The sequence below is a fragment of the Anomaloglossus baeobatrachus genome, chromosome 11 (genome assembly GCF_048569485.1).
Source record: "Anomaloglossus baeobatrachus isolate aAnoBae1 chromosome 11, aAnoBae1.hap1, whole genome shotgun sequence".
Taxonomy (NCBI): Eukaryota; Metazoa; Chordata; class Amphibia; order Anura; family Aromobatidae; genus Anomaloglossus; species Anomaloglossus baeobatrachus.
In genome coordinates, this window is record NC_134363.1 from 25,101,626 (window position 1) to 25,173,714 (window position 72,089).

Below are 72,089 nucleotides of genomic sequence, written 5' to 3' on the forward strand. Positions count from 1 at the left end.
AATAATATGCCCAATCAAAATCAATTATAAGGTGTGAATAATATTATGTTATAATAAATATATTATATTAAATAATATTATACACTGTGAACTACACTATCATGATTAAATAGAGATATCAAAAGCCAAAAAAAGAAATAAAAAGTCAATAAAAGACAGTATAAAACACATCCTTTATACTTGGGAGATAAATAAAAGCTGATTATTAGCAGCGCAGTGAGTAATAGTATAATTGGCCATATACATAATATGCCCAATCAAGATCAATTATACAGTGTGAATAATATTATATTATAATAATATTATGCAGCTGTTGATGTGTCTGTCCTTGTTATTTGTGGATTGTAATCTCAACCAGTTGAGACTGTCTCTTGGTGCGGCACAATAAAGTGTGCGTATAATAGAAATCTGTTTATATCAGTAGTTATAATTGGGCAGTTTTTACCAGTCTCATGATGCAGTGCATATAATCACAGTGTAAATGCAGAGATCTATCAGTAAAATGCTGCCAGCTGTAATTGCCTCTTGGTAAGGCACCATCAAGTGAGCTTATGTTATAAGTCAATTTCCATCAATATTTGTATATAGGCGATCTCAAGTATATAGCAGCAGCAAATATATATATATAAAAGATCATCCAATATAAAAAAAGAAAAAAGAATATTGCACTCACCGTTTTTTTGATGTGCAGGGTGCAGTTTATTCAATGGTGGAGGTTACATGTGTGGAGAGGGCTGGTAGGGGAGGGAGTACAAGCCGTACGTGGCAGCCGACGGCCATTTCGCACCTGTCCGGTGCTTCAGATGGTCCAGCTGAAGCACCGGTCAGGTGCAAAACAGCCGTCGTCTGCCACGTACGGCTTGTACTCCCTCCCCTACCAGCCCTCTCCACACATGTAACCTCCACCATTGAATAAACTGCACCCTGCACAGCAAAAAAACGGTGAGTGCAATATTCTTTTTTCTTTTCTTATATTGGATGACAATTGATATTCATATATATGCAACCCGGTTCTGCACTGATTCTAGCCTTTGGGCAAGAGACTCTTTTCTTAATGGACACAGTGCGTGCTCAGTAGTGCCCTAGATTTCCCTCCTTACATATATATAAAAGAGACCTACCCGTCGTATTCAGACAGGAAATAGATAGAAGGCCAGACACATGTGCACCAAACAGAATTAGACCCCAACGTATGTTTCCCATTTGTAGTCAAGATGCTTCATCAGGGGAAGAGAACTCATCATAGTTTGAAATGTCTATCACTGTATAATTGAAATGGCATCTTGCACTTACATAGGTATAAGTATTTAAGGAGTATGCTCTATATCAGATAATAGGTGGGAACCTTATGAAGCTCATTGTGTAGCAAAACAGCTGTCATCTGAGAAATGAAGAATGTTCATTTACATTAGTGAGCGCCACTTGAATTTTCTTTGTTTATACGGTAATAAAGGACTTTACACTCTCAGAGAATAAACTCTCAATAATTCAGATTTCCAGGTAAAGTTCATGTGAATAGAAGAATCAAATATTAGCTTAATCTGTTTATTTTTAGTAATTATCACATCATTCAGAACATAATGCAGAATGGATATTACATTCAAAAATATTTATCATTTTTACACTCTCAAGTTACAAAGTCGACTTTAACATTCATTGATGACTTTTTCATATTTGACTTTTATTTATTATCATATTTTTATAATTGCAACTTCTTTATACATTTAATACATTTTGCTCATTATATTCTGTTAGACATTAATAAAATACATTTCTGGTTACAGAGATCTAAGATTATATATGGTAGAACATTATAACACGAGAGCAAAAAGAATATATTAATAATATATATAAATATATAATATGTATTAATGTATATAAAGAATATATAGGTAATGTCATATTCTCATGGTGTAGGGTACGTCCGACCTCCGGACCAACATCTGCACTGGAATTTAGGGTCCCCCGTCCTGTGAATAATGTATAAATGTCTGAGATGATATTACCTCTAGAAGAAACACAACTGTGAGGAATAAGATTAATATCCAGAGAGACATTACAATGCCACATTACTACAATGTGAGAGACCATTATTATTTCTCTTTTTGTGATATAACATTGTTATTATTGGAGCAGAGTGAAATACGTCGCACATTTACTCCTGTAACTTCTATATCAGCAAATACTGCTCAGGTTACAGATATAAGATTATTAGTGATTAGTGACATCAGTGATAGAAAGATACAAGAATACACGTGAGTAATATTCTCCGGGCACAGGACACGTTCTACCTATTACACACATTTCTAGGCTGGAACTTGGGCTCCGTCCTGTGATTGATTATAGATGTCTGAGATGATATTACCTCTGCAAGAAACACAACTTTACATAGAATGTTCTATCCATAAATATATAACTTATCACATATTTATATACCAATATACATATATATATATATATATATATATATATATATATATATATATATATATATATATATGTACATATATATATATATATATTTATATATGTATATATATATATATATATATATATATATATGTATGTATATATATATATATATATATATATATATATATATATACATACACTGCATATTTATATGTTATATGTACATATGTGGGATCTATGACTTTGGCAGTTAGTGCAGTGGATCCTCCCCAGGTGACATGATTATGGGATGTCGCTCGCCATCGCTGCCATATTGCTTCTCCTGAGAGGATCAGTCACTGTTTGAGCTTCAGAAGAGATTTCTCCAATATCCTGTAATACTATGTGATCGCAGTGCAAAAAATAAGTCATCACAGGGTCACATTATCTAGCGAAATCTAAAATAAAATAATAAAATAAAAAAAAGAATTACCTTTTTCCTTTTTAAAAATTGTGAAATTAACACTAATCATAATAGACATTGTCACATCTGTTATCTCCATCAAGAACATTGGATTTTCTGTTTTTTAGTTTTTGTTTTTTTCTTTCCTTCTTCAAAAAGTCAGAACTTTTTATTTTCCATCAATGAAACTTGTTTTTGTGGATCAAGATCTTTGTTATCTTGCTGAACAACTTCTAGTTTTAGCTGACAACATTAATTGTATAATTTAATGTAAAGGAAAAAAATTAAATGGTGTAAAAGAAATAATATTCAATATTTTTAAGGGTATTTTTTTTTTGTGGTGATCGATATATAGCAAACAATGACCCAAAAACAGGATTCTCCAGATCAGAACAATTACATTGGTAGAAAATTTGATGTGAACCTGTTTTTTTGTGCTTTAGGCTGACAATTTTATTGATAACATTTTGTATAAATTGGACATTTCCATCACTTATTACATTATTGGGAAGATAAGAGGAACAATTTCACGAGGATCTAAAAAGGGTCAAAGAGGAAACACCGGGCGATGCTGGACTTAAAGCTGAACTGAAGGCAGAGGAAGAATTTATAAAACACATGGATACATGATAAGAAATAATACCGTATCTGGAGCGACGTCAGAGACCTCCGGCTGTCCACTACTTCTCCAGGACTGAGGGGGAACGTTTCTCTGCGATTATTTAATACTTTATTTAGAGATTGGATAAAATGTAAATTAAATCGTTTTCATTAAGAGAAGGGAACACCAAGAGCAATAGGGTATTATCCGCCGGAGAATAATCCAGGGGAGGAGTAAGGGAATTGCTCACCTATTGGGGTTGTCTAACCCACAACTGAGAAGGCAAAGTATGACATCTGCTGCAGAATGTTCTGGTAGGGAAATCCCATCATGGAAATTAAATAGCAGATGGATAGGAGTAGTAGTTTCCACTGTTGGTAATAGAATCAAGAAATCCAGAGCCCGTATTCAGGATCGGATCAGGAGAACCTGATGAAGAAGCTGTTTAAGAATCGAAACGTGAAGAGAATAAACTGCATTGTCCTATCCTGAATACAGTCTCCAGATTTCTTGATTCCATTACCAGCAGAGCAGACTACTACCCCTATCCTCCTACTATTACTAGTTCTCATTAACCCCTTTATGACTTTGTATGTACTGGTACGTCCAAGGTGCATGCTGGCTCAAAAATGATAATCGTGAAAAAAATCAGATAGTCCTCATAAAATAAGTAATCACTGCCTCAGATCCCGAAAAGGGAGAACATTACTGGTCTTGGAAAATAACGACAAATGGCACATTATTTTTTGGGGGGCAAAATTTCTATATTTATATCACCAATTCTAGAAAAAATCCATACATGTTTGATATCTCCGAGCTTGTACTGACTTGAGGAATCATTGCCTGATTAGTTTTACTATATAGTGAACATGGTAAATATTAATAAAAAAACAAATGTATAATTGCACTTTTTTTTCAACTCAATTTTTACCCATTTTCCAGTACACTATATTGTAAAATGAATGGAGACATTCAAAAGTACAGCTTGTCCCATATAAAACAAGCCCCTTATGGCCGTATTGACACAACATTAAAAATATATGGCTCTTGGAAGAAGAGGAGGCAAAAATAAAAGTAAAAAAGAGGGAAAAGGCGAGACCGTGAAGGGGTTAAATTCAAGTGAATTCATGGAAATGTGACACTAATTCCATCCCCCATAGATCGATCCACTCATCTGTAGTCACCATAGATGTAATGTCCGGGGGAATCGCACTGCCGGGTAACAATACAGTAAAAACTAAACCCAAAGAAATATGGAGGAATTACAGATTTTTTTAACCATTTCACTTAATTTAAGATTTATTTTCATCCATTTTCAGCACATTATATGGCAAAATGAAGGATAACTTTAAAAATGAGAATTTATACTACAAAAAACAATCCGTCATTAGGTTGTGAGGATGGAAAATAAAATGTTCTGGTTCTTGAATGAGAGGAGAAAGGAAGGAAAGTGAAAAAAATTAAAAATGGACAAATCTCCAAGGGGTTAATAGTAGAGTTGAGCGCGGTTCGTGGTTCGAGGTTCTCCAGTTCGGGGCTCGAGTGATTTTGGGGGCTGTTCGAGATCGAACTAGAACTCGAGCTTTTTGCAAAAGCTCGATAGTTCTAGATGCGTTCGAGAACGGTTCTAGCAGCAAAAAGCAGGGCTTTTTACAGCTACAGTGTGCAGGAGCCATCGCTGGCAGTCTGCCAGAAGCTGGTAACCAAGATAAACATTGGGTATCCAACCAAAGCACTTTGGTTAGTAACCCGATATTTATCCTAGTTACGTGCAGGAAGCCCACACTTTCCCGCTCAGCTCGCTCCGCCCGCTCCTGCCCGCGGCATGTACACACACACACACACACACACACACACACACACACACACACACTGCACTCTGCACACATGGTCCCGCTCGGCTTACCTGCGGTGATGAAGTCCCGCCATCCCGACCTCAGCGCTGTCACTGTCCTCCATGGCCGCCGCTTGTCACATCACCTCTCGCTTCCGACCCGAGACTGACTAGCGGTGACGTCACGGACCTCTCGCGATACTTGATGTGAAGGCGCCGGTCATTGAACTCAGTGACAGGGGCTGTCAGTGTGCTGGAGATCAGCGCAGGTAATGTACCTCGCTCCTGACAGCAGCACTTGTCATCCCCTGCAGTGACCTGGGCTGACCCATTGATGTTAGCTCAGGTCACTGCATTGCTCTCCCAGCCAATGGGGAACATCCTGCTCTTCATTGACTGGGACAGTGTGGATCGTCATGGCAACCCCTTGGATTACACCAGACCTGGATTTGTTTTTCATTCTAATAAATTGGTTAAAGAGGGAATGTTTTGGGGAGTGTTTTTTCAAATAAAAATGTGTTTGTCGTCTATTTTTTTTTATTACTGACTGGGTTGGTGATGTCGGGTATCTGATAGACGCCTGACCTCTTCAACCCCAGGGCTTGATGCCAGGTGACATTACACATCTGGTATGAACCCCATATATTACCCCGTTTGCCACCGCACCAGGGCGCGGGATGAGCTGGGGCGAAGCACCAGGATTGGCGCATCTAATGGATGCGCCACTTCTGGGGCGGCTGCGGCCTGCTATTTTTAGGCTGGAGAGAGTCCAATAACCATGAACCTCCCTAGTCTGAGAATATCAGGCCCCAGCTATCTGCTTTACCTTGGCTGGTGATCCAATTTCTCCACTTCTTCTCCACTTTTTCTCCACTTTTTCTCCACTTTTTCTCCACTTTTTCTCCACTTTTTCTCCACTTATTCTCCACTTTTTCTCCACTTATTCTCCACTTTTTCTCCACTTTTTCTCCACTTTTTCTCCACTTATTCTCCACTTTTTCTCCACTTTTTCTCCACTTATTCTCCACTTTTTCTCCACATATTTTCCACTTTTTCTCCACTTTTTCTCCACTTATTCTCCACTTTTTCTCCATTTTTTTCTCCACTTATTCTCCACTTTTTCTCCACTTATTCTCCACTTTTTCTCCACTTTTTCTCCACTTTTTCTCCACTTTTTCTCCACATTTTCTCCACTTTTTCTCCATTTTTTTCTCCACTTTTTCTCCACTTTTCTCCACTTTTTCTCCACTTTTTCTCCACTTTTTCTCCACTTTTTCTCCACTTATTCTCCACTTTTTCTCCACTTTTTCTCCACTTTTTCTCCACTTATTCTCCACTTTTTCTCCACTTTTTCTCCACTTTTTCTCCACTTTTTCTCCACTTTTTCTCCACTTATTTTCCACTTTTTCTCCACTTTTTCTCTGTTCTTTTTCTATGGTCGGTCTACCCATTAGCTCTGCCATGCATACTGTAGCTCTACACCTACTGCACATGTTACTTTATGATTGACATCTCTTTCGTACCAGAGCTGTCTAAGTCTACTCTGACCCCATATTTGTCATTACTATATTGTCCTTGTACTGTATTATGACATTTGTATCATGTGTTTCATTTCTTGCTGTGTTGCAATTTTTTTGCTGCATCCCAATTGTACCTCTACATTGTTCGAGTTTATGTTATTGTTCTCTCACTCTTATGTGATACTGATTATTGTCATTTTTCATGATTACAAGCAGATAAGTCCAATCTGACGAAGGCTCAGGCCGAAACGTCATTTGTAACTTGTTTTGGACAAAAACATATATGCTTATGAAAAAATTTTTTTTCTTAATACGGACCAATAAAGAGTGATTTTGCATTACTATCCGTTGTGACTTACTGACTTAGTCTGGGAGATTTAGAGTGCCGAGGTTACTCACTAATTTTATCTATTATTACCTCTGAGCACCTATATACCAGTGAGCAGAGCTTCCTCTACAGTAGTTCTCCTGATTAGGCATGCCCTTACCTCATGAGCAGGGCATTGCAGCTTTGGTAGCAACCATTACGACATGGACTCTGCTGCTGTGGACCCGGGGAGAGTGAGTGCAGATTCATTGCACCCACACTCCTCACATGAAGGGTCCGCACTCCTAGAAAATGGGGGATACGTTCCCTGAGTGTCTCCCCCCCATATTCTAGACGGTCCAGAGTCGCCGTGGGACCCCTTTATTTTTTTTCTTACAATAAATTGGTGAAAGAGGAAATGTTTTGGGGACTGTTTTTTCAAATAAATTTCTTTTGTCGATTTTTTGTTTTTGTTAGTACTGACAGTTTATGATGTTGGGTATCTAATAGACGCCATGACATCACAAACTGCTGGGCTTGATCTCAGGTGACTTTACAGCTAGTATCAACCCGATTTATTACCCCGTTTGCCACTGCACCAGGGCACGGGATGAGCTGGGGTGAAGCGCCAGGATTGGCGCATCTAGTGGATGCGCCACGTCTGGGGTGCCTGCGGCCTGCTATTTTTAGGCTGTGAAGGCCCAATAACTATGGACCTTCCCACCCTGAGAATACCAGACCACAGCTGTCCGCTTTACCTTGGCTGGTGATCCAATTTGGGGGGGGACCCTACTTTTATTGTGTAATTATTAATATTTATAAAATAATTATAAAAAAGAGCCTGAGGGGACCTCCACATTGGATCCCCAACCACGGTAAAGCTGCCAGCTGTGGTTTTCAGGCTACAGCCGTCTGCTTTACCCTAGCTGGCTATCAAAAATGGGGGGACCCAACGTCATTTTTTTTTAACTATTTTTTAAATAGAAAAAATTAATGGGCTTCCCTGTATTTTGATTGCCAACCAAGGTAACGGCAGGCAGATGGGGGTGGCAACCCATAGCTGTCTGCTTTATCTGCGCTGAGAATCAAAAATACCGCGGAGCGCTACGTCATTTTTTTAAAGATTTATTTTTACAGCACTGTGATGTCCAGCAATCAAAATACAGGGAAGCCCATTTTGTTTTTAGTTATTTAAATAAATAATTAAAAAAAATATATATGGGCTCCTGCTGCATTTTTTGTATTGCTAGCTAAGGGTAATCCAAGCAGCTACTGGCTGCTAACCCCCACTGCTTGGTGTTACCTTCACTGGCAATGGAAAATCCAGGGAAGCATTTTTTATTTTTTTTGCCAAAAAACTACAAAAAAAAGGACGTGAGCTTCGCCATATTTTTGTATGCTAGCCAGGTACAGCAGGCAGCCACGGGCTGCCTCCAACCCCCAGTTGCCTATTTGTACCCGGCTGGGAACCAAAAATATAGGGAAGCCCGTTTTTTTTTAATTATTTCACTTATTTCATGAAATAATTAAAAAACAAATGACGTGGGCTTCGCCCCATTTTTGTGTCCAGCCGGGTACAACTAGGCAGCTGGGGATTGGAATCCGCAGCACAGGTTAGCCCGAGGTTTCTGGGCTCCTCTGCTGCGAATTACAGTCCGCAGCCATCCCAGAAAATGGCGCTCTCATAGAAGCGCCATCATCTGGCGCTGTATCCAACTCTTCCAACAGCCCTGGAGCCGGGTGGCTTGTTGGGTAATTATGAGTTAATACTGGCTTTGTTTTACTAGCCAGTATTAAGCCAGAGATTCTTAATGTCAGGCACGTTTGACCCGGCCATTAAGAATCTCCAATAAAGGGTTAAAAAAAACACCACACAGAGAAAAAATACTTTAATAGAAATAAATACACAGACACATTAGAGACTCCATCTTTATTACCCCCTGTCAGCCCTCCACGATCCTGCTCTTCTGTCTTCTTTCTTTCTAGTGTAGTAGTAGTGACGATTGTAGTGAGGATGAGGTTCACCAGCTCATCACTTGGGGCTGGGGAACCTCCATCCCCACTACAATCCTCACTACAATCGGGAAGCAGCGTGCAGCCTTCACTCCATGAGTGATCAGTGCTGGCTGTCAGCGGTAACAGCGGTAACGCTGACAGACGCGTTACCATAGCAACGGTGCTCTCGGAGCCGCGGTTAGCGGTGACATCACCGCTAACTGCGTTGCTATGGCAACGGTGATCTCCGTTAATGACCGGCTGTGTCAGCCGGTCCCTAACGGAACGGGGAGTCGACCGTGTGCTAGAGCATGTCGCCGGTACACGGCGATACACATATGTGCACCGTGTACCGGAGAGATGCACTCGCAGGTCCTACATGACGTGTCATAGTCATGTGACCAGTCTGTAGCCAATGAGATAATAACCACGTGACTGGTCACATGGCTATTTTGACGTCACGATAGGTCCTGCATCTCTGCTGGCAGTGCAGGTCACCGGGAGGATTAAGCGATCATCGGATGGAATAGCAGCAGGAGACAGAGTGCAGAAGGGATCGCGAGGACCGGTAAGTGTTATGGCAATGTTTATTAACTGTATGTGTACATTTATAATGCATTTTTATGTGTTTGTGATTGCCTCCCATTGTAGCCTATACGTTCGAGTTCGGTTCGTTGAACGTTCGACGAGCCGAACTCGAACGGGACCCCCGTTCGGCGAACCGGCCTCGAGCCGAACCGGGACCGGTTCGCTCATCTCTAGTTAATAGGTGTCACATACAGGAGATACCAGGAATATATATTACACATCAGTAGAGCGAGTATTTCCCGCATCTTCTCCTTCTCTGCACAGGTCATTAGGATGTTCACTTAAGGCTCTTTCTACCCTGGCGGGGATGGATCTGAAGAAACCTTGTCGGAATCCCGGTCCCATAAATACATAAATGATTGGATTCATGCAACTGTTAACACAAGCCAGGCTGGTAGCAATAGTGTGTATAATAAAGACTAGAAAGTAATGTATGTCATCAACGGGTATTAGTGGGAGGATGTAATATGGAAACCAGCAGATGAAGAAACACGATATAACAGCGGTGATGATCCTGGAGGATCTCTGAGATCTCTGGGATCTCTTACTTTTTCTAATTTTGTAGAAAATGGTGACATAAGAGGTGACGATGATGAGAAAAGGAATCACACACATTATAACTAATCTGATCAGCTGCATGGTGTGATATAACTCTGGGTTATAAGGAATTGTATAGTCAAAATATATACACCATTCATTTCTATCACCTACATGGTATGTATACACGTAATACAGTACACCCGCTACAATGAGGCTCAGCCCCCAGATGATCGCTGCAGAGATTCTCACCACATTACAGGTTCTATGAACTTTGACCCAGAATGGCCACATGACGGACACCCAGCGGTCAATACTCATGGCCGTCAGGAGGAGAACACTGGAGGTCATGTTTATATTAAAGAGAAAAATGTTTGCTGTGCAATATGCAAATATTGATAAACTGATGTATGAGGTGATTGAGAAATATACAGCCCACTCATGAATCCTCAGAGGCAGAGACGCACAGCACAGGAAGTCCGCGATGGCCAGGTGGAGGAACCACACGGCACTGACTGTGTTCTTCATCCTGAATCCGGCAATCCAGATGACTAATCCATTACCGATAATCCCGAGAACAAAAGCAATGCTATATATTGTAATTGTCGTCTTGTGTAAAATGTTATCATAATAATAATCGTCATAACCATCAGATGACCTGAGGAGACAAGATGGGGTAGACGTTATAATAGATAACAATTTATGTTTTCATAAATGTCTGGCTTGCCGGGGAGGCCTCACCCGGGGAGAGGGGTGGTAGAAGGGGAGATGCCCCCCGGGCCTGTCTTTAGTAACTGTTCAGTGCTGCACGTCCTCCAGGTGCCTCAGCCGCACTGTACTGTCATCACAATCCCTTATGGTCTGATCACAATCTGTAATATGCGGCTGTGCTGTGACTACAGACGTGATACAATGTACAGCAATGCTGAAGCAGCCGGCGGCCCTGACCCTGCCCCTGCGGAGCTGCACCTTTATATTACAGCTATGCAGTAAGTATGCACAGAGGACCAGGAGCAACTAATATATATATATATATATATATATATATATATATATATATATATATATATATAAAATGAACCCGTAAAGACTTACATTTAAAATAAGAGATGTAGAGAATGCTAATTTACAATAGCAATTCAGTATAAAACGACAATAAAATACAATTCAGCCACAATCTGCTGGAGATGTTATAATAAAGGAGGGAATGTAAAACACTTGTATGGAGAGAGGTCACTACAATAACAAAGTGTCTGAATACAGTATAACCTCACAGATCAGAATATTATCATCAGTATCTGTGAGCAGCCATAAAGGTGATAGGTAGGGATGATCGAATACCTCAAATATTCGGCTTTACGAATATCCAACAAATAGGTGGCCTCTAGGCAAATATTCAATGTGCAATGTATGTCTATAGGAAGATCGAATAGTTGTTATTCAGTTTCCCATAGACTTATGTGACACCCTGGCAAAACCAGGTAGCCACAGATGGCTGTACCCCCCACCAAGGGTACAGGAATAACTTCCTCCTTGGGATTACACACACACAATCCCACATGGTGCATATGAGCAGCCACCTTCCCCCCCTCAGTTAGGAGCTGAAAAGAGCAGCAGGGGAGGAGTTCAGTCAGACAGAGAGAGGGAGTGGAGGAGGAGAACTGGTTTGAACTACCAGTTCCAGTCTGTCAGAAAGTCTGTCAGGAGAATGGCAGTTGAAGGAAAGATCCAGTCAGGTATGAAGAGTGGTCGGTCTGAGGAGAAGTGAGGGGACAGCTGACAACCCCCATTCTGCTCCAGTCAGAGCTGACTAGTGACTACGGTGAAAGGAGGAGTACGGTCGCAGGGAAGTAGAGTGTGACTACTACCAGGACCGAACACTGACAGGGTGTAGAGCCCTAGATTAGGGGACGCTTCAAGCCCACCTAATAAATCTACAGGGAGAGAAGATTGCATGTTTCTCGGCCCACCATAGTGTCTGAAGCACAGCAGCAGACTCAAGGCCTGGGTATTGGTACAGAGATACAGCCCATTGGAAGGTTTGCGCTGCCTGCGACCGGACCTGGACTTTTGACAACGAAGGCCAAACAGGGGCCCTCGAAAGCTACAGGCTACGGGGACCCACTAGTAACAAAGAGGTGCATGAGAGCAGAATTCACCGAGTCACAACTGGCACTGGGATCCGAGGAGTTGGGGATCATCTGGAGCCCATCATGGTGGAAACCGGCACTCTGCGGGCATGAATGAACAATGAGTAAAACATCTTGGCTGCAAGCCCTGTGTCGTCTGTTTTGTCCTGCACCTCCTCAATCAACACCATAGACGTTACCAAGCACCAACGGTTGCCCCGGGTTACCCGCTCTTCCTGCGAAGAGCAAGAAACACCTCAGCTGCCATAACACCAGCCCCGGAGATCCCTTCCAGCAGCTGCGGCTCCATAGTTGCAAATTACCACAGATGACATCATTAATTTTAATATTAACTTTATTACCAAACCCCATCCATCAGCCATTTTAATTGACTCTGCCAGGGTCATGGAGTCGGGCCCCGCCACCGCTGACTACCCCAGACTAGTCTGACCCAACACCAAGTCACCTAAGACCCTGGGGTGGGCGAGTCACTTACATTGCGCATCGAATATTTGCGAATAGTTGAATAGCGGCGACCTATTCAGAAAATATTCGCAAAGCCGAATATTACAGGTATTCAATAATCCCTAGTGATCGGTATAAAGTGTGGTAACACATGGATTAGGAAGAAATCACTGAATAATTGGAGTAAAAACACACAAATAGGATAATACTATCAGCTTCCACCTCTTGGAGTTGAATATATGGATAACGCAGCAACAAATTTATGGTAGCAATAGTGGAGCAATAAATAGGAGAGATAGAAGAACAAGTGCAACACAATGTAAAGCAATAAATGCATAAACCAAAACTAGAAGAGTGTGGCCACACTATGGAAGATAGACATAGAGGGGGCAACACACCAAACCAAAGGCAGAAGAAGAAGTGTGAGCCAGAACCTGGAGGAATATAATGGTGAGGATCATCCTATGTAGATCATCACCTGCAGTGCGGCTTTATGAAGGGTAAAAAGAAGGGCTGTGGTCAGAGAACGCTTCTTATATGTACAAATAATAAAGACATGAACTCTACCAGGTGCGTAATACAGGCGCCCATACTCAGATAAATAAATCTGAAAGTGGTTAGCTCAGTAGTGTGAGTGTGTGACGTGGAGGGTACATCATGATCACTAATCTGCAGCTGCGCAAGTCAGACAACATCTGAGCAAGAACTCTACAGCTGCGCAGCCTTTACAACACAATGCACAACAGCGTCTGCGCGGATAAATTACACTGCTACGGCTGCGTAGAGCCAAACTTTCTGCAGTTGCATGGCTACAGCAACACAAAGCTACTGCAGCCATGCAGCCCTGGTGACATATTTGTTCATATATGTTCGGCTATGTGATTCCACTTAAAGGGAACCTGTCACCAGATTTTGACATTCTAAACTAAAATTAGCACCTTAAGCAGCGCCTGTGCTGCATTCTATAAACGTGCACGTTATCCCCTGACCTTCCTTTTAGACCGCACAAATACCTTTATAAAATCTCCCTCCATGTATGTAAATTGTCCGGGCCTTCTTTTCCTGTCCTCTTGTGCTGATTGACGTGGATGACGCCTCAAGCACTAGCCATGTAGGTGAGCAAAATCTCGCTCCTGCGCAGACATATTCCTGGCTCGCGCAGGCACACGTCACTCTGCCCTATTGTGGGCAGAGCCGAAAACATAGGAACACCTGAAAGTTCTCTGAGCAGGTGCGAGATGTTTCCCAGCGATGTGGATGAAGTGGGTTAAGGAATGATTTACTGCACATGGGGCTGAAAATCATGTACTGCTTATGGACGCTGTATACAGAAGGGGAGGCATGTACTGCATATGGGGCCTATATACAAGGAATAAGGAGTGATGTACTAGATATAGAGACTGTATATAGAGGCTATGGAGGGATATAAAATAATGCAGACTCCCATAGTCCTCCATTTACAAAAATGCACTCCATAGTCCGCCATATAAAATAATGCAAACTCAATAGATCACATTATTGTAATTGCTTCTCAATATTTTTAGTAGTTTTAAAGAAGCAAAAAAATCTGAGTTTTTCTTCACCTGTAGATACAGTGACATAGATATACTGTGCTATGTACAGATGTATCTCTATGTACCTGTATAATCTGCTTCTGTGTTCACTGTCTGCAATATAGATCAAGATTATCAAATTCTCCTGTCCTCTTTTGTGTGGGCTGTGGCTCACAGATATGGCTACCACCTGCAAATAGGGAAGATGAGATTTCAATTCTTAGGGAGACCGGAGAAGAAGGATGATGGTTATATTAACCCCTTTACACCTGGGCAATTTTTTTGCTTTCATTTTCGTTTTTTCCTCCCTTCTTCCAGGAGCCGTATTGTTTTTATTTTTCCTTTCAATATTGCCATCTGAGTGCTCATTTTTTTGCAGGATGAGTTGTAATTTTTAATGAAATCAGGAGTTTTACCATTTAGTGTACTGGAAAATGGGAAAAAGATCCAAGTGCAGTCAAAATTGCAAAAAAAAAAATGCAATTGCACAATTGTTTTGGGGTTTATTATTCACTGTATTCACTATGTGATAAAACTCATGCGTCTATATGATGCCTCACATTGCTACAAGTTTGGAGATATTACACATGTATACATTTACTTTTATCTAAGGGGTGAAAAAAAATTCTGATTTTTGTCCAAAAAATAATTGTGCTTTTGTCGCCATTTTCCAAGACCTGTAGCATTCTCATTTTTTGGGATCTGGGGCTCAATGATGGCTCATTTTCTGTGTCTTGAGCTGGCATTTTTAATTATACCATTTTTGTGCAGATGCTTTATTTTGATCACCTTTTATTGAATTTTACAAAAAAAATTGCTGTGACCAAAAAACTTAATTTTGGCATTTGGAATTTTTTGTTCACCACATCATTTACCAATCAGATAAATTGTTTTTAGATTTTGATAGATCTGGCATTTCGGAACATGGTGATACTAAAGATTTGGGTTTTTTTATAAAAAATGTAACTGTTTTATCTTCCATGGAGTGAATTGGGGGGTTGTTTTGACCTTTTAAGTTATTTATTGTATTTTTCATATTTTAAGAATTTTTTTTACATTTTTTTATTTTACTAGTCCCCTAAGAGGCTTTATGCCTGCTCAGCCTGATCACCTGTGCATTTTTGCTGATTAGAATGGCACCGCTATGGTCAGCAGAAATGCTCATATCCTCTTAGTCCTGGTGCTCTGTCGGCTCTCATAGGAAATGAGTCATGGTAGCGTCAGGGGTCATTTTGGCAACATATTGGCACCTCGTGATAGCGTGACGGGTCTGCTGATGCAGCAACTTACATTGTGCTGTCAATATTTAACAGCGTTATCTAGTGGGTTAACAGGCAAAGGTTGATCTCCGATCCACTGGCACCAATAGCCACACATCTCTGCTGATTAGATCAACAGAAATATGCAGGGATTACCACTGACTCACCATCGGAGCCCATGGTAACCAAAGGGAGGCAACCTTGGACGTACCAGTACATCCTTGTTCATAAAGACGTTAATGCAGTGAGATTCAGGCCTTGATCGCCGAGGAGGAGGAGGAGCTAAGGAGCTGGTGAAGAGAGTAAGGAAGTTGAGACAAAAGCAATGACATGATGGAACAGCAGGACTGAGCCCTCAAATTGGGACAGTCCTGTAGAATCTAGGACGGTTAGGAGCAATGTATATATACATGTATTGTTTTCACTTCCCTGGCAATTCTCCAGCTGCTCCAGTGTCATCACCTTTTTTCTTTTAGGCTATGTGCCCACGCAGCGGAAAATTTGCGGAATTTCCCACGATATTTTTGCGGAAATTCCAAGGATTTCTCAAAAATTCGCAGTACAGGGAGTCCCCAGCCATCTCTATGGCATTTTTGGAACTTCTTTGCCCATGCTGTGTTTTTTTCGGCAGCGGAAATAGTGCGGATTTTCCTGCGAAAAAATCTACAGAATGTTAGTTATTCTGGCGGATTTTTCCTCTCAATCCTATACTTACCTGCCTTGATTGAAGACACCGGAGTCACTTCCTACGGTGAAAAGGAGCGCGGTGGAGCCAGAAGCAGGAGGTGGGCGGGGCCTGCACGAGCTCCAGTCATGTGACAGCTGGAGCTGGTTCAGGCCCGCCTACCTTCTCCTGCAGAGTGCAGACAGACACGGCCAGAAAGTGAAGTGCTGCGTGATGGAGGTAAGTATGAAATCCCCGAAATCCAGCACTTGTTCTGCATTGAGGATGCAGATCTGAAGCCATGGTACTGTATCCTCAATGCAGAATGACCACAATACATCTGCAGCATGAAAACAGACAAAGTTGTGCTGCGGATTTCTGGGAGCTCCTGCGTAATGTCCTGCAGATATATCCACAGGACATTCCACAATACATCTGCAGCATGAAAACAGACAAAGTTGTGCTGCGGATTTCAGGGAGGTCCTGAGGAATGTCCTGCAGGTATATCCGCAGGACACTTTCCTCGTGGGTACATAGCCTTAAAATGGTGGTGCGCTTTACTGCACATGTGCAAATGACTGTTCCAGCCAATCAGTTTCTCAGTTCATAAGACATTAAAAGTACTTTCCTACAATGAGCTTTTCGTAAGTTTTTGATTTTCCTAATTTTCAACACCTTTTCTGCAGCCAATATGTAAATTGGGTAATATGTGTTTTTCATGTTTTTGATGCTGTGGTTTTTGTCTCTTTTTGGTGTGTCAGGCTTTAAATACAGCTGCTTTGTCTTTGATTCTTCCTGGTATTTTCCTTTGACAAAACTGTATTGACATTATCATGTGCAGTTTACTGTATTTTTCAGATTATAACATGCACTTCTCCTCCCAAAAATTTGGGAGAAAAGGGAGGGGTGTGTCTAGTAATCCAAATGTAGCATACTGAGGAGTGGTGGAGAGGGGTAATGGGAGGCAGGGGCAATGCTGCGGCAGCTGTTCAGGGTCTGCGGTGGTTGCACATGTTCTGCGGCAGCCAGGCTGGGGCTGCGGTGATTGGGCTGGGGCTGTGATGACTGAGCTGGTGCTATGACAGCTGGGCTGGGGCTGCTGCAGCTGGGTTTGTTGCGGCTGTGACTACAGCAACTGTACAAAGGCTGCAGTGGCTGTGCAGCAACTGTGGTGGCTCTGCAGGGTCTGTGGCGGTGGCTGGGTTGGAGCTGCAATGGTGAGGGATTCAAATAATGGCACCTGGAGTCGGCACATGTGCAGAAGGAGCATGCGGCTCAAGATCTCATCTCTGCACGCGCCACCTCTGGCCCATTGATCTCGCCGCAGCAAACTTTAGAAAAATGGCATCTGGAGGTGGCGTGTGTGCAGCTGAGATTTTGGCATGTCATTGAGCTGAGACCTCAATGTGCGCACGTGCCGACTCCAGGCTCCATCATTTCAAGCCGCCGCCACCAGCAGCAGCTGCAGACCCTACAAAGCCGCTGCAGCCCCAGCACATCTGCCCCAGCCCCAGCACAGGTGCCCTAGCATTAGCACAGTTGCCCCAACACTAGCACAGCTGCTCACCACAGCCACCTCAGCACCAGCACAACTGCCCCAGCACAGCTACCACCACTGACAGTTTCTGTGACAGCTTCTGTGACACTCACAGCACCACACGATTCATCATCCTGCCCCTTCACCGCTCCTGCCTCCTGTGACCCCGCTCCACCACCGATACTGCCCCCCTCCGGTAAAACACAATAGGATTATAAGATGGATCTCATTTTTTTCACTTTTTTTTCCTCTAAATTTGGGGTGCGTCTTATAATCCTGTGCGTCTTATAAACCGAAAAATGCAGTACATGTGTTTTTGGTGTGTTTCTATATATGCATGCTTTAATTGCGGAAATCCTGCACATAAAGTCCAGTGTACCCGCCAGAGAATTTCTCATGTTCTGGTTTTAAAACTGGTACCGCAGGTCAGTTTACAATGAATATAATACAAACACTGGAACTGTACGATGTTGTTTTTTTAATGCAGAGAAAATATGTAGTGTTAAAACCTTGTCAAAAACTCATTGTGTGCGCACAGCCTAAGATCTCATGCAGACGTCCGTGTGGCACGGATGTGTTATATCTCTTTTTTTTTCAATGATACAACACATACCCATTATATTCTATACTGCTGTTCACGTCTATGTTTTTCAGGCAGGATGGTTGGGTCTATGAACAACACGCATAGTACACGTATGGCATCAGTTTGTGTGCTCTCCAGTTTAATATTACAAAGTATAGGACAAGCTTTGTAATATATTAATACATTAATTAATTAATTATTTATCCATCTGCAAAAAACATTTATGACACATTGATAATAAAAATGGACTCACTGATGACATCAGTAACATTTTTCATGTACGCACTGATGTGTGAATGAGGCTGAATAAGAGCAACAAAGTGCCGACACCGGAGCAACAGCGGAATCACCAATCAGGTATAAATATACACAGTACAATTTTATTTTATGCATTCTCTTTCTTTAGTACATAATAGTTTATTCTATGGCCCTCAAGTCATAATAAACTTTCATCTCATCTCATTTCTTAAAAAAAAATATCTTTGAAGTGGTTTTTATTGGTGTCTAGGGCAGCATAAGACTGCGTGCCCACGATAAGTGTTTGAGTAACACAGATTAGAACAGAAAATTGCACCATATCAAATATATATAATTAGACTACACCCTAAAAAACAATATATTTGTTGTAAGAGAACTAAGGGAAACACCATGGCCACCCGAAGAAGATATCAAAACGTGCGCGTTGGGGCACGTTTGTCTTGGGTATCCCAAACCACCATGGGTGAGTGAATACTGCTTAGTAGGAGTGCTTTCAAAGTTTTTATAATTTTCTGTAAAACACACTATGTGGGAGTTCCTCTTTGGAAACCCTCATTTAGCTGAGGCTTGCACTTCAGCATGGAAAAAAGGAGGATAATACTGATATATGAAATCTATGATTTGCACTTGTATGTAGGATAAGTGGGCTCTTTTATTACTGTCTCACATTGTTGGTAACCTATTTGCATTTGCATTATAATTATTTACAAACCATTGAGCATGTGTTTGCTGATGAACATTATAACAACTGTTCCCATATCTGCCATGTGTGTTTTGTTGGTCTTCTATGATTTGTCCTCAGGGACTTCCTGTAAAAACCTGATAATTGTGATTTGATGAATTGTTGAATTTTTATGTCACTTCTTGCTAAAACACTTTGTGATAAATGTTTTATATCTTTGCAAGAAGTTGTATTTGACTGTTTTTTAATATTTTTGGTCATTATATGACCACGATCAGTGTTTGCAGTGTTTAGGTGGCAGCATGTTTCAGCTTCACCCAGAACGCTGCGTTGTACAGTACAAGCATAGTGGATGGGATTTCTTGTTTTTCCACAGCAAACACTGAGCTGTGGTGCGTCTTTCCAGACTGCAGCATGTCAATTGTTTGCTGCGGATTCGAATGCGTCCTCTGTAGGGAGAACACAAGCGAGAGACCGCAGTGCACTGAGCCCTGATAGTGGGTACAAGCAGCTGCATTTTCCTGGGTTCTCCTGTGGAATATACATGCGGTCTCGCAGGTCAGGACCCGCTGTGTCTGTGATGCCCCTGGACTAGTCAGGTCATCACAGGGTACTGCACACTCCTTTTCTCCTAGTGCAGGACTCAACCCCTCTTGGTTCTGGGTTCCTAACATCCAGCGCTGCCTCCACCAGCATCTAAAAATCGTAATCACACCTCGCAGCACACCCTGTCAGGCACACCAGTGGGCTGCTAAGCTGGAATAGGGTCGCCCACCTAGGGGTCAGGCAGGGAGGTGAGAGGTGACAAGTGAAAACAGTGGTAGCCCTCAAGCAGTGAGGAGCTCGAGGAAGCTGGGAGTTGGAGCTCCCAGAGGAAAACATGGATTGGGTTGCAGATCGTGGTCTAGACCCGGAGGAGTCGGAGACCCGGTCATGGGAGATTGGTACTTGGTGCTGGTTTAGTCAACGAGGACTGTCAGCAGCTGCAGTCCAATAACCGGTCTCTGGCCGAAAGCACATCAGGGTACTGGACCCTAGGTCGAGGAGAAACTTCAAGCAACCCGGAAATTAACTGTTACGAATCGGCGCTGCCATAGCCGCAAGCAGCCTGCTGCGGTTCCAGTTGCGCCCAGGCACCGGCTGCCGTTTTTGGCCGTGCCTCGGGTCGTCCAGCTGGCTGCTTGCACTTCCACGTCTAAGTGTGCAGAGGCGGCTAGTGCGCATGCGTGTACCGATTTACCCCAGCCGGAGCCTAAGTCCAGTGTTTCGCCTAGTGAGCATGCTCAGCCTGATAGTGCCATTTCTCAGGCTAAGTCCTTGGTTTGGGCTACTGAGCATGCTCCTACACTTAGTGCGAAAAGCCTCTTTGCACAGGTACTTGGACTGCGTGCTGTGTCTAAGTCCTGTGTTGTGCCTACTGAGCATGCTCAGGCTGATAGTCTGATTTCTGAGACTGTTGTCCAGGCTACTGAGCATGCTCAGGCACTTGATGCATTGGAGGCAAAGTCCGGGAAGGACTTCACTGGGCATGTCCGTGAGGTGGCAGGCCCTGATAGGCCAGAGGGCATCAGGTGTCCTGATGATGTGGCCACTCCGGACTGGCTCGCGGAGGCCCAGCCCTACGACAACAACACCTCACCATTGGTCGTCAGACGATGACTGGTGAAGTGTTTGGGGCGTGGCTGCCATGAGGTTATCAGTGACATGGCGGTTCAGGATAGGCCGCTTGTGATGTCGCTGATGACATGGCACTCTGCTGTTTGTCCCTGGAGGTGTCATTGTGGTGCACCCTGGGTTTGGGGTGGACCCAGATTATAAAAGGGGCTGGAGACAACATGGAGGGGTGCAGTCTTCACATTTGCTCAGACAGAGCACACCTCCATGTTAGAGCCTTATTGCGGCATAAAAAGAAGAAAGAGAGACCTTCAACCATACATGATTACCGCACCAATATCATAATAAATCCAGGAAAATTCCATTTCATGATCATAAGGTGCAATTTAATTCACATATAACAATACAATTTACCAATAGATTTAAAGGGATGTCATTTGGACACACAAAGTGCAGAAGTGCCTGTAAAAAATCACACCCAGGGAGGCGTGCCTGAAAAGGCAGATCCAGGGGTTTAATAAACCATAACATGCATGGGGATTATTGTAATTGCAAGCATGCAGTATTCTGTAGTACAACCATTGTATACAATTACATTTCATCAGGTTAGCTGAGCATAAGATAATAACCACTATTCAGCAATCACAGCTCATGATAAAACATGATAACAGAATGGAACATTATCCTTGCATATGGGAAAGTGCATACAGAACAAGCTATTATCTCCATGTATGGAAAGGTGCTGTCACAGCCTGAACCATAGCCATGGCAATTGGGAAACAAAAAGCTCCCTTGTGAATATAAGAGGCTGGACCGGCAGATAGGATAACCTACCACAATAACCCCAGGACCTGGTACAGACACACCACCCTGCACCTCGACGAAGCGACAGCGAAACGCGTCGAGGTGCAGGGTGGTGTGTCTGTACCAGGTCCTGGGGTTATTGTGGTAGGTTATCCTATCTGCCGGTCCAGCCTCTTATATTCACAAGGGAGCTTTTTGTTTCCCAATTGCCATGGCTATGGTTCAGGCTGTGACAGCACCTTTCCATACATGGAGATAATAGCTTGTTCTGTATGCACTTTCCCATATGCAAGGATAATGTTCCATTCTGTTATCATGTTTTATCATGAGCTGTGATTGCTGAATAGTGGTTATTATCTTATGCTCAGCTAACCTGATGAAATGTAATTGTATACAATGGTTGTACTACAGAATACTGCATGCTTGCAATTACAATAATCCCCATGCATGTTATGGTTTATTAAACCCCTGGATCTGCCTTTTCAGGCACGCCTCCCTGGGTGTGATTTTTTACAGGCACTTCTGCACTTTGTGTGTCCAAATGACATCCCTTTAAATCTATTGGTAAATTGTATTGTTATATGTGAATTAAATTGCACCTTATGATCATGAAATGGAATTTTCCTGGATTTATTATGATATTGGTGCGGTAATCATGTATGGTTGAAGGTCTCTCTTTCTTCTTTTTGTGCTCTCTTTTGGTGACCCTTCATATATATAGGTGTTTAATAATATGGACCCAATTATTCATTTCTTGTTGTTTATTGCGGCATAAGCCTGTGTTTGGAAGCAGTAGGTAGGGTTAGGCGTCCGGTGCTTGTCACGCCAAGACACCCGTGGCTCAGCACGTTAGGGTCAGGCGCCGGCTTCCACCTCCTGCCGTCCAGTCCTGCTTGTGCACCCTAGTGGAGTTAACTGGGCTGCGGCTGCTGTGCCTCCTGTAAAATTGTGCCCCCTACGCACACGGACAACGTACCTGCTGCGCCTCCTGTCTGATTGTGCCCCCTACGCACACGGACAACACACCTGCTGCACCACCTGTCTGATTGTGCCCCCTACGCGCACGGACAGCGTACCCCAGGACCCCTGTGGCATTAACAGGGTGTTCCTAGTTTTGGTGTGTATCTTCCTTGGCTTCCCAGTCAACGCTACTGGTGTGATTTCTTGGCCTGACGTGTCCTCTACACACGTGGCCATTCACATATTGACCAGAAACGCTAATCGGAGGACCGCTCGGCCTGACGTGTCCTACACACGTGGCCAACAGGGCGCTTTTGTGGTGGTCTTCTGGTCAACGCTACCTGGTCACCATCCGGGTTAAATATAGGGACCCCCATACAGCAGTATGAAAAGTCATGCTGGGCAAACTCTAGCCCAGGTTGGTCAATAAGACCATTGCACAGACTCAAACTAACAATGTCAAAATAGGAGAACAGGAGTCAGAAGTGCCAATAAAGTAAATGTAATTTTATTAGTTATAATCATAAATGTGCAAACAGCAAAGAAGAGGATAAAATCACAAAGGGGTGTGAAGATGCATAGTCAGGATCAACAAAGTAAATGATAATAAGGAATGGCCAGTTGTAATAACATGAATAAAGCAGAGGGGGGATATCAAGGCAAGCACAATAGAAAAAATACATATAAAGTGCATGTGCGTATATACATGAAGGCAGCGCTGCCTTCTCCCTCCCTGAGGAAGCCGAATCTGAGCACGGTGCTCACATAGGCGAAACGTACGTTGGTGGGGTATGGGGGAGCCTCTTCTTTGCGTTCTCAGGATCATGCACTGGCCACTTTAATACGCATTGGCCACTTTATTCTGTATTTATTGTAACATTTATTGGATTGAACTATGTCATATTTATGCATTGGGGGTGCCTGAGCAGGCTATTACATGTACGGTATATACGCACATGCACTTTATATGTATTTTTTCTATTGTGCTTGCCTTGATATCCCCCCTCTGCTTTATTCATGTTATTACAACTGGCCATTCCTTATTATCATTTACTTTGTTGATCCTGACTATGCATCTTCACACCCCTTTGTGATTTTATCCTCTTCTTTGCTGTTTGCACATTTATGATTATAACTAATAAAATTACATTTACTTTATTGACCTGGTCACCATCTGGCCTGACGTGTTCCCTGCACACGTGGTCGGGGTTGCGCCAATTCCACCGAAATGCTAACTGGGTTGTCTTCCGGTCTGACGTGTCCCTACACACGTGACCGATTTCCTGGGTTATCTCAGAGCCATTACGCTCTATAGTCTCCACCTAACCTTCAGGTGCCAGCAGCTCCTTTGCCATCTGGAGCACGGTGGGCCCCGACTGGCGATTAGGATATATACTCCCTGGCCCTAATCTGCCGGTCCCCCCGTAACATTAACCTGCAGAGGACAGGGCCCTTATTAACTGTTCCCACGAAGCTCAGAGATTGGGGGCACTAGCGCAACGAGGGGGATAGGGCTTTCCAAGCAAAGCAGCCTACTGAAATCCCAAGCGTGAGCTCCTGAGAGCAAGCTTCTCTGCTACCCATAGTAGGGAGTGGGGTCCGGAAAGCTCCAAGCTTATGGGCCACCTGAACACTTTCAAATTCTGTGCACAGAGGCAGGCTACAGACCACCAGGCAGTGCTGCAGGGGACGGGACCCGGACGAGCTCCCCAAGAGTGCAGCGGCACCCAGAGACTTGGTTTAGCACGTTGTCTGCGTCTGCTTTCCTTCTGAGTTAGTAACTGATAAACCCCTGCTACCAGTGAGCCTGCACTCTCCTGCAATCCATCCCACCATCTTGGTTCCCAGGGCCTTTCCCTACCCGTGGATGGTAACGTCATCTAGCTGCCCCACTCCATCACCCCGGGATACTCCCCTCCCTATTACTGCACACCACGGGTGGCATCACAAACTACCTAACTCCCCTGTAAATAACCCCCATCACATTTCGGAGTGACCCCGATCTCCTGGGTCCGGAGACCCTCGAGCCATGAGTAGCAACACCCGGATCTGAGTGGTTCGACCGCTGCTGGGGGGGCACTCGTCCAAAACACATTTAGGACACAGTAAGTCTTGATTGTGGGCACATACCCTTAAGCCCGCTTTACACGCTGCAATATATCTTACAATGTGTCGGCGGGGTCACGTCGTAAGTGACGCACATCCGGCATTGTAAGGTACATTGCAGTGTGTGACAGCTACGTGCGATTGCGATTGAATGGTAAAACGTTCATCGCAAACACATCGTATGTTCTCTAGAATTGCACGTCAGATTGTTCATCGTACCCGGGGTAGCACACATCGCTGTGTGTGACACCCCGGGTACGATGAACAGATCTTACCTGCCTCCTGCGGCTCCCGGCTAAAAATGCGGAAGGAAGGAGGTTGGCGGGATGTTTACGTCCCGCTCAGCTCCGCCCCTCCGCATCTATTGGCCGGCTGCCGCGTGACGTCAATGTGACGCCGAACGTCCCTCCCACTCCAGGAAGTGGACGTTCGCCGCCCACATCGAGGTCGTATGGACGGGCAAGTACGTGTGACGGGGGTTACTCGTATGTGTGGCACATTCAACAAATTGAACGTGCCGCACATACGATGGGGGCATTGCAAATCGCATACAAGATCGTATGCAAAATTGCAACGTGTAAAGCAGGCTTTAGTGTGACCACAGCCATGTTTATGAGTGAAATTGCAATTCCTGTAACTTAATATCCAGAGAACATCCCAGACAAAAAGACCATTGCCAACATAAGACCAGATTAGCAATGCACTAGAGGATACAGCACCATATTAACGGCGGGGACAGCAAAATACTGATGAAACAACCACTCACAACCTATATATTCATGGAGGAGGTAGCTGCTGCTATTAGTTATGCACACAGGTAAAGTTTGTATAGGGCACTAGTCACACCGGTATGTGTGATGCACAATGTCTGGCCCACAGCCTATTGATGACACCCATAATATTAGATCAGGCAGCTGCCCAGCGCTATGTAATTGCATCACACAGGACATACAACATTTTATCTTTCATCTTTGTGCAGGATGCAGCTGTTGTTGGTTGGTTGAATTGGGGTGTATGCCCTTGTGGGGTGTACTTATATAGGGCTATCCAACTCGCCTGATCTAATAGTATAGGTGTCATCAATAGGCTTTAAGCTGGACACCATGCATCACACATACTTGTTTGATTGGTTCCCTATGCAAACTTCATCTCTTTGTATAACTAATACCAGAAGCCACCTCCTCCATGAATTGATGGTTGTGAGTAGGTGTATCATCACTATTTTGCTGCCCCACCTTTATCATAGGGAGCTTCATCCTGAAGTGCATTGGTAATCTGGTCTTGAGTTGGTAATGGCGGCTTCTTTATCAGGGATGTTTTTTGAATTTATGTCTTATGTGAGATGGCGTATATCAAGAAATAAGAGTGATACACAATGGCTCGTACTCACAAATATTTCTATCGTTAACTTTCCCCAAACTGTAAGTATTTTATAGTCATAAAGGGAACGTGTCAGAGGAGTCGTGCACAAACCACGGGCAGAAGAGAACAGCCGGCTGTGTGATTACAGACATCTATATTGTTCTGAGCCTCTCCGGCATTTGAGAGCAAGTAGAGATACAATGTGGCGCACCTGACCTGGTCAGGCACCACTGAGTACTGCACCCACACTGAGTACTGCACCCACGCTGGGTGAGTGCAAACAGGTAAACCTGATGGCTGAATAGGGTGTAAACACACAGACACATAGTGACCAGGTCTCACACATACCATTGAGGGGACCCCTGGGCAGACCCAGGAGGGGGGTGTGGCCTCCACATCCAATCATGGGGTGCGGTAGAGAAGCTGGTTGCTAGGTTGCAGAGTCAGACACAGAGGGGAGGAAGGAGTGAGCCAGTCTGAAGTGAGGAAGCAGAGAGTGCAGTCCCTAGTCAGATCCTGCACGTGTAGTGGCTGTCAGTGGGGGAGAACGGCTATCAAGTAGTCAGCCTGAAAGACACCTCAGGAAGAATCGAGGCAGTTGAGTACGGGGATTTCTGGTAGACCAGGCCCGCACGGGTGACAGGTCCCTAGAGCCAGACATCCATTTAGTGGTCTGCTAAAACCTGCCGGTGAGGGTACTGGATGTGCCTCACCACCCAACACAGAGTCCGCAGCATCAGCAGCAACGATGGGGCCCATAAGTGAGATAGGGCAAGAAGCCATCTTTACTTGGTCCACCCTGCCAGCAAATGGGCCAGAATGGGGAGAAAAGGCAGTTGCGACTTCCCTGGATGATTCCCGCAGTACTTAAAGTCAGGGGTCATCCCGAAAAAGAAGGGTTAGGAAGGCGAGTTGACTGTCACCCCTGGACCAGCCTCAAGGATACCTGGTTCCCCCTGGTCTACCACAGCATCGTCCGGGTTACCTCACAAAACCACCAAAAGTGAGTAAAAGCCGTGAAAGACATTCTGGACTGTGTGTGAGTTCTTCTGTGACCTGTGGTTCTACGCACATACACCCAAGCACCTGGGGCCAGCCTCACTCTTGGGAGGCCACACCATCTAACTGCAAAGTCCATCAGCCCCAGACGCTTATTAACCCCTTAACGACCGCGGGCCGTAAAATTACGTCCTAAATGACATAATCTTACTGCCCGCGGTCCTCCGGCGGCAGCATGCCGCGATCGGCACACATCTCAGCTGATTTTCACAGCTGAGATGTGTGCCTGCTAGGCACGAGCAGAATCGTTATCTGCTCGTGCCGATTAACCCCTTATATGGCGCTGTCAATACATGACAGCGCCATTATAAGCGCAATCGCGGTAAAGTTTTTACTTACCGCCGAAACCGGAAGTCACGTGACGCGATCACGTGACTCCCGATAGTTGTCATGGTAGTACAGGGTCATGTGATGACTCCTGTACTACACATGAATTGGTTTCACTTTCGCTGTGCCCAGGGCACAGCAAAAGAGAAAGACAGCGTATCTGCTGTTTACAGCCTTCCAGCTGTGATCAGCAGATACTGCAGAGCGATCGGAATGCTGATCGCAATAGCCCCCTAGGGGGACTAGTAAAATAAAAAAAAAAGTAAAAAAATAAGTTTTAAAAAATTAAAAAAAAACAAAAAAACCTAAAAGTTCAAATCACCCCCCATTCGCCCCATTGAAAATTAAAGGGTTAAAAAAATAAAAAATATACACATATTTGGTATCGCCGCGTTCAAAAACGCCCGATCTATCAAAATATAAAATCAATTAATCTGATCAGTAAACGGCGTAGCGGCAAAAAAATTCCAAACGCCAAAACGACGTTTTTTTGTCGCCACAACTTTTGCGCAAAATGCAATAAGAGGCGATCAAAACGTAGCATCTGCGCAAAAATGGTACCGTTAAAAACGTCAGCTCGAGACGCAAAAAATAAGCCGTCATTGAGCCTAAGATCCCGAAAAATGAGAACGCTACGGGTCACGGAATATGGCGTAAAACGTGCGCCACTTTTTTCGGACAAACTTCCGATTTTTTTTTAACCCCTTATATAAAAGTAAACCTATACATGTTTGGTGTCTACGAACTCGCACTGACCTGAGGCATCACACCCACACATCAGTTTTACCATATAGTGAACACAGTGAATAAAATATCTCAAAAACCATAGTGCTATCGCACTTTTTTTGCAATTTTTCAGCATTTGGAATTTTTTTGCCATTTTCTAGTACACAATATGGTAAAACTGATGATTTCATTTAAAAGTACAGCTCGTTCCGCAAAAAATGAGCCCTCACATGACCATATTGACTGAAAAATAAAAAAGTTACGTCTCTCAGAAAAAGAATGGCGAAAAAAAAAAACGGAAAGCGAAAAATCGGCCGGTCGTGAAAGGGTTAAACTGCAGTGGCGGTCACCCACCCCTGACCGCAAAACTACCGAGAGTGGCGTCACGACTCCATATAAAGAAAACCTGACTGATCTGTTGCCAGAAGTCCAAACAAGGTGGGTCCCTGCGGCATCCCTGCAAGTGGATAAATGTCCTGGGGAGCGGTGGGCGACACAACAAGATCAAAGGTGGAGATGACATTAGTCCGGTGCTTCCTCCGCCGGCTGTTCTCAGTGCAGCCCCAGGTGATTGACAGGTCTCTCCCATTTTTATTTTAAACAGATAACCCGCATAAAGAGAAGATCTAAAGCTGGTGTCACACTAAACGACAGCGACAACGACGTCGCTGTTACGTCACCATTTTCGGTGACGTAACAGCGACCTTGTAAGTCGCTGTTATGATCGCTGCTTAGCTGTCAAACACAGCAGAAGCAGCGATCATAAGGTCGCTGTGCTACATGTTCAGAGAGCAGGGAACCGCGCTTAGCGCTGGCTCCTTGCTCTCCTGCAGCACACATCGGGTTAATTAACCCGATGTGTGCTGCAGCTACATGTCACAGTTCAGAGAGCAGGGAGCCGCGCTTAGCGCTGGCTCCTTGCTCTCCTGCAGCACACATCGGGTTAATTAACCCGATGTGTGCTGCAGCTACATGTCACAGTGCAGAGAGCAGGGAGCCGCGCGCACTGCTTAGCGCTGGCTCCTTGCTCTCCTTGCTACAGTATACATCGGGTTAATTACCCGATGCATACTGCAGCCACATGTCACAGTGCAGGAGCCGGCACTGGCAGCAAGAGCGGAGGCTGGTAACCAGCGTAAACATCGGGTAACCAGGGAAAGGTCTTCCCTTGGTTACCCGATGTTTACGCTGGTTACAGCTTACCGCAGCTGCCAGTGCCGGCTCCTGATCGCTTCATTTCGTCGCTCTCTCGCTGTCACACACAGCGATGTGTGTGTCACAGCGGGAGAGTGACGACCAAAAAATGAAGCTGGACATTCAGCAACGACCGGCGACCTCACAGCAGGGGCCAGGTCGTTGCTGGATGTCACACACAGCGACAGCGACGGGACGTCGCTGCAACGTCACAGAAAATGGTGACGTAGCAGCGACGTCGTTGTCGTCGTCGTTATGTGTGACACCAGCTTAACTCATCTTAGTATCTATGTATTCAGATGAGACAGACTCGTTTATTTGTTGCTTTAACAGATCTGGGCATGTCTGCTGCTTTCTATACATTTGTTTTGTTAACAAAAAAATAAAATTAAATAAACCTTGCCCTGTGCCCCTGTCTCTCCCCAATAAATGAACCCAGTGAGAAGGTCTATGTCTGGCTCCGGTCACATCTGTGTTATTATACAGGAGCCACAATACAGAGCCGAATCCTCTGCTCCACAGACACCACTGACGCCTGATGGACGACACTGACATGTAGAGGGGTATGATGGGTTACATAGAGTTTCCATCATTAAGGTAGGAATAATGGCGCTGCAGGTGGAGCTGATTTATCCCTATGAATATTAATGTAATCGGGGCGGAGGCTCGGATATAGATGTGAATGGAGTCTGCACTGATATCTCAGAGAAATGAAGAATTAGGAATATAAACTTACTGGTCATTGTTGTCCAGAGTTGTATTATATGAGGTCAGATTATCATCACCAGGATCCATTCTGAGGATTCACCTACAAGAAAAGTAAATGATAATAATAATAATAATAATAATAATAATAATAATACAGACTATCATGTAATCATCGTCTCTGTGCAGCAGAAGTTGTGGAATTTTATTAACAATCACTGCCGAATTTCTGCGATTTTTTATTTTACTGTCCCCTCTGTCAGCAATCAGTAATGTGTGTAGAGATTATATTACATTACTGACCAGTCTTCGTCTTTTGCTGTTTCCAGTTTTCCTTGCCTTGCTCCAAGTCTCATTGACAAACACTGAAAAGTGCCCTCCGCTCCACACAGAAGACGCTGAGTGATCCGGCAGGACAGAACTGCGGTCACATGATGGTGGAGTAGACTGGAGCAGCGCTGGAAATGGCAGAGTAAGAAGACTGGTAAGTATTGTAATATATTAATCACATTTATCTCCACCTTATACAGTATTATGGGGAAAATATAAAACTGGCTGGAGGAAGATGAGCTGCACGCTGTATAGTTCTTGGTGACAGTATCTAAAAATATTAGCATTGAGCAAAATAAGGAAAAAATAGAGAATAATATTATTTTTTTATTATTTTATATGGTAGTGCAAGAACAATGGCCACAAATCTACCTATATTAAGAGCTGGAAATATGTCTACAAGGAGAGTTGGATCCACCGCTGATAAAGACGTCATGTTCTGCTGTGGAATGACTTACTACAGTTATATCATTATCACTCATCACACGAGACATAACACCCAAACCCATCAGCTCAATATCTACCTGGAGACGCCCGAAAGGGAATCTGTCCGCACAATCCTCTCCACACACTGATTATAGGGTCGTTTTTCTCTCTGAAAATAATGAAAAGTCAAAAAATGACCAAATACACTGTAAGAAATCCAATAAGTAGCACAATGCTGGTATAATATCTTACTGTTGTGTAATAAATAGAAATCTAATAAGAAAAATAAATGATAGAAGATAGATAGAGAGATAGATAGATAGATAGATAGATGGATGGATAGATATATAAATAGATAGAAAGATAGAGGGATAGATAGATAGATAGAGGGATGGATAGATAGATAGATAGAGGGATGGATAAATAGATAGAGGGATGGATAGATAGATAGATAGAGGGATGGATAGATGGATAGATAGATAGATAGATTGAGGGATAGATAGATATAGATAGATAGATACATAGATAAATGTCATTACCTTCCTTGCTTCTCCTCCAGGTTCCCTTCTCATTGCTCAGTGACAGCAGCGGATCCTTTGCCTATAACCAGCATTGCTCCTGTATATATGTTCACTCCTCCACTCTCCAATCCATCAGACACTTCCACTAAGTGCAAATAATTATAAAAGTAGAAAATAATTGTTGATTATATCATTTATTTAGTTATTATTGAAATATTAGGATGTTTTGGTTTATACATATTTTATACATATCATTTTTAATCCTTTTTCTTGACTCATATAATTATTTGCGCTTTGAGTCCATTATGAGAAAACTTCAATACAAAAGTGCTTGTTCCTGTTGAATTTAGTGATAAAATCATGTAAATATTAATGCATTTAGTTAGGTATTAGACATATACTGAAGATGAAAATGAGAAAACAACACACAATTTCCTAAATGTTGCGGTCATTGTGTCGTCCTATTTGATTATATGCTAACATGAGGAAACTCGCAGTATTTTAAGCTGATTTCATAAACTGAATTTATTGTAAAGCCCATAGTAAAAATGTAAATCAGATAAATGAAAAAGAACACTGATCAAAATTAGAGAACACTTTCAGATATCTGCAAGTTATTGTTGTTAATCTGGCTCTTGGTGCTAGTTCTTTAATTATCCAACAAACCCTATGTAACTGGCTCCTAACTTTCCAGTTTGCACTGACTTTGCAAAAATAGTGTGCCATTCCAAAGTGACTGAAACCCTTCAGCAGCCAGCAGGTTGTCTAGATGAAGGCCAAAGGGGTGACCCTATCAGCAATAGTAAGAGAAAGTCTGTGATTTCGAGAATATTTCATCGTTATAAAATCACAAATGCTTTCTAGTCCCCCAAGAAGTCTGTTCGCCCTTGAAAGACAAATACAAGTGAGGACAGGATAATGTGGAGAATCTCCATGGGTAATCATTTCAACACTGCAGCTAGAATTGCACAGCAGTTCAGCACTGAACAGGGTAAGGATCTGTCTTTTCATACAGTGTCACAACGTTTAAGGGCATTTGGACTGCAGGGACCAAACATCTCCTTAGCAGAAAGAATCACAAGGCTAGACTCACCTTTGATGAGGAGCATGTTGTGTGGACAGAGGAGAAGTGATGCACAGTTCATTTTAGTGATGAAAGCAAGATTAACTTATTTGGGTCTGATGGGAAATATTATGTTCATTAACAAACTGTGGAAAGACTGAACCCAAAGTGTGTTAAGAAGTCAGTGAAAGGCGGTAGAGGAAGTGTCATGGATTGGGTAATGTTTTCTGCAGCAGGAGTTGGACCTCTCATACAGTGAATGCTAGTGTGGATCAGAACCTTATTCACAACACGTGGTTCCTTACTTGCATTCATCACTCAATCAGCAGCAAATTTCATGCAGGACAATGTCCCTTGTCACACAGCAAAACAGGTAAAGCATTTCCTTAAAACAAAAAACATTAAATCTATGAAATTGCCCCAGCCCAGAGTCCTGATCTAAACCCATTTGAAAACCTCTAGAAAATCCTTGGTGACAAAGTTATAGTTAGAGTTGAGCGCGGTTCGTGGTTCGAGGTTCTCCAGTTCTAGGCTCGAGTGATTTTGGGGCCTGTTCTAGATCGAACTAGAACTCGAGCTTTTTGCAAAAGCTCGATAGTTCTAGAAATGTTCGAGAACGGTTCTAGCAGCAAAAAAACAGCTAAATCCTAGCTTGGTTTCTGCTGTATTAGTGTAAGTCACTCTGTGAATCACACTATTATGACATTTCAGTGTATAGTGTGCGTGAGTAGAATAAAGCAACTGGATATGGATATACCGTATGAAAATTGATATAACAGCTTGGTAATCCACCAAATATTAAATACGCCTAAAATATAACTTTTAATAAAAATATATAAGATAAAATGGAGGACCAGACATACATATATAGCGCGATTGCGCCTAAAAATTGTCACAGTTGTGATATCCTATATCTTAAGTATTAGGAAAATACTATCACAGACAATAATAACTAATAGGCAATAGAATAATCGGCATTGAATAACCCTCATTTAAGTAATGGATGGAGGGAGATAAAAGGCAACAATCTCACCCGTCTTCACTTCATTAGGGGTGAGTGTTCCTCAGCCGCAAAAGGTATAGGAAACGGAGTTGCCACATTAATAAGATCCTGTGGCTTCCACATGTGTTCCACGGGTTCCCTTACAAACAACTCCGATGTCATATCATGGAAACTTTTTCCTTTTCTCAACGCGTTTCAATAAATCATCAGGAGAATTAGAAAAGAAATGTGGTGTCTTTTCAGTGAAACCGGCATATCCGCCGCAAGGTTCAGACACCCATCCAAAGCCACATTGATATGTCACTCATAGGACCGGCACATCAGCCACTATATGGGTCCAAAGAAAACCAAATGAGTCTCCAAGAACAAAAGCAAACGGCCTCACAACATCAGATAATATCAGTTCGGATGGCCAAATACAATTTGCGTACTTACCAAGGTCCTGACACGTGGCGCTAACTGGTACTATGCCACCATGCCGAGCGCCGGCATAAGGTTTAAATAGCAGAGCATTACCGCTCTGAAAACAGGCGTGTGACGTCACATCCGTCCCACGGGTGCCCGCCCACTTCCTGCGGGTCATCCCGTATTGAGACGCATGTGACCCAGGATAGAGTCCTGGAACGCAGGACGCTCCGCGCATGCGCAGATGAACGGCTGCTGCCTCTTACAGTGCAGCAGGCGCATCAGCCTGCTGTCATCATGTACGGGAATCTTGACAGAGCAAACATTCCACAAAATCATGCCCCGAGACGCACTGTCCCAGGTTTAGCAGATGATCCAGATTAGATATGGCCATGCCATTATGGTAAAGTGGACAATTTTGAGACAACAATTTATATATTGTGGTCCAGATGGACTAGGAAGGGGAGGGGGAAGGGAGGGAGGGGGGGGGGTTGTTGATGGGAAGTGGGGACCTGGAGAAATATTTAGAGCACCCAGAGGGGAGATCTGGTCAGGAACAATTAAGGAAAAAACTGGACCCAAACGGATGGGAAACAAAAAGACCCATCACCATGTACATTTAGCCCTATTTTCTGATCTTACGCCTACCTATCATGTGGGGGTCGGCACCCTCAAGAGTACGGTGGTTGGTGCCCCCACTCGGCCGTCGTATAACCCTACCAGAAAGCTCACCCTATTGTTAAGTTACACAAAGGGTGCAAAGGATAACATCTCGTTTAGGCCCAGGGGTCTCACTGTCCTGAGCCAGAAGATCCATCTCGTCTCTTGTTTCAGAATCAAATTGTCCCAGTCTCCCCCTCTCATGGGTTGTGGTACCAGATCAATTCCTTGGAAATAGACGGAGTTGGGGTCACCATTATGTTTTTCAGCGATATGCCTTGCCAGTGGAGTATCAATTTTGTGACGAATGTTCCTTAGGTGTTCCCCCACTCTACGCCTAAACTCTCTTTTAGTTTTTCCCACATATTCTTTTGGGCATGTGCAGGTAGCTTTATACACAACACCTTTTGATCTACAGTTGATAAAGTGCTTGATGGTATAGTCCCTGCCGGTCACAACAGAATGGAATTTTTTCCCTGTTTTTATTGAGCCACATGCTATGCAACCGCTGCATTTGTAGCAGCCTTTTATGTCACTTCGGATCCAAGAGGAGTTTTTGGGGATGAAGTGGCTATGCACCAACCTGTCGCCTAATGAACGCGCCTTTTTAAAGGTAATGGTGGGGAGCGGTGTTAGAATGGGTGCAATGTCATTGTCCATCCCAAGAATTGGCCAATGTTTATTAAGAATTTTACGGAAGTCCTCAGCTCCATTATTATAGGTAGTGATGAAGCGTACTACCTCTTCCTTCGAGCTGTTTTGTGGGGCCGGATTTAACAGGGATGTCCTATTTCTAGCACTCGCTTCACAAAAGGCTTGGTTGATGACACCCTCTGGGTACCCTCTCTGTTTCAGTCTCACATTCAGGTCTGCCGCCTGTTCCAAGAAGAGGGGGGTCTCTGAGCAATTCCTTCTGAGTCTCAAGAATTGACCCTTAGGAATCCCCTTCTTTTGACTCTTGGGGTGGCCACTCTCCCACCTCAAAAGAGAGTTTGTTGCTGTCGGTTTACGGTATGTACTGGTCCTGATCTGACCATCTATACCTCTTTCAATCAGCACATCGAGGAACGGGAGTCTATCTTTGTTCCATTCGAATGTGAACTTGAGGCCAAGGTCATTGATGTTAAGCATTTCAACCATGTCCCTGAGTTCGGACTCACTGCCCCTCCACAATAGGAACACATCGTCTATAAAACGACACCAAAGGAGTATCTTGTCTGTTGAGATAGGTGAGTCCTCTCCAAAAATAATAGTCTCCTCCCACCAGCCCAGGGTAAGGTTAGCATACGACGGGGCACTGGGGCTCCCCATCGCTGTACCCCTGAGCTGGTGGAAGAAGGAGCCCCCAAAAGTAAAGGTGTTACATTTAAGACCAAATTCCAACAATTCCAAAATAAAGCCATTGTGACCATCATACTGTCTGCCTCTACTTCTGAGGAAGTATTCAACTGCCCTCAAACCATCTTGATGTTTTATAGATGAATAGAGTGCTTCAACGTCAATGCTCACAAGTAGAGTCTCATCATCCAGCACCACGCCCTCCAATTTTTTCAAAAGGTCCGTGGTGTCGCGTAAGTATGATCCAAGGGCCAGCACAAAAGGTCTCAATACCTTATCCACATAGATCCCCACATTCTGGGTAATACTGCCGATTCCAGAAACTATAGGTCTCCCACGTAGGGGATGAAGACCCTTATGAATTTTTGGGAGACAATAGAAAGTTGGAGTAATTGGGGAAGTTGGTAACAAAAACTCAAACTCAGACTTGACTATAAGGTTGCTTTCCAATGCTCTATCAAGAATTACTCGTAGTTGCTTTATGTAGCTGATGGTGGGGTTGCCATTAAGTTTTTCATAATTATCTGTATCTTTAAGTATATCTAAACATAGGGTCTTATATTTACATGTGTCCATTAGTACAACATTTCCCCCCTTGTCAGATTCCTTAATGACTATATCATCATCCCCTTCCAAATCCATCAGGGAGTCCATTTCAGGCTTACTGAGATTAAATTTTCTCCTATGTTTACTCATAAGGGATTCAAGATCCCTAGTCACTAGGTTGGAAAAAATGTCAATAGAATTGACATCACTGGTGATAGGTGGCATCTTTTTACTTTTCAATTTAAGGTCAGTGAAGGGGCCTTTTCCCACCGAATTCGGGTCCAGATCGGACAGATTAAATAAAAACCTCACATCCTCAAGAATATCCTCAGGTATCCCCATTTCTCTAGCGACTTTTTTATTTTTAAGTGAAAAATGTTTTTTCCATTTTAGCTTTCTAATAAATAGATTCAAGTCTTTGACCGCCTCAAACAAATTAAAGTCCGTGGTAGGAACGAACGAGAGTCCTTTGCTTAGGACCGTCATAGCTGGGGCGGACAAAGTTTTACTAGATAGATTAATTATCTGGTTTGATCTGTTTGTGGGAACAGATTCGGGGGGGTCTTTTTGCTCCGCAGGTAGTGGCCCTGATCTAAAAAATGACCTGGGTTATGGCCACCTCTGTTCTGATATCTCCCTCTACCTCTATTTTTGTTTTTACGGTTACGGCTACCACCCTCTGTATCTGAGGCTTCCGTATCCGTCGAGGTCCCTTCAGTATCACTCGGTTTATTGAATCTATTTATTGGGATAAAATATGCTTTATTATCACGGAAGTCTTGTTTATCCCTCACATAAAATTTGTGCTTTTTTTCTTTTAGATGGTATTGGTGTTTCTCAATAGTGTTTTGTAAAGCCGTCTCTTTGGCCACAAATAAAATTTGTGCTTTTTTTCTTTTAGATGGTATTGGTGTTTCTCAATAGTGTTTTGTAAAGCCGTCTCTTTGGCCACAAATTCACTCTCGTTTACAAATTTTCTGGTAACCTCCGTTTGCTCTTTTAGTTGGATGTCTAGAGTCGCTAAGTTCTTTTTTTCCTCTTCTAATAATAGTAACATCAATTTTAGAGAACACTCAGTTATTTCCTTTTGCCACTTTATAGTCAGTTCTGAATTTTTATAGCGAAAATTGGGGGTCAGGGATATTCTGAGGTTGCAAGGTACAATTCAATTATTGGAAGAGGAAAAAAAGAACTTAGCGACTCTAGACATCCAACTAAAAGAGCAAACGGAGGTTACCAGAAAATTTGTAAACGAGAGTGAATTTGTGGCCAAAGAGACGGCTTTACAAAACACTATTGAGAAACACCAATACCATCTAAAAGAAAAAAAGCACAAATTTTATTTGTGGCCAAAGAGACGGCTTTACAAAACACTATTGAGAAACACCAATACCATCTAAAAGAAAAAAAGCACAAATTTTATGTGAGGGATAAACAAGACTTCCGTGATAATAAAGCATATTTTTTCCCAATAAATAGATTCAATAAACCGAGTGATACTGAAGGGACCTCGACGGATACGGAAGCCTCAGATACAGAGGGTGGTAGCCGTAACCGTAAAAACAAAAATAGAGGTAGAGGGAGATATCAGAACAGAGGTGGCCATAACCCAGGTCATTTTTTAGATCAGGGCCACTACCTGCGGAGCAAAAAGACCCCCCCGAATCTGTTCCCACAAACAGATCAAACCAGATAATTAATCTATCTAGTAAAACTTTGTCCGCCCCAGCTATGACGGTCCTAAGCAAAGGACTCTCGTTCGTTCCTACCACGGACTTTAATTTGTTTGAGGCGGTCAAAGACTTGAATCTATTTATTAGAAAGCTAAAATGGAAAAAACATTTTTCACTTGAAAATAAAAAAGTCGCTAGAGAAATGGGGATACCTGAGGATATTCTTGAGGATGTGAGGTTTTTATTTAATCTGTCCGATCTGGACCCGAATTCGGTGGGAAAAGGCCCCTTCACTGACCTTAAATTGAAAAGTAAAAAGATGCCACCTATCACCAGTGATGTCAATTCTATTGACATTTTTTCCAACCTAGTGACTAGGGATCTTGAATCCCTTATGAGTAAACATAGGAGAAAATTTAATCTCAGTAAGCCTGAAATGGACTCCCTGATGGATTTGGAAGGGGATGATGATATAGTCATTAAGGAATCTGACAAGGGGGGAAATGTTGTACTAATGGACACATGTAAATATAAGACCCTATGTTTAGATATACTTAAAGATACAGATAATTATGAAAAACTTAATGGCAACCCCACCATCAGCTACATAAAGCAACTACGAGTAATTCTTGATAGAGCATTGGAAAGCAACCTTATAGTCAAGTCTGAGTTTGAGTTTTTGTTACCAACTTCCCCAATTACTCCAACTTTCTATTGTCTCCCAAAAATTCATAAGGGTCTTCATCCCCTACGTGGGAGACCTATAGTTTCTGGAATCGGCAGTATTACCCAGAATGTGGGGATCTATGTGGATAAGGTATTGAGACCTTTTGTGCTGGCCCTTGGATCATACTTACGCGACACCACGGACCTTTTGAAAAAATTGGAGGGCGTGGTGCTGGATGATGAGACTCTACTTGTGAGCATTGACGTTGAAGCACTCTATTCATCTATAAAACATCAAGATGGTTTGAGGGCAGTTGAATACTTCCTCAGAAGTAGAGGCAGACAGTATGATGGTCACAATGGCTTTATTTTGGAATTGTTGGAATTTGGTCTTAAATGTAACACCTTTACTTTTGGGGGCTCCTTCTTCCACCAGCTCAGGGGTACAGCGATGGGGAGCCCCAGTGCCCCGTCGTATGCTAACCTTACCCTGGGCTGGTGGGAGGAGACTATTATTTTTGGAGAGGACTCACCTATCTCAACAGACAAGATACTCCTTTGGTGTCGTTTTATAGACGATGTGTTCCTATTGTGGAGGGGCAGTGAGTCCGAACTCAGGGACATGGTTGAAATGCTTAACATCAATGACCTTGGCCTCAAGTTCACATTCGAATGGAACAAAGATAGACTCCCGTTCCTCGATGTGCTGATTGAAAGAGGTATAGATGGTCAGATCAGGACCAGTACATACCGTAAACCGACAGCAACAAACTCTCTTTTGAGGTGGGAGAGTGGCCACCCCAAGAGTCAAAAGAAGGGGATTCCTAAGGGTCAATTCTTGAGACTCAGAAGGAATTGCTCAGAGACCCCCCTCTTCTTGGAACAGGCGGCAGACCTGAATGTGAGACTGAAACAGAGAGGGTACCCAGAGGGTGTCATCAACCAAGCCTTTTGTGAAGCGAGTGCTAGAAATAGGACATCCCTGTTAAATCCGGCCCCACAAAACAGCTCGAAGGAAGAGGTAGTACGCTTCATCACTACCTATAATAATGGAGCTGAGGACTTCCGTAAAATTCTTAATAAACATTGGCCAATTCTTGGGATGGACAATGACATTGCACCCATTCTAACACCGCTCCCCACCATTACCTTTAAAAAGGCGCGTTCACTAGGCGACAGGTTGGTGCATAGCCACTTCATCCCCAAAAACTCCTCTTGGATCCGAAGTGACATAAAAGGCTGCTACAAATGCAGCGGTTGCATAGCATGTGGCTCAATAAAAACAGGGAAAAAATTCCATTCTGTTGTGACCGGCAGGGACTATACCATCAAGCACTTTATCAACTGTAGATCAAAAGGTGTTGTGTATAAAGCTACCTGCACATGCCCAAAAGAATATGTGGGAAAAACTAAAAGAGAGTTTAGGCGTAGAGTGGGGGAACACCTAAGGGACATTCGTCACAAAATTGATACTCCACTGGCAAGGCATATCGCTGAAAAACATAATGGTGACCCCAACTCCGTCTATTTCCAAGGAATTGATCTGGTACCACAACCCATGAGAGGGGGAGACTGGGACAATTTGATTCTGAAACAAGAGACGAGATGGATCTTCTGGCTCAGGACAGTGAGACCCCTGGGCCTAAACGAGATGTTATCCTTTGCACCCTTTGTGTAACTTAACAATAGGGTGAGCTTTCTGGTAGGGTTATACGACGGCCGAGTGGGGGCACCAACCACCGTACTCTTGAGGGTGCCGACCCCCACATGATAGGTAGGCGTAAGATCAGAAAATAGGGCTAAATGTACATGGTGATGGGTCTTTTTGTTTCCCATCCGTTTGGGTCCAGTTTTTTCCTTAATTGTTCCTGACCAGATCTCCCCTCTGGGTGCTCTAAATATTTCTCCAGGTCCCCACTTCCCATCAACAACCCCCCCCCCCTCCCCCCCTTCCCCCTCCCCTTCCTAGTCCATCTGGACCACAATATATAAATTGTTGTCTCAAAATTGTCCACTTTACCATAATGGCATGGCCATATCTAATCTGGATCATCTGCTAAACCTGGGACAGTGCGTCTCGGGGCATGATTTTGTGGAATGTTTGCTCTGTCAAGATTCCCGTACATGACGACAGCAGGCTGATGCGCCTGCTGCACTGTAAGAGGCAGCGGCCGTTCATCTGCGCATGTGCGGAGCGTCCTGCGTTCCAGGACTCTATCCTGGGTCACATGCGTCTCAATACGGGATGACCCGCAGGAAGTGGGCGGGCACCCGTGGGACGGATGTGACGTCACACGCCTGTTTTCAGAGCGGTAATGCTCTGCTATTTAAACCTTATGCCGGCGCTCGGCACGGTGGCATAGTACCAGTTAGCGCCACGTGTCAGGACCTTGGTAAGTACGCAAATTGTATTTGGCCATCCGAACTGATATTATCTGATGTTGTGAGGCCGTTTGCTTTTGTTCTTGGAGACTCATTTGGTTTTCTTTGGACCCATATAGTGGCTGATGTGCCGGTCCTATGAGTGACATATCAATGTGGCTTTGGATGGGTGTCTGAACCTTGCGGCGGATATGCCGGTTTCACTGAAAAGACACCACATTTCTTTTCTAATTCTCCTGATGATTTATTGAAACGCGTTGAGAAAAGGAAAAAGTTTCCATGATATGACATCGGAGTTGTTTGTAAGGGAACCCGTGGAACACATGTGGAAGCCACAGGATCTTATTAATGTGGCAACTCCGTTTCCTATACCTTTTGCGGCTGAGGAACACTCACCCCTAATGAAGTGAAGACGGGTGAGATTGTTGCCTTTTATCTCCCTCCATCCATTACTTAAATGAGGGTTATTCAATGCCGATTATTCTATTGCCTATTAGTTATTATTGTCTGTGATAGTATTTTCCTAATACTTAAGATATAGGATATCACAACTGTGACAATTTTTAGGCGCAATCGCGCTATATATGTATGTCTGGTCCTCCATTTTATCTTATATATTTTTATTAAAAGTTATATTTTAGGCGTATTTAATATTTGGTGGATTACCAAGCTGTTATATCAATATAGTGTGCGTGAACAGCGCCTTCAGATCACTGCTGTTTCTATAATGGCGATCGCCATTTTTTTTTTTTTTCCTTGTCTTCCTTCCCTAAGCGCGCGCGTGTAGTGGGGAGGGCCAGCATGTCAGCCAATCCCAGACACACACACAGCTAAGTGGACTTTTAGCCAGAGAAGCAACGGCATGTGTGATAGGATGTCCATGTCACTTGTCCCTGCATTATAAAACCGGACATTTTCCTCCAGGACGCCATTATCTGCCTTCTGCGTCTTTGGTGTCAGACATCACTGTCGCAGCTCCGTCCTCCTGAGTCCTATCGCCGATACAGCTGTATGCGCTGCATACACAGCGTTAGACAGCTTAGGGAGAGCACTTTCTAGCAGTCCTTTTAAGGGCTCAAACCGGCAGGGTCAGAGAGCCATAGGTGACAGGTCCTGAAAACAGCAACAGCGTCTGTGTAGCCAAGGTCAGGGATTTCCTCCCTGCATTTCACCATTAGGAGGGAATAGAAAGGCAGGCTTCCATTCCTCTACCCAGAGCCCCACAATCCTGCCACTGTACCCTCTTGTCCTCTGCACACTCCAACTCATTATAACTAAGCCATTATACTAGCAAACACTCAGTGTACCTAGTGGCATCCTAAACGTGGCTATTGGACTTTGCTATAGTCCCACTAGTGCAAAGACATTTGCAGAGCACGTCTGCCTGCATTGCAGACTCCAACTCTTTTTAACTAAGCCATTATACTAGCAAACAGTCAGTGTACCTAGTGGCATCCTAAACGTGGCTATTGGACTTTGCTATAGTCCCACTAGTGCAAAGACATTTGCAGAGCACGTCTGCCTGCATTGCACACTCCAACTTTTTTAAACTAAGCCATTATACTAGCAAACACTCAGTGTACCTAGTGGCATCCTAAACGTGGCTATTGGACTTTGCTATAGTCCCACTAGTGCAAAGACATTTGCAGAGCACGTCTGCCTGCATTGCACACTCCAACTTTTTTAAACTAAGCCATTATACTAGCAAACACTCAGTGTACCTAGTGGCATCCTAAACGTGGCTATTGGACTTTGCTATAGTCCCACTAGTGCAAAGACATTTGCAGAGCACGTCTGCCTGCACTGCACACTCCAACTTTTTTAAACTAAGCCATTATACTAGCAAACAGTCAGTGTACCTACTGGCATCCTAAACGTGGCTATTGTACTTTTCTCTATTCACACTATTGTAAAGATATTTGCAGCACGTCTGCCTGCATTGCACACTCCAACTTTTTTAAACTAAGCCATTATACTAGCAAACACTCAGTGTACCTAGTGGCATCCTAAACGTGGCTATTGTACTTTTGTCTAGTCACACTATTGTAAAGATATTTGCAGCACGTCTGCCTGCATTGCACACTCCAACTTTTTTAAACTAAGCCATTATACTAGCAAACACTCAGTGTACCTAGTGGCATCCTAAACGTGGCTATTGTACTTTTGTCTATTCACACTATTGTAAAGACATTTGCAGAGCACGTCTGCCTGCATTGCACACTCCAACTTTTTTAAACTAAGCCATTATACTAGCAAACACTCAGTGTACCTAGTGGCATCCTAAACGTGGCTATTGTACTTTTGTCTATTCACACTATTGTAAAGATATTTGCAGCACGTCTGCCTGCATTGCACACTCCAACTTTCTTAAACTAAGCCATTATACTAGCAAACACTCAGTGTACCTAGTGGCATCCTAAACGTGGTTATTGGACTTTGCTATAGTCCCACTAGTGCAAAGACATTTGCAGAGCACGTCTGCCTGCATTGCACACTCCAACTTTTTTAAACTAAGCCATTATACTAGCAAACACTCAGTGTACCTAGTGGCATCCTAAACGTGGCTATTGTACTTTTGTCTATTCACACTATTGTAAACATATTTGCAGCACGTCTGCCTGCATTGCACACTCCAACTTTTTTAAACTAAGCCATTATACTAGCAAACACTCAGTGTACCTAGTGGCATCCTAAACGTGGCTATTGTACTTTTGTCTAGTCACACTATTGTAAAGATATTTGCAGCACGTCTGCCTGCATTGCACACTCCAACTTTTTTAAACTAAGCCATTATACTAGCAAACACTCAGTGTACCTAGTGGCATCCTAAACGTGGCTATTGTACTTTTGTCTATTCACACTATTGTAAAGATATTTGCAGCACGTCTGCCTGCATTGCACACTCCAACTTTTTTAAACTAAGCCATTATACTAGCAAACACTCAGTGTACCTAGTGGCATCCTAAACGTGGCTATTGTACTTTTGTCTATTCACACTATTGTAAAGATATTTGCAGCACGTATGCCTGCTTTGCACACTCCAACTTTTTTAAACTAAGCCATTATATTAGCAAACACTCAGTGTACCTAGTGGCATCCTAAACATGGCTATTGTACTTTTGTCTATTCACACTATTGTAAAGATATTTGCAGCACGCCTGCCTGCATTGCACACTCCAACTTTTTTAAACTAAGCCATTATACTAGCAAACACTCAGTGTACCTAGTGGCATCCTAAACGTGGCTATTGTACTTTTGTCTATTCACACTATTGTAAAGATTTTTGCAGCACGTCTGCCTGCATTGCACACTCCAACTTTCTTAAACTAAGCCATTATACTAGCAAACACTCAGTGTACCTAGTGGCATCCTAAACGTGGCTATTGGACTTTGCTATAGTCCCACTAGTGCAAAGACATTTGCAGAGCACGTCTGCCTGCATTGCAAACTCCAACTTTTTTAAACTAAGCCATTATACTAGCAAACACTCAGTGTACCTAGTGGCATCCTAAACGTGGCTATTGTACTTTTGTCTATTCACACTATTGTAAAGATATTTGCAGCACGTCTGCCTGCATTGCACACTCCAACTTTTTTAAAGTAAGCCATTATACTAGCAAACACTCAGTGTACCTAGTGGCATCCTAAACGTGGCTATTGTACTTTTGTTTATTCACACTATTGTAAAGATATTTGCAGCACGTCTGCCTGCATTGCACACTCCAACTTTTTTAAACTAAGCCATTATACTAGCAAACACTCAGTGTACCTAGTGGCCTCCTAAACGTGGCTATTGTACTTTTGTCTATTCACACTATTGTAAAGATATTTGCAGCACGTCTGCCTGCATTGCACACTCCAACTTTTTTAAACTAAGCCATTATACTAGCAAACACTCAGTGTACCTAGTGGCATCCTAAACGTGGCTATTGTACTTTTGTCTATTCACACTATTGTAAAGATATTTGCAGCACGTCTGCCTGCATTGCACACTCCAACTTTTTTAAACTAAGCCATTATACTAGCAAACACTCAGTGTACCTAGTGGCATCCTAAACGTGGCTATTGTACTTTTGTCTAGTCACACTATTGTAAAGATATTTGCAGCACGTCTGCCTGCATTGCACACTCCAACTTTTTTAAACTAAGCCATTATACTAGCAAACACTCAGTGTACCTAGTGGCATCCTAAACGTGGCTATTGTACTTTTGTCTATTCACACTATTGTAAAGATATTTGCAGCACGTCTGCCTGCATTGCACACTCCAACTTTTTTAAACTAAGCCATTATACTAGCAAACACTCAGTGTACCTAGTGGCATCCTAAACGTGGCTATTGTACTTTTGTCTATTCACACTATTGTAAAGATATTTGCAGGACGTCTGCCTGCTTTGCACACTCCAACTTTTTTAAACTAAGCCATTATACTAGCAAACACTCAGTGTACCTAGTGGCATCCTAAACGTGGCTATTGTACTTTTGTCTAGTCACACTATTGTAAAGATATTTGCAGCACGTCTTCCTGCATTGCACACTCCAACTTTTTTAAACTAAGCCATTATACTAGCAAACACTCAGTGTACCTAGTGGCATCCTAAACGTGGCTATTGTACTTTTGTCTATTCACACTATTGTAAAGATTTTTGCAGCACGTCTGCCTGCATTGCACACTCCAACTTTCTAAAACTAAGCCATTATACTAGCAAACACTCAGTGTACCTAGTGGCATCCTAAACGTGGCTATTGGACTTTGCTATAGTCCCACTAGTGCAAAGACATTTGCAGAGCACGTCTGCCTGCATTGCACACTCCAACTTTTTTAAAGTAAGCCATTATACTAGCAAACACTCAGTGTACCTAGTGGCATCCTAAACGTGGCTATTGTACTTTTGTCTATTCACACTATTGTAAAGATATTTGCAGCACGTCTGCCTGCATTGCACACTCCAACTTTTTTAAACTAAGCCATTATACTAGCAAACACTCAGTGTACCTAGTGGCCTCCTAAACGTGGCTATTGTACTTTTGTCTATTCACACTATTGTAAAGATATTTGCAGCACGTCTGCCTGCATTGCACACTCCAACTTTTTTAAACTAAGCCATTATACTAGCAAACACTCAGTGTACCTAGTGGCATCCTAAACGTGGCTATTGTACTTTTGTCTATTCACACTATTGTAAAGATATTTGCAGCACGTCTGCCTGCATTGCACACTCCAACTTTTTTAAACTAAGCCATTATACTAGCAAACACTCAGTGTACCTAGTGGCATCCTAAACGTGGCTATTGTACTTTTGTCTAGTCACACTATTGTAAAGATATTTGCAGCACGTCTGCCTGCATTGCACACTCCAACTTTTTTAAACTAAGCCATTATACTAGCAAACACTCAGTGTACCTAGTGGCATCCTAAACGTGGCTATTGTACTTTTGTCTATTCACACTATTGTAAAGATATTTGCAGCACGTCTGCCTGCATTGCACACTCCAACTTTCTTAAACTAAGCCATTATACTAGCAAACACTCAGTGTACCTAGTGGCATCCTAAACGTGGCTATTGTACTTTTGTCTATTCACACTATTGTAAAGATATTTGCAGCACGTCTGCCTGCATTGCACACTCCAACTTTTTTAAAGTAAGCCATTATACTAGCAAACACTCAGTGTACCTAGTGGCATCCTAAACGTGGCTATTGTACTTTTGTCTATTCACACTATTGTAAAGATATTTGCAGCACGTCTGCCTGCATTGCACACTCCAACTTTTTTAAACTAAGCCATTATACTAGCAAACACTCAGTGTACCTAGTGGCATCCTAAACGTGGCTATTGTACTTTTGTCTATTCACGCTATTGTAAAGATATTTGCAGCACGTCTGCCTGCATTGCACACTCCAACTTTTTTAAACTAAGCCATTATACTAGCAAACACTCAGTGTACCTAGTGGCATCCTAAACGTGGCTATTGTACTTTTGTCTAGTCACACTACTGCAAATCTATGTGCAGCACCTCTGCATGACACCCTCCTGCTCTGTTTTTAATAAGCTATAATGATAGCACAAAATACTGCCATTTAGTGGCATCATAGAACTGGCTGTTGTATTCCATTAGTGCCCCACTGGTGACAAGCTATTTCTAGCACCTCTGCATGACACCCTCCTGCTCTGTTTTTAATAAGCTATAATGATAGCACAAAAGACTGCCATTTAGTGGCATCATAGAACTGGCTGTTGTATTCCATTAGTGCCCCACTGGTGACAAGCTATTTCTAGCACCTGTGCATGACACCCTCCTGCTCTGTTTTTAATAAGCTATAATGATAGCACAAAATACTGCCATTTAGTGGCATCATAGAACTGGCTGTTGTATTCCATTAGTGCCCCACTGGTGACAAGCTATTTCTAGCACCTGTGCATGACACCCTCCTGCTCTGTTTTTAATAAGCTATAATGATAGCACAAAATACTGCCATTTAGTGGCATCATAGAACTGGCTGTTGTATTCCATTAGTGCCCCACTGGTGACAAGCTATTTCTAGCACCTGTGCATGACACCCTCCTGCTCTGTTTTTAATAAGCTATATTGATAGCACAAAAGACTGCCATTTAGTGGCATCATAGAACTGGCTGTTGTATTCCATTAGTGCCCCACTGGTGACAAGCTATTTCTAGCACCTGTGCATGACACCCTCCTGCTCTGTTTTTAATAAGCTATAATGATAGCACAAAATACTGCCATTTAGTGGCATCATAGAACTGGCTGTTGTATTCCATTAGTGCCCCACTGGTGACAAGCTATTTCTAGCACCTCTGCATGACACCATCCTGCTCTGTTTTTAATAAGCTATAATGATAGCACAAAATACTGCCATTTAGTGGCATCATAGAACTGGCTGTTGTATTCCATTAGTGCCCCATTGGTGACAAGCTATTTCTAGCACCTCTACATGACACCCTCATGCACATTTTGCTACTCTAATGTTATAGCAAACTCATGGAATTCATTGCTGCATTTCATAATTTGGAGGGATAGAAAGTCAGGCTTCCTTTAGCTTTTCCTTCTTTTCATAGACAGCATCTCCAAGATCAATTTCCCCTCCACGTCTTTGTGTGGAGAGGCAGCTAGTGCGCATGCGTGTGCCGATTTACCCCAGCTGCAGCATAATTACAGTGTTTCGCCTAGTGAGTATGCTCAGCCTGACTGTGTTATTCCTGACGCTAAGTCTTCTTTTCGGGATACAGCGCATGCTCCCACACTAAGTGTGAAAAGCCTCTTTGCACAGGTGCTTGCATTCCGTGCCGGGTCTAAGTCCGGTTTTGTGCCTAGACACCATGCTAAAGCTGATAATCTTTTTTTAGAGACTGTATTTCATGCTACTGAGCATGCTCAGGCACTTCCTGCATCAGAGACTAGGTCCGGTAATGAACTCTTTGGCCCTGGCCCTGATGTGGGGGTCCCATATAGACCACAGGGCATCAGGTGTCCTCCCAAATGGCTTGCAGAGGCCCACCCCTATGACTTGTCACCGCATTATTGATGGTCAGACGATGACTGGTGAGGTGTTTGGGTCATGGCAGCCATGAGGTCATCATTGAAGTTGCGTTTCCAAATAGGACGCTAGTTATGCCACTCATGACGTGTCACTCTACTTTTGTCTCCAGGAGGTGCATTGTGGTTCACCCTGGTTTGGGGCGGACCCAGGTTATAAAAGGGGCTGGAGCCAACAAGGAGGTGCGCAGTCTTCTATTATGCTCCGAAAGAGCACACCTCCATGTGTTGAACCCATTGCGGCTTTAGGCCAGAGGTAGGCAGGGATAGGGTGTCGATGCAGGCCACCACCACAGTTGGTAACGCAGAACGGTTAAGACCAGCTCCTGTCCTACCAGTCCTGCTTGTGCAGCCCAGTGGCATTAACAGGCCTGCTGCTGCTGATGCGCCTGCTGTCCACAGGTGTGCCCCTACGCACACGGTCAGCGTACTCAATGGCCCCTGTGTTGTTAACAGGGAGTTCCTGGGCTGGGTGGGCATGTGGACCCTGTGACGCTAACAGGGCTCACAGTCTCCAGATCCGAATGGCGTCTAACTCGGTTAAGGCTACTATTAGTTTCATAGCCACACAGCTCTGTATCCTCCACCAAACCTTCCAGTTGCCAACCTCTCCTTTTCCAACTGGGAGCACGGTGCACACTGACTGCTGATGGGGATATATACCTTTCTCTTTCTTTTCTTATTAATTTTCGTTATATAGCGGTAACATAGTATATACCACTTTATCCAAATCTGCCAGTCCCACTGTAACAGATGGTGTTTCTTCAGCAAATGTTACTGTTGCTTAACCACCAAATCCACGGACCAAAACTTTTTTCCCCTTTCCAACACACCTGTTCCCCTTTCCACCAGCATCTGTCCTTTTTCAACTCATTTTGGTATATGACCAAAAGTGCAACTCTGCAGGGACACCGTACTCAATGCCATCTCAGCACAGCAGCCAGCCCTCGGTCCCTCAGATGTGGACAAGTAAAAGACCATTTCTTCCTATCCATGACAAAGCGTTGAGATTCACTCTGTGCAGCACTGGTTAGTGGCAAAGCAGATCTAAGATTGCGTACCACATTGTGCAGATACTCCTGTATATGTGCGTCCATTTCTATGGCAGGAATTATTTTGCCAAATTTTGTCTTGTACCGGGGATCTAACAGTGTGGCAACCCAGTATTCTGGATTACTTTGAATTCGTACAATCCGAGGGTCACGTTGTAGGTAGTGCAGCAAGAAGGCGCTCATGTGTCTTGTGCATCCAGGAGGACCAAGTCCTTGGTGTGTTGGTGGCAGAGAGGTGAGAATCGTGCCTCCTTCCTCTGCCCTCTCCCCACAACCTCGCACAACCGAAATGTGAGCAAGCTCTCACTCATCTGCTGAGTCTTCCATGCCCATCGCCAGTTCCTCCTCCATTTCTTCATGGGCTACTGCACTTTCATCAACACTTTTTGCTGATACTATGCGCCCTTGTTAATCCCTCTCCCTCACCATGAATGCTGCATAGGTGCCGCTGACCATCTGGACCTCGTAGATCTTGTTATCCCTTCCGCATATGACTCCTCCTGTACTTCCTCCCCTTCCTCTAGTCCCAACACCTGACTCCGAATAATAATTACAGTGTGCTCCATCATGTAGATGACCAGAATTGTCACGCTGAGAATGACATTGCCAGTGGTAAACATCTTCGTCGACATTTGTAAACTGTGTAGCAGGGTGCATAGGTCCTTGATCTGACACCACTCCAGCAGCGTGATCTGCACCACCTCTTGATCAAGTTATCCCAGGCTCTATGTCTTACCGTATTTCAGCAGGGCTCTGCAGTGCTGCCACACACGCTGCAACATGTGCAGATTCCAATTCCTGCGTGTCGGAACATCGCATTTCCGGCGTTTAACTGCCAGACCCTAAGACTTCCGGAGTGATGAAAGTTGTTGAGCTGCTGTGGGCGCACGATGGAAGTGAGCACATAGCGAGCATGCCCGCTGCACAAGGCCATGTAGGCCATGATGGTGTTTTAAAAATTGCTGTAGAATTCGGTTCAACACGTGAGCCATACAAGGCACGTGTGTCACATTGCCCTGAGGATGGCCCGCAGCCAGGTTTTCATCATTGCCGCACACGGCTGTTAAGTCACCAACGGAGTCCGCTCCGTCAATTTGTACTCCGGTCGCCAGGTGACAACGTGTTCCTTTCATGAATAGTGCTGATGATGGGAGAGGAGTCGATGCCAGCGGCGCAGGTGGACGTAGGTTATGCTCACCCACTGGGCTGCATTACCTTGACAGATGCAGAATATCTGGCTGAATGTAGCTGGTGGGTATCTCACAGATGAAATACCATCATTCAGCTACAACCAATGGGAAGACACCACACCCTTTTTTATGCCCATCCTGTCTGCAGACCACTGCCAGACATAGCTATGACCTCTGGTTACTTTTACGCCCAGTTCAGTTTTATGATTTTGTGTGCTTGTTACCTGACTACTTTTCCTGCTTGCTGTTTATGTACCTTGTTGGCCGATCCGCATTTCACCTCTGCCTGTTTTCTGATTAAGTCCTGGCCGTCCCATTCTGTTCCTGTTCCTCAATTAATGTTTTGACCCTGCCTGACTACTATTCTCTGGAACTGCAGCCTTCCACAGGTATTAATCACCTTGGGCCCTGTGCAATTCCTAATCCCTGTATAGGGGTTAAAGGGTTTCAGGGTTCTGGGGGTCCTGCTTGGTGAGTGGCTTCCCTCTAGCCTATCATTAACAGCCCATCTGAGTGTGTGGATCAAGGAAGGTGTTACACCGTGCTCTCTGCAGAAGGCCATGTGGTCCAGGATAGTGCTTTAAAAATTGCTGGACAACCAGGTTCAACATGTGAAACACACAAGCCATGTGTGTCACATTGTCACAGCGAAGGGCCGCACCCATGTTTGCATCATTGTCGCACCCGGCCTTCCCTGGCTGCTGGTTGAGTGGAGACAACCATTGATGAAACTCGGTCTCCAGAGCTAACCGTCCACAACTTCTCAGCGGTGTGACTCACATTTCCCATACATTTCAAAGTAAAACTTTGACCGCCTGATGGCATTGAGCTCTGCTGCCAGCATAGTAAGGAGGTGTGTGGTAGTCCTTGTGCGCAGTTACAAGGAAGGGTGGCCTGACCACACAGGGTTTGCGCCAAGGTGGAGGACCCACACGAGGTTGAAGAGGCAGAAGCAGTGTATTAACTTCTACATACAGAAGAAGGATTGAAACAACTCGTGGGGACGGCCAGACTTGTACAGCAGACCCTTCTCCATCTCTCACCATAGTTTGCCAGTGCCCAGTCAGTGACATGTAATGACCCTGTCTATGCTTACTGGTCCAAGTATCGGTGTTGAAATGCACCCTGTCACACACAGAGTTTCTCAAGGAAGTGGTGATGTTGTGTGCGACATGCTGGTGTAGCGCGGGCATGCTTTTCTTGGAGAAGCAGTGGTGATTGGGCATCTGGTACTGGGGCACAGCGACAGACATAAGGTCTCAAAAATCCTGTGTGTCCACTAGGCGGAAAGGCAGCATTTCGGTAGCCAACAGCTTACAGAGGGATAGAGTCAACCTCTTAGCTTTGTCATGGGTCGCAGGAAGTGGCCTTTTATTTGACCACATCTGAGGGACAGAGATCTGGCTGCTGTGTGTAGACGGTGTTGAGTAGGGTGTCCCTGGAAAAATGCAGGTTTGTGAGGAAAGTGCAGGCGGAGACATGATGTTGCCTTCATCCAACGTTGGTGCTATCGATGTCTGAGAGAGCTGTACACACTCACTTGTTTCCCCTTCCAAACCAACTGACGACCTACCAAGCAAACTGCCTGTTGCGGTTACAGTGGTGGAAGTTGTGGGTGGAAAAACAGGTGTGACAGCTGTCCCCACAGTCCTAGAAGATGACGAGCGCGCGGATGCACTGGAAAGGGCAGGCGGTGGATGGTTCGCTCCGCTAGGCCGCATTGCAGCACGGTGAGCTTCCCACCGGGCCATATGATATTTATTCATGTGACGATTCATGGAAGAAGTTGTCAAACTGCTGAGGTTTTGACCTCTACTAAGAGAACCATGACAAATTTTACAGATCACATAATTTGGGCGATCTTTTTCTATGTCAAAAAAGGACCAGGCTAGGCAAGGCTTAGAGGCCATGCGACCTGTTGATCCACCCCGAATAATGCTCAGAGGCAGAGGGGTGGCTGAGGATGCAGTTGTAGACGTGCTACCAGTGCTCCGACTCTGTCCAGGAAGGCGCAAGGTAACTTCGTCGTCGGTTGCATCCTCCTCCACCGCCTCTGTTGACCTCCTCGAGTGTCTGACTGTGGGTTGACAGTAGGTGGGATCTAGAACTTCATTATCAATTGTTGTGTTTGCACTCCCCTCCCCCTGAGACCGAGCCTCTTCTTGCCCTGACCGAATATTTAAGTTGTCATCCCAATCGGGTATCTGCGTCTCATCTTCATCAGTATGTTCCTCATTGTCTATAACCACAGGTGTTGGAAAGGCAGCATTTTGGTAGGCAACAGTTTGCAGATGCTGCAAGTCAACCTCCAAGCCATGTCATGCCCTTCTAAAAGCATGTAAAACACAGCGAGGGGACTCCAACCACAGTCTCCCTCATTGACACTAATTGGGCCACACACACCCCACTTGACTGGCATCGGTTGACCCCCCTTTTGAAAAAGAAAAAGATGCTTTGCATGAAGCACTCTCAAAAATATGCGTGCCTTTCCCGTCCCCTGGCTGACCCAGGGGAAGAAAAGTCCTCTGAGAGCCATGACTTGTTCATCTTGGTTCTTTTAGAAACACAGCGAGGGGACTCCAACCACAGTCTCCCTCGTTTCCACTAACTGGGCCACACACACCCCACTTGACTGGCATCGGTTGACCCCACTTTTGAAAAAAAAAAAGATGCTTTGCATGAAGCACTCTCAAAAATACGCGTGCCTTTCCCGTCCCCTGGCTGACCCAGGGGAAGAAAAGTCCTCTGAGAGCCATGACTTGTTCATCTTGGTTCTTTTAGAAACACAGCAAGGGGACTCCAACCACAGTCTCCTTCGTTGCCACTAACTAGGCCACACACACCCCACTTGACTGGCATCGGTTGACCCCCCTTTTGAAAAAGAAAAAGATGCTTTGCATGAAGCACTCTCAAAAATACGCGTGCCTTTCCCGTCCCCTGGCTGACCCAGGGGAAGAAAAGTCCTCTGAGAGCCATGATTTGTTCATTTTGGTTCTTTTAGAAACAGCGAGGGGACTTCAACCACAGTCTCCCTCGTTTACACTAACTGTGCCACACACACCCCACTTGACTGGCATCAGTTGACCCAATTTTCAAGATGAAAAATATGCTTTGCATGAAGCACTCTCAAAAATACGCGTGCCTTTCCCGTCCCCTGGCTGACCCAGGGGAAGAAAAGTCCTCTGAGAGCCATGACTTGTTCATCTTGGTTCTTTTAGAAACACAGCGAGGGGACTCCAACCACAGTCTCCATCGTTTCCACTAACTGAGCCACACACACCCCACTTGACTGGCATCGGTTGACCCCCCTTTTGAAAAAGAAAAAGATGCTTTGCATGAAGCACTCTCAAAAATACGCGTGCCTTTCCCGTCCCCTGGCTGACCCAGGGGAAGAAAAGTCCTCTGAGAGCCATGACTTGTTCATCTTGGTTCTTTTAGAAACACAGCGAGGGGACTCCAACCACAGTCTCCCTCGTTTCCACTAACTGAGCCACACACACCCCACTTGACTGGCATCGGTTGACCCCCCTTTTGAAAAAGAAAAAGATGCTTTGCATGAAGCACTCTCAAAAATACGCGTGCCTTTCCCGTCCCCTGGCTGACCCAGGGGAAGAAAAGTCCTCTGAGAGCCATGACTTGTTCATCTTGGTTCTTTTAGAAACACAGCGAGGGGACTCCAACCACAGTCTCCCTCGTTTCCACTAACTGGGCCACACACACCCCACTTGACTGGCATCGGTTGACCCCCCTTTTGAAAAAGAAAAAGATGCTTTGCATGAAGCACTCTCAAAAATACGCGTGCCTTTCCCATCCCCTGGCTGACCCAGGGGAAGAAAAGTCCTCTGAGAGCCATGACTTGTTCATTTTGGTTCTTTTAGAAACAGCGAGGGGACTCCAACCACAGTCTCCCTCGTTTACACTAACTGTGCCACACGCACCCCACTTGACTGGCATCAGTTGACCCAATTTTCAAGATGAAAAATATGCTTTGCATGAAGCACTCTCAAAAATACGCGTGCCTTTCCCGTCCCCTGGCTGACCCAGGGGAAGAAAAGTCCTCTGAGAGCCATGACTTGTTCATCTTGGTTCTTTTAGAAACACAGCGAGGGGACTCCAACCACAGTCTCCTTCGTTGCCACTAACTGGGCCACACACACCCCACTTGACTGGTATCGGTTGACCCCCCTTTTGAAAAAGAAAAAGATGCTTTGCATGAAGCACTCTCCAAAATATGCGTGCCTTTCCCGTCCCCTGGCTGACCCAGGGGAAGAAAAGTCCTCTGAGAGCCATGTCCACATTGTCAGTGGACAGACATGTGTGCTTATCTGCCAGCAGACCCCCAGCAGCACTGAAGACAGGTTCCGAGAGATCGCTGGCTGCAGGACACGACAAGATCCCCAAGGCGTACGTGGCGAGCTCAGGCAATTTATCAAGATTGGAAGCCTAAAATGAGCAGGGCTCAAGTTGCACAATAATGGAATCGATGTTTCCTTGCATATACTCATATATCTGTGTGTCCTCCTCTTTTTCCTTGTCCAGCTCTTTTGTTTTCACATGAGTATATGTCCTTGTCACTTTCCCATGTGTTGTGAGTTGTTTGTCACCTTTTGGACACCTTTGAGGGTGTTTTCTAGGTGTTTTTCTGTGTTTGTGATTGCCTGCCATTGTTTCCTATTGGCTCGAGTTCGGTTCGTCGAACGTTCGACGAGCCGAACTCGAACGGGACCTCCGTTCGGCGAACCGGCCTCGAGCCAAACCGGGACCAGTTCGCTCATCTCTAGTTATAGTTAAGAAACTCACAACAGTCATAGACTTGTGGAAGAGACTGGAAGAAGAGTGGACAAAAATCCCACCAGAGCAGTGTGAGAGACTAGTGATGTCCTGTGGCCGCAGATGTGCTGAAGTCATTCACAGCGATGGCTGGTGCATGTCCTACTGATTGTGACTTGTCACCTGCAGAACATTTACTGATATTCTTCCTCTGTGCTACAGTTATTGTTGTTCTCTAATTATCATCAGCACCTTTTGGGCAAAATACAGGTTTTATGTTGATAAACCTTTAGATCTGTTGTAAAACCCTGTTCTAGTGGCATAGTGCACCCTTTACAAAAAAATCTTCAAATGTTGATCAATGTAGATTACATTATTTCTGAAAAAAATCAAGTGATCATACAGTACATTTTTCTCTAATCTTGATCTCCAGTGTATATACCTGAGAACTTGCTAATCTTATAAATGTTTTCTGACTCTATACATTTTTATTTGTCTTGTCAGGATTTTATCCTTATTTCTGCCAGTATGGAGAAATACATTGTTCAGAATTCAGTCTGTGCAGCATCTCGTCTCATATACTACAACTGGACAGTATTTGCTACTAAAATCTATACATATTGGAATATCACAGTGAACACTCAGAAATATATTTTGTATTTCTCTGCCTTGATGCGAATTTCTAATATGGCATCGAAACGAGCAAAAAATCCTAGTGTGAGGGAATTTCTTTCTTTAATTATCAAACTACTTTTTCTGTTGCCTTTCTTGCTCTACATTATACCTTACCTACATATCTCCAGATGAGTCTATATAGTGGCAGCAAGCTCGGTCTATTGACACAATCCTCCATGTAAAGCAATATGAAAGTCTAATACAGGTGAGAGCCGGTTAGTTATTAGTCATTGATTCCCCATATTTACTATTTCTTCTTGAGCCTTACAAGTAGAGTTGAGCGCGGTTCGTAGTTCGAGGTTCTCCAGTTCGGGGCTCGAGTGATTTTGGGGGCTGTTCGAGATCGAACTAGAACTCGAGCTTTTTGCAAAAGCTCGATAGTTCTAGATACGTTCGAGAACGGTTCTAGCAGCAAAAAGCAGGGCTTTTTACAGCTAGAGTGTGCAGAAGCCATCGCTGGCAGCCTGCCAGAAGCTGGTAACCAAGATAAACATCGGGTATCCAAGCAAAGCGCTTTGGTTAGTAACCCGATGTTTACCTTAGTTACGTGCAGGAAGCCCACACTTCCCCACTCAGCTCGCTCCGCCCCCTCCTGCCCGCGGCATGTACACACACATACACACACACACACACACTCACACCCCCCACCCCCCCCCGCTCGGCTTACCTGCGGTGATGAAGTCCCGCCATCCCGACCTCAGCGCTGTCACTGTCCTCCATGGCCGCCGCTTGTCACATCACCTCTCGCTTCCGACCCGAGACTGACTAGCGGTGACGTCACGGACCTCTCGCGATACTTGGTGTGAAGCCGGTCATTGAACTCAGTGACAGGGGCTGTTAGTGTGCTGGAGATCAGCGCAGGTAATGTACCTCGCTCCTGACAGTAGCACTTGTCATGCCCTGCAGTGACCTGGGCTGACCCATTGATGTTAGCTCAGGTCACTGCATTGCTCTCCCAGCCAATGGGGAACATCCTGCTCTTCATTGACTGGGACAGTGTGGATCGTCGTGGCAACCCCTTGGATTACACCAGACCTGGATTTGTTTTTCATTCTAATAAATTGGTTAAAGAGGGAATGTTTTGGGGAGTGTTTTTTCAAATAAAAATGTGTTTGTCGTCTATTTTTTTTTATTACTGACTGGGTTGGTGATGTCGGGTATCTGATAGACGCCTGACCTCACCAACCCCAGGGCTTGATGCCAGGTGACTTACACATCTGGTATTAACCCCATATATTACCCCGTTTGCCACCGCACCAGGGCGCGGGATGAGCTGGGGCGAAGCACCAGGATTGGCGCATCTAATGTATGCGCCACTTCTGGGGAGGCTGCGGCCTGCTATTTTTAGGCTGGGGAGAGTCCAATAACCATGGACCTCCCTAGTCTGAGAATATCAGGCCCCAGCTGTCTGCTTTACCTTGGCTGGTGATCAATTTTGGGGGACCTCCACGTGTTTTTTTTTTAAATTATTTATTTAATTTAAAATAACAGCGTGGGGTGCCCTCAGTTTTGGATTACCAGCCAAGGTGAGGTTGCCAGCTGTGGTCTGCAGGCTGCAGCCGTCTGCTTTACCCTAGCTGGCTACAAAACTAGGGGGAACCCTACGTCATTTTTTTTTTCATTTTTTTGGCTAAATACAAAGCTAAGCACCCCTTAGTGCCACATGAAAGGCACCAAAGGGTGCTCCACTTTTTCTCCATTTTTTCTCCACTTTTTCTACATTTTATCTCCACTTTTTCTCCACTTTTTCTCCACTTATTCTCCACTTTTTCTCCACTTTTTCTCCACTTTTTCTCCACTTTTTCTCCATTTTTTTCCACTTTTTCTCCACTTTTTCTCCACTTATTCTCCACTTTTTCTCCACTTTTTCTCTACTTTTTCTCCAATTTTTCTTCATTTTTTTCTCCACTTTTTCTCCACTTTTTCTCCACTTTTTCTCCACTTTTTCTCCACTTTTTCTCCACTTATTCTCCACTTTTTCTCCACTTATTCTCCACTTTTTTCTCCACTTTTTCTCCACTTTATCTCCACTTATTCTCCACTTATTCTCCACTTTTTCTTTACTTTTTCTCCACTTTTTTCTCCATTTTTTCTCCACTTTTTCTCCACTTTTTCTTCACTTATTCTCCACTTTTTCTCCATTTTTTTCCACTTTTTCTCCACTTTTTCTCCACTTTTTCTCCACTTTTTCTCCATTTTTTTCTCCACTTTTTCTCTACTTTTTCTCCACTTTTTCTCCACTTATTCTCCACTTTTTCTCCACTTTTTCTCCACTTATTCTCCACTTATTCTCCACTTTTTCTCCACTTTTTCTCCACTTTTTCTCCACTTTTTTCTCCATTTTTTCTCCACTTTTTCTCCACTTTTTCTCCACTTTTTCTCCACTTATTCTCCACTTTTTCTCCACTTTTTCTCCACTTTTTCTCCACTTATTCTCCACTTTTTCTCCACTTTTTCTCCACTTTTTCTCCATTTTTTTCTCCACTTTTTCTCCACTTTTTCTCCACTTTTTCTCCACTTTTTCTTCACTTTTTCTCCACTTATTCTCCACTTTTTCTCCACTTATTCTCCCTTTTTTTCTCCACTTTTTCTCCACTTTTTCTCCACTTATTCTCAACTTATTCTCCACTTTTTCTCCACTTTTTCTCCACTTTTTCTCCACTTTTTTCTCCATTTTTTCTCCACTTTTTCTCCACATTTTCTCCACTTATTCTCCACTTTTACTCCACTTTTTCTCCATTTTTTTTCCACTTTTTCTCCACTTTTTCTCCACTTTTTCTCCATTTTTTTCTCCACTTTTTCTCCACTTTTTCTCCACTTTTTCTCCACTTTTTCTCCACTTTTTTCTCCATTTTTTCTCCACTTTTTCTCCACTTTTTCTCCACTTTTTCTCCACTTTTTCTCCATTTTTTTCTCCACTTTTTCTCCACTTTTTCTCCACTTATTCTCCACTTTTTCTCCACTTTTTCTCCACTTTTTCTCCACTTTTTCTCCACTTTTTCTCCACTTTTTCTCCGTTCTTTTTCTATGGTCGGTCTACCCATTAGCTCTGCCATGCACACTGTAGCTCTACACCTACTGCACATGTTACTTTATTTTTGACATCTCTTTCGTACCAGAGCTGTCTAAGTCTACTCTGACCCCATATTTGTCATTACTATATTGTCCTTGTACTGTATTATGACATTTGTATCATGTGTTTCATTTCTTGCTGTGTTGCAATTTTTTTGCTGCATCCCAATTGTACCTCTACATTGTTCGAGTTTATGTTATTGTTCTCTCACTCTTATGTGATACTGATTATTGTCATTTTTCATAATTACATGCAGATAAGTCCAATCTGACGAAGGCTCAGGCCGAAACGTCATTTGTAACTTGTTTTGGACAAAAACATATATGCTTATGAAAAAATTTTTTTTCTTAATATGGACCAATAAAGAGTGATTTTGCATTACTATCCGTTGTGACTTACTGACTTAGTCTGGGAGATTTAGAGTGCCGAGGTTACTCACTAATTTTATCTATTATTACCTCTGAGCACCTATATACCAGTGAGCAGAGCTTCCTCTACAGTTGTTCTCCTGATTAGGCATGCCCTTACCTCATGAGCAGGGCATTGCAGCTTTGGTAGCAACCATTACGACATGGACTCTGCTGCTGTGGACCCGAGAAGAGTGAGTGCAGATTCATTGCACCCACACTCCTCACATGAAGGGTCCGCACTCCTAGAAAATGGGGGATACGTTCCCTGAGTGTCTCCCCCCCATATTCTAGACGGTCCAGAGTCGTCGTGGGACCCCTTTAATTTTTTTTCTTACCATAAATTGGTGAAAGAGGAAATGTTTTGGGGACTGTTTTTTCAAATAAATTTCTTTTGTCGATTTTTTTTTTTGTTAGTACTGACAGTTTATGATGTTGAGTATCTAATAGACGCCATGACATCACAAACTGCTGGGCTTGATCTCAGGTTACTTTACAGCTAGTATCAACCCGATTTATTACCCCGTTTGCCACTGCACCAGGGCACGGGATGAGCTGGGGTGAAGCGCCAGGATTGGTGCATCTAGTGGATGCGCCACATCTGGGGTGCCTGCGGCCTGCTATTTTTAGGCTGTGAAGGCCCAATAAGTATGGACCTTCCCACCTTGAGAATACCAGACCACAGCTGTCCGCTTTACCTTGGCTGGTGATCCAATTTGGGGGGGACCCTACTTTTATTGTGTAATTATTAATATTTATACAATAATTATAAAAAAGAGCCTGAGGGGACCTCCACATTGGATCCCCAACCACGGTAAAGCTGCCAGCTGTGGTTTTCAGGCTACAGCCGTCTGCTTTACCCTAGCTGGCTATCAAAAATGGGGGGACTCAACGTCATTTTTTTTTTAACTATTTTTTAAATAGAAAAAATTAATGGGCTTCCCTGTATTTTGATTGCCAACCAAGGTAACGGCAGGCAGATGGGGGTGGCAACCCATAGCTGTCTGCTTTATCTGCGCTGAGAATCAAAAATACCGCGGAGCGCTACGTCATTTTTTTAAAGATTTATTTTTACAGCACTGTGATGTCCAGCAATCAAAATACAGGGAAGCCCATTTTATTTTTAGTTATTTAAATAAATAATTAAAAAAATATATATGGGCTCCCGCTGCATTTTTTGTATTGCTAGCTAAGGGTAATCCAAGCAGCTACTGGCTGCTAACCCCCACTGCTTGGTGTTACCTTCACTGGCAATGGAAAATCCAGGGAAGCATTTTTTATTTTTTTTGCCAAAAAACTACAAAAAAAGGACGTGAGCTTCGCCATATTTTTGTATGCTAGTCAGGTATAGCAGGCAGGTGCTGGAAGAGTTGGATACAGCGCCAGAATATGGCGCTTCTATGAAAATGCCATTTTCTGAGGCGGCTGCAGACTGCAATTCGCAGCAGTGGGGCCCAGAAAGCTCAGGCCAACCTGTGCTGCGGATTCCAATCCCCAGCTGCCTAGTTGTACCTGGCTGGACACAAAAATGGGGCGAAGCCTACGTCATTTGTTTTCTAATTATTTCATGAAATTCATGAAATAATAAAAAAAGGTCTTCCCTTTATTTTTGGTTCCCAGCCGGGTACAAATAGGCAACTGGGGGTTGGGGGCAGCCGTACCTGCCTGCTGTACCTGGCTAGCATACAAAAATATGGCGAAGACCACATAATTTTTTCAGGGGGCAAAAAACTTCTGCATACAGTCCTGGATGGAGTATGCTGAGCCTTGTAGTTCTGCAGCTGCTGTCTATCTGTATGGAGAAGAGCAGACAGCAGCTGCAGAACTACAAGGCTCAGCATACTCCATCCAGGACTGTATGCAGAATTTTTTTGCCCACCAAAAAAATGACGTGGGCTTCGCCATATTTTTGTATGCTAGCCAGGTACAGCAGGCAGCCACGGGCTGCCTCCAACCCCCAGTTGCCTATTTGTACCCGGCTGGGAACCAAAAATATAGGGAAGCCCGTTTTTTTTAATTATTTCACTTATTTCATGAAATAATTAAAAAACAAATGACGTGGGCTTCGCCCCATTTTTGTGTCCAGCCGGGTACAACTAGGCAGCTGGGGATTGGAATCCGCAGCACAGGTTAGCCCGAGGTTTCTGGGCGCCTCTGCTGCGAATTGCAGTCCGCAGCCGCCCCAGAAAATGGCGCTCTCATAGAAGCGCCATCATCTGGCGCTGTATCCAACTCTTCCAACAGCCCTGGAGCCGGGTGGCTTGTTGGATAATCATGAGTTAATACTGGCTTTGTTTTACTAGCCAGTATTAAGCCAGAGATTCTTAATGTCAGGCACGTTTGACCCGGCCATTAAGAATCTCCAATAAAGGGTTAAAAAAAAGACACCACACAGAGAAAAAATACTTTAATAGAAATAAATACACAGACACATTAGAGACTCCATCTTTATTACCCCCTGTCACCCCTTCACGATCCTGCTCTTCTGTCTTCTTTCTTTCTAGTGTAGTAGTAGTGACGATTGTAGTGAGGATGAGGTTCACCAGCTCATCACTTGGGGCTGGGGCATCTCATCCTCACTACAATCATCACTAGTGTAGTAGTAGTGACGATTGTAGTGAGGAAGGATGAGATTCACCAGCTCATCACTTGGGGCTGGGGCACCTCATCCTCACTACAATCCTCACTAGTGTAGTAGTAGTGACGATTGTAGTGAGGAAGGATGAGATTCACCAGCTCATCACTTGGGGCTGGGGAACCTCATCCTCACTACAATCCTCACTACAATCGTGCAGCAGCGTGCAGCCTTCACTCCATGAGTGATCAGTGCTGGCTGTCAGCGGTAACGCTGACAGACGCGTTACCATAGCAACGGTGCTCTCGGAGCCGCGGTTAGCGGTGACGTCACCGCTAACTGCGTTGCTATGGCAACGGTGATCTCCGTTAATGACCGGCTGTGTCAGCCGGTCCCTAACGGAACGGGGAGTCGACCGTGTGCTAGAGCATGTCGCCGGTACACGGCGATACACATATGTGCACCGTGTACCGGAGAGATGCACTCGCAGGTCCTACATGACGTGTCATAGTCATGTGACCAGTCTGTAGCCAATGAGATAATAGCCACGTGACTGGTCACATGGCTATTTTGACGTCACGATAGGTCCTGCATCTCTGCTGGCAGTGCAGGTCACCGGGAGGATTAAGCGATCATCGGATGGAATAGCGGCAGGAGACAGAGTGCAGAAGGGATCGCGGGGACCGGTAAGTGTTATGGCAATGTTTATTAACTGTTTGTGTACATTTATAATGCATTTTTATGTGTTTGTGATTGCCTCCCATTGTAGCCTATACGTTCGAGTTCGGTTCGTCGAACGTTCGACGAGCCGAACTCGAACGGGACCCCCATTCGGTGAACCGGCCTCGAGCCGAACCGGGACCGGTTTGCTCATCTCTACTTACAAGTTAAACCATGTAACAAATGGGTCATCTTTGTAGACCGTAATCTGGAAAATCAACACCTCTCACCCAACCTCCGCACATCACTCTCATGTTGCTCCATTCCTCTTACATTCCTTCCTTTCTTTGTCTGCAGTCCACAGGTGTCTCCAGTTGCTCACTAGTTATGTAGTTCTTTGGTAGTGGTAGGATGGTGGCTGCTTTATCGGCAATATCTGGGCTTCCCTTGCCTTTTCCTTCATTAGAGCTTGGACATTAATGAAGGTAACTTTTTTGGGAAGCTTTAGTGCTCTGAACTATTGTCTGAGCCCTTTCATCTTTGCATAGAGCAGGAGCCACATGGGACTTGTGAGCCCAATATATGTGACACAACAATCTGAAAGCTTGGTGCATTAGCACTTGGTCTAGCAACCAAATATGAAGAGAAGGTCTCCACATGGTGACTTTTAAGAGTAGCCCCTCATAGAATAGAAAATATGGATGTGCATATGCTTACAGAAGGTATGAGGGAGAGAAAAAAAAATAGAAGAATAAAAATAGAATGATACTGTTAGAGGGAAACTTGAAGAATACCAAATCAGATTAAAGTTGGAACAATTGGATTTCATTATCCTGCCTATACAGTATAGACACAAGATCTCAGTGTACTTACTGTGGGGAATGTTTTGGCTGTAATCATACCTATAATGGTATATTCTAAATGTCACTTCTTTGGGTTCCTTGTCTGAATATGGCACGTGACCATGTCTCAGATTAAACTGTGGCTCTCGATGTAAGAAAAGTTTATAACCACTGGTGTATTGGCTTATCTGTGTATCCAATGAAATACCTGCTCCTCCGGAAAAGTCATGTGCCACTCCAAAAGCATACCTGGAGTCAGTACAGATATTTGATGGATGATCTTCTACCATTGTACAGGCAGCAGCAAGTGACTTCATTTTGTGCCTAACATGAGGACAGGAGCGGTTTCTGACTTTCATGGTAACCACAATATAACTTTATTGTATATTTTCTGTACATGTTAGTTTATTTTTCCTTCTAGCTTCATGTTTTGTCATTAACTGACTTTATTAATAACAGTTGATAACACCAAACTACTCTGACACAAACACAAACTGAGGTAAAATTCTTGGGCAAAAATGAGCGCACATCTGACTTAGGAAAGATGGAAATCTAGAGGAACACTTGTCTCTCTTTGGGTTTTCCTATATTCTTTTCCTCCTATCCTTGTCCTCATCCTCTCAGTAACAGCAGTTTTTGTGGTTTCCTTCCTTCTCCAGTTCTTCGTTCTCTTGCCTTTCTCTCCCCTGCCACTACCTTTTTATTGTCATGCTCACCATCCTTCCCTCACACTTATATCCGTAGCTGATCTCACAACAGTTTTCTTGTTCTCAGTTTCCGGAGCCTTACGTCCTTGGGTTCCTGTGTCTCTCTATTATAGAGCCTCCATGTTCTGAGTTTTTCATGCACTACAATTAGTCAGAGATATTTTGGGATATAAATGATTTTTAAGGCCTTTGTGCTAATTTTACCCCTCACTATATCCATTGATGTACATGTAGTCATAATAGTATGCGACACGTCTTTGCTATTTGGGGTCAATATGGATTCCCTGAGACTGATTCCAGGTAGCTTCGAATGTTCTTAGTCTCAAAATATGGTTCCCTTTTGCAGACTAATTTGAAGTATATTGAGATGGTTCTAGTCTTTAATTAAACTAATTTTAGGTATGTTGAAATAATTCTCATCATTTGTGAAAATAATTTCAGAAAACTCAAAATAATCCAAATCTCCTATAAAATTAACATTTACCTTTTCATTGGTATTATTGGACTCTATCATCTTACAAGATGTTACAAACGCATCCAGTAAATCAACTGTTTTACTCTCATTAGTTTACTTTGAAAGATTTTACATAAATACATTTTGCGTGTGGCTTTGAAAATGTTGATCCTGAAATCGACGAAGTCACAGTCTTCTGCTATACAAAAGTTAAGTCCATTTTTAACACCTGAATTACGCCATCATCCAACTTGTGTGTAGTCAAAGTACTTATCAATTATTTTTTGCTGATTTTCAAGTTAATTTCTCCACGTGATTTGCTTCTGTTTTCTTCTTCTATTGTATTTATTCTCCCTTATGCCCCTCCTAATCCATCTCCTAAAAAGATGGGATCCTGAGACAAATCCTTATTAATCCTCAAAGCCGAATGTCTAGTGCGTTCCTTAGAGGCACTTGAATCTGAGTCTGTGGTCTGTAGTTATTCTCCTATTCCTCTGCATTTAATATTTCCATGATTACATTATTATTACTATTCAAATTAAACACTTGTCCCATTTCATAGTCTCTTTTTTGTCTCTCAAGAATTTTTCATTTTTTAAAGAAGTTACTTTTTTGTCCAGTTTATTGAGAAATGCTGTCTCTTGTCGGCCCAGTTACGCTTGTTAATAAAGAAATTGTAACTTTTTACAGGTTTAAATTCACTTTCATATGTTCTTTTTCATTTTGTTGTAAGATCATCTTAACCAAATTAATTGCGTATTCGTGATGATTTTTTTTTCCCATGATGCAGAGAATTCTTTGTTATCATGGAATTAAGAAATATTTTCAAAAATCTGAAACCAGAGGAAACCCAATTGCTCTCTATGTGTGATTTTAATGCATTTGTAGTCCAGAATATCCTGTCCTCTTTTTCGGACAAGTTTGTAATTTTTCCTTCCAAAGATATGTTACTAATGATTTGTAATTCATCTTGCTAGCTGCAGTTGGTGAAAAATGCCACCGAGTCTTCTCTACCCTCCATTATTACAGTATTAGCCATTGGTTATAGAGTAGAAGCCCCAATATTCATATAAATGAGTAGTGTGGAAGCAACATGATCCATCAAAAGTAATCTGACAGGTGTCACACCTCTATCAAAGTGTATCAAACTGTCATATGCCACGCCCCCTATGTATCAAAGTGTGGGGGATTTTATTGACTTTTGATATCTTTTTTGGCTTTTGATATCTGCATTTAATCCTGATAGTTTATTATAATAATTTGATTATAATATAATATTATTCACACAGCATGATTGATTTTGTTTGGGCATATTATGTATGTGGCCAATTATTTCAATAATTTGATTTTTATTTGGTATATTATGTATATAGCCAACTATACTATTACCCACTGCCCTGCTATTAATCCTCTTTTATAACTCCTGAGCATAAAGTCTGTGTTTTTTATTGTTTGCATAAAATGAAAGACACATTATAAGTTTTAAAAGGTTTATTGAGACCAAAAATCAATTACATTTCAGATCAAAAATCATTTTTTTAATTAACAAATATTACAGAACAATATAAAAGTATTACAACTATATACACCAATCTGAAATTAATAATATACACATATACATTACAGCAATGACATAAGAATTTAGAGCATTAAAACTAATATACAATTAATACAGAATAATATAAAAAAATTTGCATAATAATTTAGAGAAATTACATAATGAGCCACATTGATTGAAGTAACGGGAGAGTCCTTTTATTCGGCATCAAAGGGGTACATTTTAGAAGACGCATTGCACAGTAAATTTATCTAAAATGATCCCTCCTCCTTGATTTGTACGTCCGTCAGATGATTCTCTTTAATAAAGCTGTTAAATTTTGATGGATAACGAACCATTTATACCAAGTACACTGTCTCACCGCTGACACGTTTTTGTCTCAAAATTATTTCTACTCTATAGATGTGATTCTCATCCACAGCTTTTTCTTGCAGCTCTTCTTTATAAAACGACCACTGTACATCTTTTTCGCTCAAATCAGCAATTTTATAGAGGTTTGTGAAATTTAATGTTGATAGATGTAATAACAAATATATATCTGTGTACATTTGTTCATACCCCTTAGCGAAAATTCCTTTATATCGAGACACTCTCAAATGATCACCAATTTTTAAGGTTTAATAGGCTTAGCAGTAATACCAAAAGTGTAACAATTTCTCCAGATTTGTAGCGAGCTACGTTTTGTCACATCATCGGGTCTACACTGTATTGTAATCTAATAAGTATGGTTGTAGCTTCTTTGGTATCCGCTGATCAATTTCAAATATTAATTCACGTGATCTGGTAACACTTATCCTCTCTTGTTTGATAAGGCCACGCACCATGCAAATTTTGATATTATATCAATATTAGTCAGAATGTATTTTATATAATTTTCCCTTAATTAATCAATCATGCTGACAAGATCCGCCTGCAAATTCTGCATCAATATCTGACAATAATTTTATTTGTCACAAATCTTTCTCTCACAGGCTTGTGTAGAGTATATGCATCTTGATTATTCAGCCAATTATGCAGACATGTCTTTTTAATACAATGTTTATGTGTTTCTCTATATAGCACCTCCAAAAGAACCAGAATTTTTAGGGTTGAAACACTGTTTTTGTAATATTTTTCACTATGCCTTGATACGATGATTAAATAAATAAGGATGGAGTGGTGTGTATCATCATCTAATTCTCTGTAGCATAAATACAAACTGTATAAATCCTGTTAAATGTATCTTTTCAATATAAATATAACTTGAAAAGTAATTTGTCATGTACTACGCCCCCTATTTATCAAAATGTATCAAATTGTGTTGTCTTTTTTGACTCTTGGTATCTTTTTATTGACTTTTGATATCTTTATTGACTTGTGATATTGTTTTATTGATTTTTAGTATCTTTAGATTGACTTTTCATATCTTAATTGACTTTGCTATCTTTATAGACTCTTAATCAGTGTTGGACTGGCTACCGGAGGAATCTCCAGTAATACCAGGCCTGGTTGCGGTTACCTCCATTGAACACTGGAGCTCTCACCTAAGCTCCGGAATGCAGCATGGACTGAACTCAGGGTTTACAGGACTGAACCACGAGCGCTGACTGATTCCACGGCGATTGCAGTTCAGTTCATGACAGCTGCGGACAGGCCGGCCTGAACTCCGGAGCTCAGATGAGAGGTTCAGAGTTCAATGCAGGTAACCGCAGCCAGGACTGGTATTACTGGTGGTTCCTCCGGTAGCCAGTCTGACACTGCTGTTGATATCCTTTTATTGGGAGTAACTGGGCTGTGCTTGTGGGTGTGAACAGAAGGTGTGTTTTCCGCTGTACAGCTTTATACACGGGCCGTGAGTGACTAGTAAACAATGTGCTTGCCAAAAACTAGCTGGGGTCAAGACAAGGTTAAAGCATCTATTCTACTCTAACAGTAAATATTAACTTTTTTATTTAATTTTTAACTTCTAGTATTATAGGCATAGGTAACGACAGCGGTCAAAAACATTGCTAAAGATGTGGTCACATCCCCCTCATTAGCTGTAATGAATCGGATAAACACGACCCCACAGGAAGGCTCCGGCATAGTTTGTTGCTAAAATAACAGCAAAAAAGAAAAAGACATGCACTATTCACAGCCACATATGCTCATGAATAAAAATATTGTGAAGAGATAAACGCATCAGAAAATAGTAACACCCTCTGTGGATAACATCTTCTAATCATTTATCATGACTTTCATACATGATGCTTCTGTAGTGTGCATAAAATCTGAACTTGATATTTTGACCTCCCTTTGACACAAACAATTATAGAGAAATTGCTTTTTGTAGAAGTTAAACCTATCGCAGCTCCGTCAGACAATGCACCACTGGAATTTTTTATATCGGGAAGTGTTCAACATTATTATGATCTGAACAACGTGCTACTGTACATAAATTGCATCGGAATGTATCGTGAAACAGGATAATGCAGCTATCGCTGATGGGGCGCGTGTGGCCTTTACAAAATATCCTCTAGCGACTCTTTTAAATCATGTCAATATAACTCTGGGAGATCGCCTTAACTCACAATCGGATAACCTCTGCAGCCAAAGTGCATACATTGAAACTCTTTTAAATTACAGCTCGAAAACACTATAAACACAATTTACTAATGAATTGTTCTATGAAGGCAGTGCGGGTCATCTCATAATGAATTGATCTTGGATGGAGAAAATGTTGGGTTTGTCAAAAGAGCCTATATAACTGCCCACTCTAAGCTTGTAGATCTTTTGGGCACAATTTTTGAGATATATTTTTAATCAGCCGAAGCTCATACCAAATGGACTTGACAATCAAGTTGTCGAGAAATAAGTATACTTTCTGTTTGATATCAAGTGACGCAGATCTGTATAAAGTACAGATCTTACAAGCATCTCTCTATGTACAGAGAGTGCAAGTTTCTCCAGCAGTCTGAATAGGTCACAGTCAGGCCCTACTATCCAAAACAGCCAAATGCGCTATTGATAGGACCTGAATGAAAGTATACAGCATACTGGCTGCTACGAAAATTACAAACCAGGAGAACCTCTTCTTATGCCAAACTCCAGCAACAGTTTTATTAGGTTTTGTAGATAATGAATCATTTAGTGGTTTATCACTAGAAGTCTCAGAGAGGGGTCATTTAACATTTCTACCTTTGGAACCGAAAGACGGGTCGAATGACCTGAAGGATTTTAGCTAACATCCTATAATCACCGTCTTTTGTTCTGTAATTAAGGCCATTACTGTCGCACCACAGGAGGTTTTTATTTTCCAGTGAGTTTAGCCGTTTCTAGTTAGTTCTATTCAGTTTATTGTATAGTGTCATTTGACCCTCTTTCGGGACTTCAGGGGGAGCTCCAAATTTCTGGCTGGGATGTTATATAATAAAAATCTTTTGTGCTTTAATCATTATAATGTAAACCACATGGCTCTTTACTTGGATGGTCAACAGTAGAGATGGGCGAACAAGAGGTTCATGGTTTGAGGTTTGGATTCGGAAACCGACTTCCAAAGAATCAAGGTTCAGGTATGAAGTTCGAATGAGTTATGAGGCAAACTACTGAAGCGAGCAGCGCTGTGCTTAGGTATGAGTGATGCTCAGCAAGCTGCATGCAGTGTTTTAATGGCTCACATTTGGGGTAAAATCAGCATGATCAGATGCAGTGTTCACACACAAACAAAAAAATTGAACAAACCAACTCAGCCGCCCCTGGAAGTGTTTTACTTATGGCTGGCTGCATGTGGTCGGAAACACAAACTGCCCAACTACTGACTTCCATTGAGGTTCTGTTCAAGTCAGGGTCACAAACCAAACCTTATCTAGAATTTCAAGGTTACTGGCTAACCAAACCTCTAAAGGTTCACTCGTCTCTAGTTAGCAGATACCAGTTTGGCCATACCAACCTAATTTCAATGTTGATTTAGCTGTCAAAGAGTATATAACTCATGCCCAATTATCTTGGAAGCAAAAGTTTGATGATTTATTGATGGAGTCACAATATTTGCATTTGAATTATCCTCCAATCCACAGCCCAGAGGCCATTTCTCGCTCGTTAAAACAGGTAACGTGCATGTTGAAGTGCGTTTGTGTAACCTATGCCACACACTGTAAATATGATCGTATATGCCCTCAAGTCCACTATACTTGAAATCAATCACAGAAGAAAAGTATTATTTGATTAAATCTAACTATGGATACCCTGTAACTCACAAACCTGTTGAAGTTGAATCACTATACAGAACGCATATTTGCTTGTGTATTTCTGTAATGCCTGCCTGAATCCACACACTCAGACAGGCTGTAATGGACAGGCTAGTGGGAAGCCACTCACCAAGCAGGACCCCTACAACCCTGAAACCCTTTACTCCCTATACAGGGATTTGGAATTACACAGGGCCCAAGGTGATCACTACCTGTGGAAGTCTGCAGTCCGAGAGAGTAGTAGTCAGTTAGGGTCAAACCAGGAATTGCAGAACAGGGACCGAATTAGCAGACAAGGACGTAATCTGAAAACAAAGCAGAAGTTAAATCCGGATCGGGAAGCGAGGTACATGAACAGCAGGCAGGAGAGGTAGTCAGGAAACAAGCAGAAGTCAGAACACCAAAATCACAAAACAAAACAGAGCGGAACAGGAACCATGATTTCAGAATTATCTCTGGCAGTTGTCAGAAGACAGGAGGGGAATTAGGAAGGGTGTGGTGTCTTCCCATTGGTTGTAGCTGAATGATGGTAAATTCAGCTGGAAGACACACGCCACCTACAGTCAGCCAGTGGTACTGTAGATCCCAAAGAAACCCAGCCCAGTGGATGAGCGGAGCCTGCGCCCACCGGTGCCGCTGGCGTCAACTCCTCTCCCATTACTAGCACTATCCACGGCAGGAACACGGCGTCACCTGGCAATTGGAGTAGAAGTCGCTGGAGCGGACTCCGGTGGTGACGTAAAAATTTCTTTGTGATTTTCTATCATTATATAGAGTGACTCAGAGACCTGCTGCACACATCGTGAATACAGACACCGCCAGTCAAAGTGGTCGCCATTGGATATTAGTGATACTCTGTGATGATAAGAAGGCAGTATTTTTGATAGTTATGGGTTCTCACCAGTCACTGTACTTTTTCCCACCGAGTTTAAAAGCTTCTTAAACATAAACACTGAATTATACAGTTATCAAACCCCTCAATTACAGAAAATGTATAGTAGTGTCAGTGGCCAGAATGCGTTTATGTTTTATACCATATAACGTGGGATATGCCACTCAATAAAATATTACAATGCTTTATTACTAATTTAAAAAAAATGATATTATAGTGGCTGATTTTGTAAATTCAA

At 43.2% G+C, this 72,089-nt stretch overlaps 1 protein-coding gene across 2 annotated transcripts; it reads right to left on the minus strand.

Moving 5' to 3' along the window:
* Positions 1-8,663: 8,663 nt before the first annotated feature.
* Positions 8,664-31,618, minus strand: LOC142255706 (N-formyl peptide receptor 2-like). Of its 2 annotated transcripts, XM_075327159.1 has the most exons (4): positions 31,519-31,618; positions 31,078-31,148; positions 30,255-30,326; positions 8,664-10,894 (listed from the first exon to the last, which is right to left on the minus strand). In XM_075327159.1, the coding sequence occupies exons 3-4, from the start codon at positions 30,311-30,313 to the stop codon at positions 9,913-9,915; spliced, it is 1,041 nt and encodes a 346-aa protein (XP_075183274.1). In that variant the 5' UTR covers positions 30,314-30,326; positions 31,078-31,148; positions 31,519-31,618; the 3' UTR covers positions 8,664-9,912. The 2 variants fall into 2 exon arrangements, with proteins under 2 accessions (XP_075183274.1, XP_075183275.1); XM_075327160.1 differs by lacking the exons at positions 31,078-31,148; positions 31,519-31,618 and adding an exon at positions 30,527-30,665.
* Between the last annotated feature and the right edge of the window lie 40,471 nt (positions 31,619-72,089).

Bases quoted from the DNA above. Each gene is read 5' to 3' on its own strand.
- LOC142255706 (XM_075327159.1), bottom strand. From the start codon at position 30,313: ATGGATCCTGGTGATGATAATCTGACCTCATATAATACAACTCTGGAC. The intron at 10,895-30,254 runs GTAAGTTTATAT...TTGTCTCCTCAG, and splicing joins ACTCTGGACAACAATGACCA to GTCATCTGATGGTTATGACG.